At 44.0% G+C, this 72,089-nt stretch overlaps 1 protein-coding gene across 2 annotated transcripts; it reads left to right on the forward strand.

Moving 5' to 3' along the window:
- The first annotated feature begins 13,679 nt into the window (after window positions 1–13,679).
- On the forward strand, window positions 13,680–35,724 carry LOC121291611 (tissue alpha-L-fucosidase-like). Of its 2 annotated transcripts, none has more exons than XM_041213050.1 (8): window positions 13,680–14,056; window positions 16,182–16,316; window positions 17,389–17,526; window positions 18,309–18,414; window positions 20,603–20,803; window positions 27,465–27,652; window positions 31,362–31,461; window positions 35,108–35,724. In XM_041213050.1, the coding sequence occupies exons 1-8, from the start codon at window positions 13,701–13,703 to the stop codon at window positions 35,246–35,248; spliced, it is 1,365 nt and encodes a 454-aa protein (XP_041068984.1). In that variant the 5' UTR covers window positions 13,680–13,700; the 3' UTR covers window positions 35,249–35,724. The 2 variants fall into 2 exon arrangements, with proteins under 2 accessions (XP_041068984.1, XP_041068985.1); XM_041213051.1 differs by lacking the exon at window positions 35,108–35,724 and adding an exon at window positions 33,267–33,395.
- Window positions 35,725–72,089: the final 36,365 nt, after the last annotated feature.

The following is a 72,089-nucleotide window of genomic DNA, read 5'->3' on the forward strand; positions in this document are numbered from 1 at the left end:
ACTGGCTATGATTTTCCAAAATTCCTAAGATTTGGGAATGGTACGACTCGATTGGAAGTTGGCAAATGTTACATTGCTTTTAAGAAAGGAGGGAGAGAGAAAACAGTGAACTAGAGACCAGTTGGTGGAACCTCAGTTGTTGGGAAAATGCTGGAATCTATTAATAAGGAAATCTTAATAATGCACTTAGAAAAACATAGTATGACTAGAACAAGTCAACATGGTTTTAGTAAAGGGAAATCTGGTTTGAAAAATTTATTAGAGTTTTTTGTGGATGTAACCAGCAGGGTAGATAAAAGATAAAAGATCAATAGATGTAGTATCCCTGTATTTTCAAAAAGCATCCAATAAGGCACCACACAAATGGTTAATAGGCAAGATAAGGGTTCATGGAACTGGGGGTAATATTTTATCATGAATAGAGGATTGGTTAATGGATAGAAAGCAGAGGGTGGGGCTAAATGAGGATTTTTCAAGTTGGCAGTCAGTGAATAGTGGAGTGCTGGAAGGAACAGTGCTGGGGCCTCTGCTATTTACAATCTGTATTAAAAACTTAGATGAAGAGACAGACAATGACATATCAAATGTACTGATGATACCAAGCTAGGTGGGAAGGCAAGCTTGTGGGGAGGAGAGGTTTGGGGTGTGGGTGTGGGGGGTCCAAGGGGCTGCAAAAAGATATAGACAGGGTACCAAGATGGCAGATGTATTACAATGTAGGAAAGAGTGAAGTTATTCACTTTGGTCATTTAGAATAGAAAAGCAGAATAGTTTTCCTAAGTTGTGAAACTTTTAACTGTCGATGTTCAAATGGATTTGGGTACGCTCATACAGAAGGTCAGCATGCAAGTGCAGCAAGCAGTTAGAAAGGCAAATAGCATGTTGGCCTCTATTGCAAAGGGATTGGAGTACAAGAATAAATAAGTCTTGTTACAACTGTACAGGGTTTTGGTGAGACCTCCCCTGGAATAATGTGTGGAGATTTGGTCTCCACATTTAACAAAGGATATACTTGCATTGGAGGTTTACAGCATTTAAGGCTGAGAATAGACAGATTTTTAATTTCTCAGGGAATTAAGGGATATGAGGAGTGGGCAGGAAAATGGAGTTGAAGCCCAGGATCAGCCATGATCGTATTGAATGGCAGGGCAGCCGTGACAGGCCACGTGGTCTGTACATCCCGAGGGGCTCTTCACAGTTCCCAGCCCCTCGGTGCAATGTGGCAGAAAGGTCTTAGGCAGCGACCCTTCCCCATTGCGCCTTTGCGGCAGCTGCCCCAAGATTTAGTGCGTCCCTCAGCACGTAGTCCTGGACTTTGGAATGTGCCAGTCTGCAACACTCGGTTGGGGACAACTCTTTGCGTTGAAAGACCAACAAGTTTCGGGCAGACCAAAGAGCGTCTTTCACCAAGTTGATGATCCTCCAGCTGCAGTTGATGTTTGCCTCGGTGTGTGTCCCTGGAAACAGCCCGTAGAGCACAGAGTCCTGTGTCACAGAACTGCTCGGAATGAACCTCGACGGAAACCACTGCATACCTCTCCAGACCTTCTTTGCAAAGGCACAATCTACAAGGAGGTGAACAACGGTCTCTTCCCCACCACAGCCTCCTCGAGGGCAACATGCCGAGGGGGTGAGACTCCTGGCGTGTAGGAAGGATCTGACAGGGAGGGCTTTTCTCACCACCAGCCAAGCTACATCTTGGTGCTTGTTGGAAAGTTCAGGCGATGAGGCATTCTGCCAAATGACTTTGTCAGTCTGCTCGGGGAACCATCCCACCGGGTCCACCCTCTCCTTTTCCCTTAGGACCTCTAAAACATTACGAGCCGACCACTGCCTGATAGACTTGTGGTCAAAGGTGTTTCTCTGCATAAATTTTCCCACGAGGGACAGGTGGTATGGCACAGTCCAACTACTTGGAGCGTTCCGCGGCAGCGTGGCCAGATCCATCCTTCGTAACACTGGGGACAGGTAGAACCTCAGCATGTAGTGACACTTAGTGTTTGCGTACTGACGGTCTACGCACCGCTTGATGCAGCCACACACACAGGTGATCATCAGTATGAGGGTGATGTTGGGCACGTTTTTTCCCCCTTTATCTAGAGGCTTGTACATCGCGTCCCTGCGGACACGATCCATTTTTGACCTCCAGATAAAGCGGAAGATGGCTCAGGTGATCGCCACACGCAGGAGTGTGGAATGGGCCAGACCTGCACCACATACAGCAACAGCGAGAGTGCGGCACACCTGATGACCAGGTTCTTACCCAAAATGGAGAGGGAGTGTCCCTCCCACATGCCCAGTTTCCTTTTCACCATAGACACTCGCTCCTTCCAGTTTCTAACGCATACCTTGGTCCCTCCGAACTATATCCCCAGCACCTTCAGGCCATCAGCCCTGACAGTGAAGGGGACAAAGGATCGGTCAGCCCAGTTCCCAAAGAACATGGTCTCGCTCTTCGCATGATTTACTTTGACTCCAGAGGCCAGTTTGAACTGGTCGCAGATGTGGATCAATCTACTCACCGACAGTGGATCTGAGCAGAAGACGGCGACATCGTCCATGTACAGGGAGGCTTTGATCTGAGTGCCTCCACTGCCTGGGATCATCACTCTTCTAATGCCCAGATCCTTCCTGATGGACTCAGCAAAGAGTTCTATGCAACACACAAAAAGAACAGGTGAGAGAGGACAGCCCTGCCTGACTCCAGATTTAATCGGAAAGCTATCTGATTCCCACCCATTGATTGAGACTGTGCTACTGATGTTAGTGTAGAGCAGTTGGATCCAATTGCGAATTCCCTCCCCAAACCCCATTTTGGAGAGCACATCCACCATGTAGGTGTGCGATATTCTGTCAAAGGCCTTCTCCTGATCCAGGCTGATGAGGCAGGTGTCCACACCCCTGTCCTGTACATAGGCAATCGTATCCCTAAGCAGTGCAAGGCTGTCAGAGATCTTCCTGTCCGGCACAGTGCAGGTCTGGACAGGGTGGATCACCAATTCCAGAGTGGATTTGACCCAATTGGCGATGACCTTGGACAGAATCTTATAGTACCCATTCAACAGTGAAATGGGTCGCCAATTTCTAATTTCCTCCCTTTCCTCTTTGTGCTTGTAGATGAGGGTGATAATGCCTTTCCTCATGGATTCTGACATACTGCCGGCCAGGAGCATACTCTCGTACACTTCTGGCAGGTCCGGGCCGATCCAGTCCCACAGAGCTGAATACAACTCTGTCGGCAAGCCGTCGCTTCCGGGAGTTTTACTCTTCTCGAAGGACTCAAAGGCCTTAGTCAGTTCATCAGGAGTTAGCGGTTTGTCCAGGCTCTCCTGTGTACTGTCGTCTAAGACCTCCGTGATAGAGGACAGGAAGGACTGGGAGGCCGTGCTGTCTGTGGGCTTCACGTCATACAATCCGGCATAAAAGGATTTGCTGACTCTCAAAATGTCGGATTGAGATGACTTTACTGAGCTGTCTTCTTCCTTCAGGCTGCTGATCACAGAGCTCTCTCTGTGTAACTTTTGGAAGAAGAAACGTGAGCACGTCTCATCCTGCTACATGGAGCGGACTCTGGAACGGAAGATGATCTTGGAGGTCTCCGAGGCAAACAGCACGGCTTGCTGGCTCTTCACCTCTTGGAGTTCCTCCTTGACATCGATCCCTATCGACTGCAGCTGGAGCATATTCGGCATGTTTTTCTGGAGTCGGGAGATTTCTCTCTGTTCCTTTCTAGTTTTTTGGGTGCCTTTGAGGATGAAAAACCTCTTGATCTTTTCCTTGATCGATTCCCACCAGTGTGTCAGTGACTCAAAGAGGGGTTTCACGGTTCTCCAACCTCTGTAATCCCTCTTGAGCTCCTCAATGCTCTCGGGGGTCAGCAGTTGCACGTTTAGCTTCCATGCCCCATTGCCATCCTCTGGACTTCCTGTAGGTGACAGTCAGCCAGTACGAGGCAGTGGTCAGAGAAATACACCGGCTTGAGATCAGTGGATCTGACTGCGAATGCACGGGACACAAACAGGAAGTCTATCCTGGAACGGATGGACCCGTCTGGCTGCGACCAGGTGTATCTACGCTGCGCTCCGTCTGCAGCGTTGCTGATGACGTCGTGCAGCTTGGCATCCTTAACTGTTTCCATCAGGGATCTGGACGTAGTGTCCAATCTGCTGTCGGCCCTGCTGGATCGTCCAGCCGCATCGATGATGCAGTTGAAGTCACCGCCCAGAATGACCGGCCTGGAGGTTGCCAGCAGCAGTGGGAGCTGCTGAAAAACCTCCAGCCGCTCAGCCCCTTGTGACGGGGCATACACGTTAATTAACCAGAGTGGAGCGTTCTTGTACATTACGTCTGCTACGAGGAGGCGCCCGCCCACCACCTCCTTAACCTGGGAGACTGTGAAGCTGCCTCCCCGCAGCAGAATACCCAGGCCAGAGGAACGAGATCGTTTCCTCCCGACCAGATCGAAGGCCCATGGGACCACCATCGTGACCATTACCTGTAGGAGCTGAGGTGCGGTATCGCACACTCCTGCAGAAACAACAGGTCAGCTTTGACCTTGGCAAGGTAATCCAAGGTCACAACACATCGTGTAGTAGATTTAATGCTACGCACATTTATGGAATACAATCTTTAAACCTACTTTAAAGCATTTAGTCTCTTACCAAACCTGTTGTCTCTGAGAGTTCCAGACCTTTAGTCTGCTCCTTCATACCCGTAGTGTGCTCAAATTGCCTTACTTTGGATGGGCTGAGGAAAGCGTCCTGCACCTCCCCATTGGCAGTGTTCTGCTCGGGTGGCATCTGGGGGTCCGTGCAGAGAGCCGTTTTTGAAATGACCTTCGTTGGAGAAGCTTCTCTAATCCTCCCTCCCTCTGGGGAGTTGCTGCTCCCGGCTTCCCGGATCTGGGGTGCGCTGATCGCCTCACTGCTCCCAGATTCCTTGGGCTGTAGTGCACTGGCCTTTTCGGGTTGTGGGCAAAGTTGGGTTGCGCTGGTCTCCTCATTGTCTCTAATGTTCTGGAGCTTGGGTGTCTCGTCCTCCAACTCCCTAACGTTTTGCCGCTTCTTCTGTCTGTGCCGCATTGGCACTTCTTCGTCCGAAGAGCTGCTGCTCTTGTTATCCGTGTCAGATGGGAGAGGCCTCTTGCCTCTTGCCTGGGAAATGGCTTGGTTCCTTCATAGCCCCTTCTTCCTTTAGGCTTTCTTCACCAGCTGCCACTCCGCCTGCTGCTTTTCCACTGCTGCCTCCTCCTCCTCCACTGATTCGCTCTCCTGAGGAGTGGGTGGTTCAGGGGGCAGTGTTGTTGATTGGCTGTCTGTTGCCCCAATCTTTTCCTCCACCTTATCTCTCTCTGTGTCCTCCTTTGTCCTGTTGTTCTCCCTGAGCACCTTGGTGATTGAAGTGACACGAGGCATTTCTTCTGCTTCCCCCTCGTTGGCTTTGGCTGTCTGTGCATAAGTACTGCAATGTTTGGGGCAGGTCCTGTACAGGTGACTTGCCTCGCCACACAGGTTGCTGCACTTGGCCTGTTTGCAGTCTTTTGTCTGGTGCCCTTCCTGTTTGCAGTTCTTGCAGAGGACGGCGCTGCAGTTGGCCGCCACATGACCAGCCTTGCCGCATTAGCGACAAAGTTTGGGTTGCCCAGCATAGACAAGGTAGCCACGGCTTCCCCTGATAGCGAATCTGGAAGAAGGGTGGAAAATGGCTCCCGTACCATCAGTCTTGAGCGTGACCTTAACCTGGCGTTTGCATGTCCAGATCCCCAAATCGTCTCTAACCAAGGTGCAGCTCCCAACCTTAGTGAAGTACCTGGTGAGGAAGGTGAGCATGTCGGCGACAGGGACGAAGGGCTTGTAAAGGTGCACCGTAGCTACCTAGTCTCGTTGCAACGGCAGAGCAAAGAGCGGCTCCGCCGTCAGGATCTTCATTTCTGGCAGGTCTCTCTTCTCCTCAAACACCTTCAGGAGCTTGACGCAAGCTGCCACTTGCTTGAACGTCACATCAAAAAATCCAGCGCTGGGGAAGTCCTGTAGGCAGTAGATCTCCGCAGCCTCGAAACTACACACCCTGAATAGGATCCTCTTGGTGAAGAAAGTCCGATCCATAGCTATTCCTTCTTCGCTGCCCTTCACCATGACTCCGATGGTGTTAGGTACCCCATAGTATGGGATTCGATTGGTTATAGCCATTGCTGGACAACCTTTCCCTGGCGGAAAAACGATCAAGGTCTCTCCCGTGCCAGGTAAGGATGTGTGAGAACTGGTTGTAAACTGGCATTGAGAAATGTGAATCCCACTGTAAAGGCTTTGGCAAACCTATCCACTTGTGATAGATGAATTAAATGTCACATCATACTGCATATTTCCATCCATTTTAGACAAACTGCTGGCTTATGCTATCCTACCACCAGTTGCTACCTTAGTGTGGGCCTGCCAAATGAAATTGATGCGCCCAAATGAGAAACAGAACACTTAAAATTCATCATCTGATATTTGCATATGGAAGTTGTCTGAACGCCACCACTGTCCTTCCTCTAGGTGAGCATATAAGGCATGTTGCTTCTACTTCCTCATTTCATGCTACATTCAAACATTCTCTGAATGTCAGGAGAAAGTATAGTGATGGGCTGCTGATGTTTAATGTATGTCTCAAGACTGGAAGTGGTAATTGTACCTCTGGCTGTCGGGTAATGAGATGCGCCTGCTACACCTTGGAAGATAGTGGCTTCCAGTGTCTGCCTGCTAACTAGCGCTTTGCCAATTCTTTGACCGAGCGGGTTGGATTGGATTCGATAGATCTAGTCACCCTCAGAGGAAAGTAGCTGATCTGCCTCCTGAATTGCCATGTCCTAAGTGCTGGTCTTGCAGGAGTGTGAGTGCCCGCTGTGAGGGTGGCACCGAGGAATGTGAAACCCTATCATCATTGCTTTGGCAAATCTATCCACCTGCGACAAACTCCTGTAAATTGAATCCCTTATTTTCAATGAGACAGTGTGTGTGGAACCCATAACACCGAGAGAGTCCGTATGTGTGGAACCCATACCATAGAGAGAGTACGTGTGTGTGGAACCCATACCACAGAGGGAGTCCATGTGTGTGGAACCCATACGGCAGAGAGAGTCCGTGTGTGTGGAACCCATACCACAGCAAGAATCCATGTGTGTGGAACCCATACTGCAGAGAGAGTCCATGCGTGAGGAACTCATACCGCAGAGAGAGTCTGTGTGTGTGGAACCCATACCGCAGAGAGAATCCGTGTGTGTGGAGCCCATACCGCAGAGAGGGTCCATGTGTTTGGAACCCATACCGCAGAGAGAGTCTGTGTGTGCCGCACCTGTACCTCAGTGGGTCAGTGTGTGTGGAACCCATACCACAGAGAGAGTCCGTGTGTGTGGACCTTTACCGTGGTGAGATTCAGTTTATCTGGAATCCATACCCCATTGAGAGTCATTGTGTCTGGAACTCATACCCCAGTGAAAGTCAGTGCGTGTGGAACCCATACACCAGTGAGAGTCAGTGTGTTTGGAACCCATATCCCCATCAGTGGCAGTGTGTATGAGACCTGTACCCGAGTGAGAGTCAGCATTAGTGGAACCTACACCCAAGCGAGAGTCAGTGTGTGGGGAACTATATCCCACTGAGCGTTAATGTGTTTGGTGTCTGTATCCCAGTGAGAGTCATAGTGTGTGGAACCTGTACCACAGTAAGAGCCAATGCATGTGGGACCTGTAGCCCAGTGATTCAGTGTGTGTGGGACTATACCCCAGTGAGGGGTATAGTTTGTGTTGAACCCTGCCCCAGTGAGAGTCAATGTGAGTGGAACCCATTGCCCCAGTGAGAGTCAGTGTTTGTGAAACCTGTACCCCAGTGGGTGTCAGTGTGTGTGGAACCCATACCCCAATGAGAGCCAGTGTGTCTGGAACATGTACTGCCGTGAGAGTCATTGTGTGTGGAACCTGTACCCCAGAGAGTATTAGTGTGTATGGGACTCTACCCCAGTGAGAGTCAATGTGTGTAGGGCCTGTACCCCATACAGTCTCTCTCTCTCTCTATTTCTTTCACACCCACACTCATACATAGTCTCTCTCTCTCACACACAAATATGATCTCTCTGTCTCTATTTCTCACCCATATACACACACACACACAAAACCTCTCCATCCTTCTCTCTGCCACTCTCTCTCTCTCTCACACACACAGACCCAATCTCTCAGTCCCTCTTTCACACACAAACACAATCTCTCTCTCTGTTTGCCTATCTGTCTGTCCCTCTCTCACACACAATCTCTCTGTCCCTCACACACATACACATGCACACACACACAATCTCTCTGTCCCTCTCTCTCACATACACACAATCTCTCTGTCCCTCTCTCTCACATGCACACAATCTCTCTGTCCCTCTCTCTCACATGCAAACAATCTCTCTGTCCCTCTCTCTCACATGCAAACAATCTCTCTGTCCCTCTCTCTCTCATGCAAACAATCTCTGTCCCTCTCTCTCACATGCACACAATCTCTCTGTCCCTCTCTCGCTTTCATGCACACACAATCTCTCTGTCTCTCAAACACACACACATCGACACAAGGGGGAGAGAGAGGGTTAGGGAAGAGAGAGAGGGTTGAGGGAGCGAGGGAGACAGAGAGGCAGGGAGAGGGAGAGGGGGAGGAGTGAAATATCTTGATAATAGTTGATTGTGGTAGTAGAGTCCAGTATTAGATACTATATGATACTCTGTACTAGAAAGGGAGTCACCTGACCTGAGAGTTGAAGATCAGATAGAACATGTTGGAGCCTGTCTTGATAGAATTCAGTTACTGCAGGGGTATGTGTTAATGTTAGGAAAATGTGTTATCAAAAAGTTAGCTCAGCTACAATGTCGATGGCCTGTGTGCATCCTTGAACCAAAAAACAAGACATGGGGCAGAATTTTGCCGTCGGCGAGCAGGGGGAGAGGCCCCCTTGCTGACGTGTAAAATGACACAGGATGATGTCAGGCGGAACCCCTGACATCATCCTGCCCCATTTAAATTTTCAGGAAGGCGGGGGCGCAGCAAAATCAGCTGTGTGCAAACCGATCTTTCAATGGCCAATTGAGGTCATTGACAGGATCATTGAAACAATTAAAGGACAAGGTTGGTAGGCCCCGGCTGCAAATAGAGAAAACATGAAACCTCATCCAGCGGCGGGATGATGTTTCATGCAGGGTTTTAAAAATTTTAATAAGTTATTCTGTAAATTATAAACATGTCCCATCTTATATTTTTCAAAGTCGAAGCGATCTCCCTGAGGCTGCACTTAGCCTCAGGGAGATGTGCGCTCTTTCGTGTGCATGTGCGAGAAACTGCACTCTCGCTTTTAGGGAATCCCCCCTGCCTGTACGGGGAGCGCACAGCACTTCCCACCGGATGTCACGCAGGGAGGGCCTTAATTAGCCCGCCCACGTAAAATGGCGGTGCGCCCCGCTTCTCCGGCAGGGATTGGCTCCCCACCCGCCGGAGATTGGGACGGGCCCGCCCGCCCGACAGGCAGAAAATTCTGCCCATGGTGTCAGAAGTAAACTAAACGCAGCAATGGAGTTTCTGAAACCACTGAGAGAGCTCAGCTTGGAGGGAAATCCAGCTGCCTTTTATAGAGGGTGTGAACATGTTGACAAGGTTTATGAACATAATTTACATATCAACGACATGACTACCCAAGATAAATAGAATTAGGGACTCCTGTGATGTGTGGAGAATGTTCCATGCTACAAATGAGGAAGGTTTGACCAAGACAGGAAATGTATATTTTCTAATTTTTATAAGACCTTTTAATAGGACTTTGCAAATTGTTACAAACATACAAACCTGTAACTGATGACTAATCTCTGTTTCTTTTCCTTAAACATGAGGTTGCATCGCAGACTAACAAGTGGTTAGGTTTTGGAATGCACTGGCTTAGAGTGGGCGATACCGATTCAGTTGTAGCCCTGAATAGGGAAATAGATGAATACTTGAAGGAGATAAAATTACAGAGATAGGGGGAAATAGCAGATAAATGTGTCTAACTGATAGCTCTTCAAAAGAGCTGGCATAGATTCAATGGCCTTCTGCACTGTGCTATTCTCTGATTCGATGTGAATCTTGTAAAATCAGATTGACTGTTGAGCTGCAGTTTGTTAATCTATTTGAATCTTCACTAGAAATGGTGAAATTCTGGCATCTAATTTGAAAGGAATAAATGTCAACAAGTTATACCCAGCAGTTTTTGCACCAAAGTTTCTATTTTACTTTTAAATAATCTTTCTGGAATTGTTAAAAAAATGCTCCCCTGAGTTTAGCATTTATGTTCAGTGAAGGATTATAACTCTGACAGGTTTGTTTAGCCACATCACACATGAATAGAATTTTATAGAACAGTTTATAAAATGCTAGAATTTAAAAGAAAAACAACATTCGTTACAGTATAGTGGCCAAAAAGAAAAGGTAGAATAAATAGCACTCAGATCAGGAATGTTCATCCACTGCAGTGTTTCTTAGAGGAAGTGATTAGCAAAAATCAACATAACAAGATGATTAGGTTCATCACAACTAAATCAAAACTGTACATTGAAATAATGTTAAATTATATTAGAGTGAGCAACACTTCCTTGACATTTATAACAAAAGTGTCCTTGCTGTTTACTTACAATAATGCACAGCAAATTATGAAATGTGAAGGACCTCGCCGCTTCATCATGCCGGGTGCCATATTTAAAGTCCAGTCGCGTGCACACATCTCAGTGCTTCCAGCCCACGACTGCTGCAGGGAAGTTGTCCATGAAAGGCAAAAAGATTGCAGCCCCCAGGTTCAATGATGCATCATTGGAATGCCTTTTGGATGCCGTGGAGTCCCGCCGGGAAGTCCTTTACCCCTGCTCTGGCTGCAGGATGGGCAATGGAGTAACCAGCCAGGCTTGGGAGGCAGTGGCAGCAGTGGTCAGTGCCAATGCCCTTCAAAAGAAGGCAGCCACCCAATGCCGCAAGAGGATGAATGATCTCTACCGTTCTGCCAGGGTAAGTCACTCTCCTCATCACTCTCACCTCAGAATCCTATTACATATTCATAGGGCCCTCACTCACTGCCGGTTCAAGGGACGTCACCATTCACTCTTTCACTTTCACCGTCATTGTCCACATCCCATCCATGGGACCACACGCCAACCATACATGTCAGGCATACTTATCATCTGGCCTGGCAGGCATTCTGGATATACTTTCTCCATCTCTATTCATGCAGGGCAAGCAGGCATATAACAAGAGGGAGAGGTTGCAGACCAGTGGAGGAATGCCGGAAATCAAGGTCCTCCGGGACTTTGAAAACAGAGTCGTACGGCTGGCCAGCGATGATCTGGACCATTCCAGTGCTGAGGGTGAGGTCGGCAGTGCTCTGCCAAGTGAGGGTCCAGCAGTGCAACATCCATCAGACAACCATGCTGTGAATGATGTGTCCTGTTTCATAGGCCACTGCCATGCACTAAGTATCTCCCCTTGCTTCTGAAGGCATATCTGGGAAACAGCCAATGGAGTCAATGATCAAGGACCTCCAATCAAACCCCAAAGAAACCTCTGAAGAGGATGCACCCTACTTGAAGTCCCATCACCTCGCTCACCCACACCCTCCACCAGTGCAGAGACACATACCTCGATGGGACCAAGCTTTAGAATAGCCTCGGGATCACAATCTGGTGACATAACGCACTGTCTGATCTGGCAGCTGGGACTTCCCTTGTGTCTGGCACTCGGAGGACTGTTGCAGGCCAGATATTTGCTGAGTCCGAGTCAGATGACGAGCCTCTGGACTCGGTCATGCCACAGTTGCTGGAGTTGCAAAGGCAAGTTCGGAACATCAGGAAGGGATGTTCGCTGCACTCCTCTGCAAGGCATGATGGAACAGTCCGTTGGTCTTCAGGCTGAGGTGACAGCGCTGGCATCCAACGCTAGCAGCTATTCGGGCCTCCCGAGTGTGCCTGCCTTGTCTAGCCTGTGCTCATCCCCATCATTGTTGCCTTCCAGGACCTCCTCACAGGGATCTGTGACTGACTGAGGAAGTAGGAGTCGTGCACATTCGCTGGAAACCTTTTACAGACGTGCAGGATGCTTTTCTGATGGTTGCGCATTAGCTGCACATTAAGCGAATGGAAGAGCTTGCTGTTGATATAGTTCACCACGTTTTCCGACTGAGATCTGAGCATCACATGAGTGCGGTCAATTGCACCATGCACCTATGGGAAGCCCGAGATCTGAGCGAATCCAATCGTTCTTGCATCCTGGCTCTCCTGGTCCTGGGCGAAATGGTCAAAGTTGTGTCCCCTCACAAAGATGACATCCGTCATCTCATAAATGCATTTTTGGGTGGAGGCTTGCAATATCCCACAGAGGAGCCCTGAATGGAGCCACTGGTATAGAAATTGAGCGCTGCAGTCACTTTCATGGCCACTGGCAGTGGATTCCCTCCATGTTCGTGTGGCGCCAAATCCTGCAGTAACTGGCAGATGTGACCGAGCAGTTCTCTAGACATGCGCAGTCTTTGGCAACACGTTCTGAGTCATCTGGAGGAAAAAGGGGATATAGACACCTCCTGAATGTCACTAGGTGCCAACAAGTGACAGCTCGCTGTGGCTCTTCGGTGGCATGTGCAGGAGCCCCAGCCACCCCTTCTTCCTAAGGTTGCTGCTCCTGCCTCTGCACAGCCAGGAGCCTCAGTTGCTCTCTCCTACGTCGTCTTTGCACTCTGTAGGCCATCAGGCATACAGCTAGTTCACCAGATTCCATGATCCTGATGTACTCCTCCTGCAGGGTAAAAGAGAGACACTTGGTTAGCACGGGTGAACTATGAACCTGTCCTGGTTAAGTGTGATAGCCCTTAACGCTTCCTGGAGAGTGCTGGCCACCACTTGGATGGCCAGAGATTACTGCGTTGCGTGGCTGCCCAAAACCCCACCCACCTCCGACCCACCCACCTCCGCCCCACTCCACTCGACCGATTGGCGGCAGCTTTGCCCATTGGACTGCATGCTGTGCTCTCAGCTCAGGTGCAGGCATTCTCCTAACCCACGCTGCAGGGCTGCACTGTTAGCTTGAACCATCAGGGAGACTGGTCCAAACCGGGATGATGACATCGCAAGGGTCTGTAAGTGCCTCCAGCAGTGACTGCTCCATGGCCAGCTTTCGCAAGGAGACTGTACAGTGTCTGCAGTTGTCCAGCTGTTCTCCAGTCCACTAAAATGTTCATGACTTTGCAATCTGTGGCGGTGGTGGGGGGTGGTGAAAAGCTTTGGAGCACTTGGTGACACTTTGAAGGCTCTGCATTGCTTGAGTGGGCAGATAAGCCAGAAGCCCAACTGCAATCATATCAATGGCTGCATTTGAACTGTGTCAGTTGAAGACGATTGGTCACTTTTATACAAGGTGTCCCCAGTGGGTGGTCACTTCTCTCACCTACACCTGCCCCCCACAATTGTGTGCTTTATTTAACGGCATGGCTGCCCTTGACACTGCGCCTCCCCTCCCCCAAAGTTGCCTCAACTGCAAGGCAGCTCTTGCCCTCCTCCCCCGCTACACAAGTCGCCTCAATGGCAGGGCTGCCCTTGAGCCCTCCCACCGCAAGAGTAGCCTTTAAGAGGGAAATAACGCAAGAGACAATTTCCGCCCAAGCTATTACAGTGGGGCTGGTTGCTGATCATGGGCTGGAAGAGTTTTGTCAATTGTATTTGTATTACTGGCATTTTATGGCCAGGGGTTGCTCCCGATCGCCGCTACCAGCCGGACTGGAAGAGTCTGGACAGCAGACCCTTGCCCTCCTGGTACGACGAGAGTAAATTTGGAATTTTCATTCACTGGGGTGTCTTTTCCGTGCCCAGTTTCGGGAGCGAGTGGTTCTGGTGGTACTGGAAAGCTGTGCAGCAACTGGAATATGTAGACTTTATGAAAAAGAACTACCCAGCAGGGTTCACGTACCCCCAGTTCGCCACAGAGTTTACCGCGGAATTCTTCGATCCGGATCAGTGGGCAGAGGTGATTCAGAAATCCGGAGCCAGGTACAAGATTAAACTTCCAAAACCTAGAAAATGTTATGAATGAGTAGTGGCGGAAGTTAATATTTACTGAGTGCTGCTTATGGAGATGACAGACAACAAAACTAGTCACAATTTAAAACCAAAAAGAGTGTTTTCCGCTCAGATAATCATAGCGCTCGACACTGCGGCAGCAATTTCTTTTCATTGTCCTAGGTATGGTCAATACTAGCAAAGTCATATTTAATGCCTATTTCAGCAGGTCTGTTGAACTCTGGCTGCCGGCATCTCTTTGAGGTTTGATCATGTGAGACTCGCACCACATGACCTTTCGCCATGGGACACATAATCACTTGCTACATTTCTGCAAAAGTTATTCCGCTAGTTATCCGGGTGTGGTTCCCTGCTTACCTTTGCTCGTTTCTTACCAGCTTCCCTCCCTGCTCTGGTATTGTATCCTCCTTCCACAATGTGAAAACTGAAGCAAGCTCCACGAATTATTTCTTCAGTAAATTCGTCAGAGTTGTGTCACAGTAGTGACAGAGTTTAAAAGCTGGAAATTTGAATTAAATGCAGAAAATGTTGAAACCACAGCAGGTCCACCAGTTTCTGAGAACAGAGAAGTTGCTCGGGCAGAGATCTGTTAGCACTTTCGATCCCTCATCCCAAAACAAATTGATTCTGTATTCCCTCAAACCTGATCCCAAATGAATCCCTCTGTTTGGGGCTCATTATTAGATGCTGTAATAAAACCTATTGATGATGGTGGAAGGTGTGTGAGATACAGGAAAGTACTTCCAAATGGGTTCCGATATTGTAAATAGGATTACTGCATCTGAATCTGTTTTGGGGTTAAGAGTAGTTTCTTTGTAATCCACTGCTTTTAACCATTATTTTTATAACAACGTAAGAAATCGGAGCAAGAGTAGGCCATTCAGCCCTTTGAACCCATTCTGCCATTGAATGAGATCATGGCTGATCTACTTCAACACAATTTTCCTGCACTGTATTCATTGTTATTTTTAATATGTATAAATCTATCGATCTCAGTTTTGAACATACTCAATGACTGATCCACCACTGCCCTCTGTGGCAGAGAATTCCAAAAATTCACCACCCTTTGAGTGAAGAAATGCATCCTCATCTCAGTTCTAAATGACGTGCCCCTTATTCTGAAATGGTGTGTCCCCTAGTTCTATACCCCAAGCCTGGGGAAACATTATAAATTTGCGACACAGTCAGAAGATTGATTTTATTCTGCTTTGGATTTTAGGCATTGTCATTGCAGTCTTTCAGGTGAGAATTGACTGCTTTTACATCCCAGTAATAGACTGGTGTTTTCTATGAACATATTGCAATTGTTTGCAAATCCACATTCAGTTACCAAAATAGCCTCTAAAAGCACATTAAATCTGTTCATTTGCTGCATACTTCCTGCAGATTTGTTGCTGTGCATTGAAAAAACTCCTAACTCCACCATGGATTTCAAAGGAATTCAATGCATTAATCTCATTTATAACACCAGACCCCCTTTGGAAGTATTCCAGTATATTTCTTAATGTCACTTGTGTGGTCCGAGGGGGGAAAAAAAATTGGTAGAAAGAAAATCTTTCCAATACTTGCTAAAAGCTGAACACAAAATCTGAATTGAAGGTCAAACATTAATCTGTGCAACAAAAACAGAAAATGCTGGAAAAGCTCAGCAGGTCTAATAAAGCCCGTATCACTATCATTACCCTTTGTCCTTTCATCCATGATATCTCTGGCGATCTCCCCTTTGCCTCCACATATCACTGGCCTTGTATCCAGCTTCACCTGTCCCACCCACCCCCACTTATACAGTATAAATTTCATTACATTTTTACTTCCCTTCAGCTCTGAAGAAGAACCGTAAGAATTCGAAACGTTAACTGTTTTCTTTCTCACCACAGATGCTGTTAGACCTGCTGAGTTTTTCCAGCATTTTCTGTTTTTATTTCATATTTCCAGGATCCGCAGTATTTTGCTTGTATATTGATCTGTGCAACGTAGTTTCCGTTTGAACCCTTTGCTTCTCATTGACTGACTTTAGTTGGCAATAATCAATAATATACAGAAGTGTCAGGGACATTGGTGTCGATTCTCAACAGTTTGTGGTTTGTGATTTCAGGTATGTGGTTCTGACAACCAAACACCATGAAGGATTCACAAACTGGGGATCACCTGTGTCCTGGAACTGGAACTCAATTGATACAGGTCCACATCGAGATTTGGTGGGTGACCTTGCAGCCGCAGTTCGAAAAAGGTTTGTGTTTAATGTTATGCATTTGGGGAAATTGCAATGCATTTATAATCACACTGATGCATATTGACAGTGAAAACCCATGCTAAACCCACACAATATGGCAGACTGGTTCCAAAATGTACCATCCTGATACAGGTCAGGGTTTGTTCAATAATACCCTCACAAATGTTTAATACAAAGCTGGAAGCTCTCTGGCAATTTGTGGAACTTGTTATAATGTGCATAGACTTTCCTGTGCCGTGAATCCGTGCAATTATTGAACAGTTTTTGTGATGATATGATTTTGTTTTTATTCTTGTATTGACAGAAATGTCAGATAAAATTAAGGCAATGTCTTATAATCATTGCTTTATTATTATTTTATTATTTAACCATCATTTTATTTCTGTGACATTTTCTCAATTCAACAGTAATATCCCCAGACTGATGTTGAGAACTGAAGTGAAACTTGCTGATAAATTTGAAGTTTAGCATTTCCATTTTTCAGCTTTTGAAATTTCAGATGGCAGATGCACGCCAAAGCTAATACATTTAATTAGTTAAGGGAAAGTGGGGAGTGGTGTGTTAGGAGATACCATTAACGTTTAGCTGAGTTTCCTATTCTCAATGAATGAGGATTACTTGTGAGTCTGAGCCATTGAAATGCACTGCTGGGGATAATGGCCTGGGTAAATTTGGAACGTCCCACAAGCACTCTTAAAAGCCCACTCTCTGACTACTTCATGTACACCTATCCTTCTCAACAGTTACCTCCTCCCTCCACACAGTCTCAGCCAATGCATTTGAGGCATTCATTTGCTGGTTGCTGAATCTTTTGTTGTTCCGCACCTCTACTAGTTACAATCTTGTGGATTCTCAAATGCTCTGTGAACTCCAGGTTTTCTTCATCTAGTGCCTTACCGGTCTTGTAAAAAGAATAAGATTGCTCCCGAGGTTATTTATACCTACTATGGTTGTTTCACTATTGATCTTACACTGCTGGGCATTTTGTTTTCCCATAATATGTGAAAGCTTTGAAAAAGAAATGAACTTTGAAATTTAATATATCAAACATGTTCTTCTGTTGCAACAGGAATTTGTATTATGGAGTGTATCATTCTCTCCTTGACTGGTTTCATCCTTTCTACTTGTATGATAAAAAGAACCATTTCAAGACCCAGAAATTTGTTGTGGAAAAATCGTTACCAGAGCTGCACGAATTGGTCATGAGGTAATGAAATATGGCAGTTCTGCAGTATTGTCTGTGAGCTCACCTCATTACTGAAACACAGAGTTTATGCACAGGTGATGGCATTAACTTCAGACTCAATTCAGTTCTCTGCCTTAACCATGTAGACCTGAAAGTATTTCAAATCCTAAAGGTGGCTGGGATCATCAATTTAAATGGTGTTGCTGTTGGATGGGAGAGAGAGAGAGGGACATGTCAGGTGTGGGAGAATTTTTCAGCAGAATTCGTTCTAAAATGGACAAGAATTATCTGCTCCACCATCTCAATTGAAAGGTCCCCGTGCTGCCCCCAAGTAAGTAAACTTGCCTGGAAATTATACAGTGTGGTATTAGTATGGGAAAGCAACAAATTCCTTTCTTTCCAAATGGTTAAATAGCCCTGCTAAGATAACAGCAGAATCATTTCAGGCACGTGATGTGGTGTTTGCACAATAATATTGCACAGTGTAATTTCCAGGCTTATAGCTAAGGTGGTATAATTTTTTGTAATTCCTTTTTGTTAGCTTTTAACACCATTCAGAATAGACCCCAAACAATGCACCAATTTCTCCAGTGCCAATAATCCTGCTATTAGGAACACAGGAAGCATCTTGTGTTTCAGGAAAAATATAAAAGCTGCATTTAGAGTTGGTTAAATTGCCACCACCATCAATGATCAGAGCCATTTTTTAAGAAGACTGCATTTGTTAGTGATAAATTGGCTCTGTTTTTTACATGGTCACACTCTGGGAATAACTAGGAATTTTGTCTCTTCTCCCTCGACAGGTACAAACCGGATGTAATCTGGTCAGATGGAGACTGGGAAGCCCCAGGTTCCTACTGGAATGCCACTGAATTTCTGGCCTGGCTTTACAATGATAGCCCCGTCAAGGTACTCATTGTCAATATTTACAAGATCATTACCGAGGATTATAATTACCTCACATTTAATTTGTTAATCTATTTGGCTCAGGGTTGTTAAACTGAGTTTATTCTTTTTTACCCTGTGTATTCATCTTCTAAAGATGTCCCATTTCCCTTGTTGAACAACTGCCCTCCCTCCCACCATCCAGCTGCTTTACTTGTTCCCTCATTGCATTGAATTTAGCTGTGTTAAAATTACATATTTGGCTTCTGGTTCTGGGCGTTCCTGTTTGCAGCTGATGTTAAACTTGGCCATCCTGTGGCCAGTGTCTCCCTCCCCACCCTCAGGGATGATATAACCTCTGCCTTGTATGTTTTGTAGAGTCATAATGGCACATAAGTAAACCATTCAGCCTATTGAGTTGATGCTGGAATTCTGTGTCATTGACAGATACCAGCCTAAGTTGAGCACTGTCTCTTGTGGCTGTCTTGTTGAACTGTGTAATGAACTGCTTGAGTTTTCCAAAGTTTGTATTAATTTGCGAGAAATGTCCCATTTCAAAAAGCATTCTGACTCTCAGTTCCCTTCCTATTTCTTTGGATTGCCTTTATACCCATGTTAACCTGTCAATTACAGCACCCTTTGTGTTAGCTTTGAGTTTTCTCCACATTAGAGATGCTCACTTTGTAGCTTCCTACCTCCAGCAGGATCCATTGCTTTTCCTTTCCAAGTGTCCCTCAGATATGGAGACATAAAGTCGCCTCCTTTTTGTCCACTCCATTCTTCCTTTGTGTGCTCTGTAATCTCTGAATGGTCTCTACTTCCCCAGGAAGCTACTTTTCATCACATCCCATGGTGTGCATACAGACTGAAACGATTGCCACCACCCTCCTCCTCCGACTTCCAAATCATATATATTTGTCAAATTCTGTGGCGAGAGAAACCAAGTGGATGTTTCAGGCTGATGATCGTTTGTCAGAACTGGGAATACTGAGAGAGGCAGGGAAACAATTTCTCCTGTCTGTGGGGGAGGGTGGAGGGGGGGCTGAAGGGGGTGCGGGGGAGGGGTGGGTGTTGGGGAAGTGTGGAAGTGGGCCTCGATGGCCGGCCTTCCGATTGGCACCACCGGTTGTAAGGGCGCCACCATTTTACATGGGCAAGTCTATTAAGGCCCGCCCAGCGTGATGTCCGCCAGGAAGCGCTATGTGCTCCCTGTGCAGGCGGGGGTGGTGGGGGGTTTCCCTCAGCCGGGATTGCGCACTTTCGGGTATGTGCGCGAATGAGCACACTGACCTCCCTGAGGCAAAGTGCTGCCTTAGGAAATCGGCTCCGATTTAGATGTTGACAGAAAGATAATAAAAACATTTCCCTGACATTTCCCCTCATGTGACACTCTCACATGAGTTGGGACATGTCCTTCACTTTTATTTAAACATTTGATAAATATTTAAAATGCCTCATGAAACCTCATCCCGCCCATGGATGAGGTTTCATGCTTTTTCCGAAGCCTGCGTGGGCCTGCGGCCTGCCCACCAACCCCAAGATTGGACGGGCAGGTCCATCAATCAAGTTAATTAGTTTATTAATGGCCTTAATAGGTCATTAAAGCCGAATTGGCTGCACGCCCGCCGAACTGAAAGTCTAAGTGACGTGGGATGACATCAGGACGCACGCCTGATGTATCCCCGCATCATTTGACGTGTCGGCCGACCGGAAAAACCTGCCTGTAATGTAGGGAATGCAATGTAGGGAAAAAGGGGTAGTGAGTGGAGGCAGGACAGAACAAAAGGGAAGGTCTGGGATTGGGTAGAAGGCAGGAGAGATTAAATGTCAAAAGGGATGATGGTGCAAGGCCAAGGAGATGGTAATGGGGAAAGTAAAGAAACAAAAAATGGGTCTGGAGGAGGCGTAAGTGGGAGTAGCAGGATGATCACTAAATGCTGCGATCCAGACAAAAAAGATGGGTAGAGGTCATGACCTGAAATTGTTGGACTGAATCCCTTGACCAAGATTATGTAAATAAAAAATATAGACTATCTAGTCATTATCTCATTGCTGTTTTGGGATCTTGCTGTGCATAAATTAGCTGCCATGTTTCCTACACTTAACAGTAACTACATTTCAGAAGTACTGAGTTGAAAGTAAAGTGCTTAGTGACGTTGGAGGGTTTTGTAAGGTACTATATAAAGATCTGCTCCTTTATCTCTGTTGCTAGGATACTGTGGTAATCAATGACCGCTGGGGATTCGACTGTCGTTGTAAACATGGCGGTTTCTTCAACTGTGCGGACAAATACACCCCGAGCACGTTGCCAAACCACAAATGGGAGAAGTGCACCTCGGTTGACAAAAGGTCGTGGGGATATCGTAGAAACATGCATTTGAATGAATTGATGGATTTGCCATCCATCATCACTGTACGTACTCCTGATTAATTAATGGTGAACATTACTAGAATGGTAATACGTTCATGTGAATGTGCAATGGAGCTCGGTGTGTGCTTGGCTTGTCAACAAGTGAATCGGAGTTTATCAAATGAGTAGCTGAACTATTCAGATCAGGAATGTTCCCAGGTTATTACCCAGCCTATGCCAGGATGTTTCAGTTGGCCTGAATCTTCCTGAATTTGGGAATGGTGTTTTTGATTGTCAAGAAGCATCCTATGTTGAAAGTGCATTGGATGTTGGGTACAGCAGTGATGCCTCTATGGTAAATAACCTGTGTGGGGGATTGACACTGTTCTCTGCAGCGAGGGGCGAGAGTCTAGACGGCTGTGTCGCCTGCCCGGTTCGAGAGTTTGTGACATTTGCTCAGGGCCGGAGAGGGACTTGCAGTGGGAGGGGGAGGATCCAGTTGTCGTGGTCCATATAGGTACCAATGACATTGGTACCATGAGGAAAGAGGTCAGTATGAGGAGCTAGGTACCAAATTAGGAAGCAGAACCTCTAAGATAATCTCTGGATCATTAACTGAGCCACGTGCAAATAGGTATAGGGCAAATAAGAATCGAGAGATGAATGCATAGCTCAAAGACTGATGTGGGAGAAGTGGGTTCCAGTTTGTGGGGCACTGGCATCAGTACTGGGGAAAGTGAGGGCTGTTCCTTTGGGACGGTTTACACCTGAACCGTGCTGGGATGAGTGTCTTGGCAAATGGCCTAACCAGGGAAGTAGAGAGGGCTTCAAACTAAACGAGCAGTGTGAGGGATCAAGTTTGGGTAGAGGTAGCAATTCAAGGTGTAGAGTCAAGACAGGAGAGCAAAATAGTAACGTGAGAAATGAGGGTCAGAGAATGACAGAAAGGGACAAAGAGAAATAAAACCTAAGAATACATCACCAGTCAAGACTAGATGTTACAAAGGTAACAGAAAGACAAAGCTGAAGGCTCTGAATCTGCACGTAGCATTCCTAAAGTAAACTAATTGATGGCCCATATTGAAGTAAATAAATATTATCTGATAGCAATTATGGAGATGTGGCTGCAGGACGACAAAGATTGGGTCCTGAGTATTGACGGGTACATGAGATTCAAGAAGATTAGGAAGCTAAAAGTGAAGGGGTAGCACTGTTAATCAAAGAGGGCATTTGTGCAATAGTTAGAGATGACCTTGGTTCAAGAGGTCAGGATGTAGAATCGGTTTGGGTGGAGATGAGGAATAGTAGGAGAAATAAGTCAGTAGTGGGAATGGTTCACAGGCCCACCAACAGTAGCCACAATGTAGGACAAAGTATTCAAGAAGAAGGAGTGTGTGCTTGTGATAAAGGGATGGCAATAAGCATAGGTGATTTTAATCTCCATTTAAACATGAAAAATCAGATTGGCAGTAGTAGCCAGGATGAAGAGTTCTTAGAATGCTTTTGAGATAGTTTCTTAGAGTAGCATGTTCTGGAATCAACCAGAGAGAAGAGTATATTAGACTTGGTATTTGTAATGTGACAGGATTAATTAATGAGCTCAGAGTGAAGGCACCCCTAGGTAACAGCAACCACAATATGATTGAATTTTACATCCAGTTTGAAAGAGAGAAGAGTGGGTCTAAGACTAGTATCTTAAAGTTAAATTTAAATAAGGGCAACTATGTGTGCATGAAAACTGAGCTTGCTGAAGTGAACTGGGATACTAGGCTAGAGGAAAGATCAATAGAGAAGAAGTGGCAGACATTTAAGGGGATTTTTCTGAGTATTCAGAATAAGTACATTCCTATTATAAAGAAAAATTCTAAGGGGAGGATCCATCATCCATGGTTAACGAAAGAGGTTAAGGAAAGCATCAAACTTAAGGAAAAAGTGTACAACTCCGCAAAGCTGAGTGGCAGGACAGATGATTGGTCAGAATATCAGGAATGGCAAGGAATGACTAAAAGGTTAACCAGGAGAAAGAAATTAGAGTATGAGAGGAAGATAGCTAGAAATGTAAAAATGGATAGCAAGAGTTTCTACAGGTATTCAAGAAGGAAAAGAGTAAGTAAAGTGAGTGTTGGTCCTCTAGAGAGTGACAGTGGGGAGTTAGTAGTAGATAATAAGGAAATGGCAGAAGAAATGACCAAATATTTTGCTTCTGTGTTCACTATAGAGGGTACAAAAAACATTCCAGTAGTAGCTGCAAATCAGGAGGTGAAAGTGAGAGAGGAGCTTGGTGAAATTGAAACCACTAGCAAAATGGTTCTGAGCAAATTGTTGGAGCTGCGGGCTGGCAAGTCTCTGGGTCCTGATGGACGACATTCTAGGATCTTAAAAGAGGTGGCTAATAAGGTATTCGATGCGCTGGTGTTAATTTTCTAAAATTCGCTAGATTCTGGAAAGGTACCATCAGACTGGAAAGTAGCAAATATAACCCCTCTATTCAAGAAGGGAGGGAGACAGAAAACAGGAACTATAGGCCAGTTAGCTTGACATCTGTCATAGGGAAGTTGTTAGAATTGATCATTAAGGAGGTTATAGCTGGGCACTTAGAAGAGCTCATGGCAATCAGGAAGAGTCAGCATAGTTTTGTGAAAGGAAAATTATGTTTAACCAATTTATTGGAGTTTTTTTGAAGGAATAACATGTGCTGTAGATAAAGGGGAGCCTGTAAACGTACTGTACTTGGATTTCCAGAAGACATTTGATAAGGCGCCACGTCAAAGCTTATTACGGAAAATAAAAGCACATAGTGTAGGCAGTAACCTATCGGCATGGATAGAAGTTTGGCTGGCTGGCTGAAAGCAGAGATTATGCATAAATGGGTCTTCCTCGGATTGGCAGGATGTGACAAGTGGAGTCCCACAGTGGTCTGTGCTGGGGCCTTAACTTTTTACAATCTACGTCAATGACTTAGATGAGAGGTGTGAAGGCATGGTAGCTAAATTTGCTGATGACACAAAGACGGGTAGGAGAGTATGTTGTGAAGAGGACATAAGGAGGTTGCAGATGGATACAGATAGGTTGACCTGAGTGGACAAAGATCTGGCAAATGGAGTTTAACATAGGAAAGTGTGAAGTTGTTTACTTTGACAGGAAGAACAAAAAAGCAGAGTATGACTTAAGCAGAATGGCTGCAAAATTCCGAGATGTAGAGGGGTCTGGGTGTTCTAGTACATGAGTCACAAAAAGTTAGTATGCAGGAACAGCAAGTAGTTAAGAAGCCTAATGGAATGCTCTCCTTTATTACGAGAGGAATTTAACCTAAAAGTAAGGGTGTTATGCTTTAGTTATACAGGGCATTGTTGGGACCGCACCTCGAATACTATGTGCAGTTTTGGTCTCTTTATTTAAGGAAGGATGTAAATGTGTTGCAGGCGGTTCAAAGGAGGTTTACTAGATTGATACCTGGAATGAGTGGGTTGTCTTATGAGGAAAGGTTGGACAGACTGGGCTTGTTAACACTGGAGTTTAGAAGAGTGTGGGGTGATTTGATTGAAGTATATGAGATCCTGAACGGCCTTGACAAAGTGGACGTGGAAAGGATGTTTCCTCTTGTGGGTGAGTCCAGAACTAGGGGGCACTGTTTTAAAATTAGGGGTCGCCCTTTTAGGATAGAGATAAGGAGAATTTTTTTTTTATCTCGGAGAACTCTGAACTCTGCCTAAGAAGGCGGTGGAGGCAGAGGTTGATAAGATTCTTGTTAGGCAAGGGGATCAAAGGTTGTCGGGGGTAGATGGGAATGTGGAGTTCAAAACACAAGCAGATTAGCCATGATCTTGTTGAATTTTGGAGCAGGCTCGGGAGGCTGAATGTTCGACTCCTGTTCTTATTTCTTCTGTTCTTATGATGCTGCATATCACCACTCGCACACAACCATAAGGGTTTTGAAGGTTCCTGACAATCAGCTCGAACAAGGAGCTGACATCTTTAAAGGCAGAGGGGAGAAAATTGATGAGCTGTAATAATGAGCAGCAAAAAGTAAATCTTTACATTTTAAGGGGGATCGTTTATATAGGATAAAGTGTCTGACTAACTATTTATTTTTTATTTAGGGACAGAAAAGAGCTGAAAGAGATGAGTGAGCATTTTTGTCACAATGGGGAGAACTTTCCCCCAATTGGGGGGGGTTGTGCAGGGACGGGCAGGGACCCGATTGGCGCCTCCGATCGGGTCCGCGCCGCCATTTTACATGGGTGGGCCAATTAAGGTTCCCTGAGTCGGGGCCTGCGCACTTTTGTTTAGTTTAAGCCCATTGAGTCTGCACCAACATGTGAGAAACACCTGACCTACCTACCTAATCCCATTTACCAGCACTTGGCCCATAGCCTTGAATGTTATGCACTGCCAAGTGCTCATCCAGGTACTTCTTAAAGGATGTGAGACACCCACCTCCACCACCCTCCCAGGCAGTGCATTCCAGACCGTCACCACCCTCTGGGTAAAAACATTTTTCCTCACATCCCCCCTAAACCTCCTGCCCCTCACCTTGAACTTATATTCCCTTGTGACTGCCCCTTCAACTAAGGGGAACAGCTGCTCCCTATTCAGCCTGTCCATGACCCTCACAATCGTGTACACCTCGATCAGGTCGCCCCTCAGTCTTCTCTGCCCCAATGAAAACAACCCAAGTCTATCCAATCTCTCTTCATAACTTAAATGTTTCATCCCCAACAACATCCTGGTGAATCTCCTCTGCACCCCCTCCAGTGCAATCACATCCTTCCTATAATGTGGTGACCAGAACTGCACACAGTACTCCAGCTGTGGCCTCACCAAGGTTCTATACAACTCCAACATGACCTCCCTACTTTTGTAATCTATGCCTCGATTGAGAAAGGCAAGTGTCCCATATGTCTTTTTCACTACCCCACTACCATGCCCCTCTGCCTTCAGAGATCTATGGACACACACACAAAGGTCCCTTTGTTTCTCAGAACTGCCTAGTGTCATGCCGTTCATTGAATACTTCTTGTCAAATTACTCCTTCCAAAGTGTATCACCTCACACTTTTCAGGGTTAAATTCCATCTGCTACTTATCTGCCCATTTGAAATGCCCATCTATTTCTTCCTGTAGCCCAAGACACTCAACCTCACTATTAACCACCCGTTCAGTCTTTGTGTCATCCGTAAACTTACTAATCCTATGCCCCACATAGTCATCTATGTCGTTTATATAAATGACATAATAGGGGACCGAGCACAGATGCCTGTGGTATGTCACTGGACACTGGTTTCCAGTCACTAGGGCATCTTACTGTCATCACCCTCTGTCTCCTACAAGTAAGCCAATTTTGAATCCACCTTATCAAATTACCCTGTATCCCATGTGCATTTGCCCTCTTTATAAGTCTCCCATATTGGACCTTGTCAAAGGCTTTGCTGAAATCCATATAGACTACATCAATTGCACTATCCTCATCTACACATCTGTTCGCCTCCTCAAAAAATTCAATCAAATTTGTTAGGCATGACCTCCATCTGTCAAAGCCATGCTGACTATCCCTGATGAAACCTTGCCTCTCCAAGTGGAGATAGATACTCTCCTTCAGAATTTTCTCCAATAGTTTCTCTAGCACTGACGTGAGACTTACTGGCCTGTAGTTCCCTGGCTTATCTCTACAATCCTTCTCAAATAGCAGAACCAAATTAGCTGTTCTCTAGTCCTCTGGCATTTCCCCCGTGGCCAGAGAGGAGTTAAAAATTTGGGTCAGAGCCCCAGCGATCTCCTCCCTTTTCTCCCTCAGCAGTCTGGGATATAAGTCATCCGGACCTGGAGATTTGTCCACTTTTAAGCCTGCTAACACCTTTAATACATTGTCACTCCCTATATCAATTTGCTTAAGAAGCTTGCAGCCTCTCTCCCCGAGTTCGATACCTTCATCCTCATTCTCTTGGGTGAAGACGGATGTGAAGTACTCATTCAGCACTCTAGCAATGTCCTCTGGCTCCACCCATAGATTGCCCCCTTAGTCCCTTATGGGCCCTACTCAAAAGGAAAGAAAAAAATTTAAGGGATGTGCCCTCATGTGACAGTGTCACATGAACTGGGACATGTCAATGAACATTAATGAAAACATTTAATTAATTTATAAACCCTTGATGAAACCTCATCCCGTCCATGGATGAGGTTCCATGAAAAATACGAAGGCTGCCTGGGCTCTTCACCTGCCCGCCAACCTTAAGGTTGGATGGGCAGATCAGTTTATTAGTTTTATTGATATTTAATTGGCCAAATAATCCTTTGACAGTTTGGCGAACACGCAGCCGACTTTGCTGTGCGCCCGCCGAACTGAAAATCTAAATGACGCCCGCCCGACGTCACCGTGCGTCATTTTACGCGTCAGCGAGCGGGCGCTGCCTCCGCTCGCCAACCCAAAAATTATGGGCTATGTGTTTTGACATGATTTATACCAATGTTTATACGGTTTGCAAATGAATTGAAGAATGTTTGCCACATTTTTTTGTCAATGTTAATCATAAGAAATTAGGGCTACTTATTCAGCAGGGACTGAAATAATGTTGACAATGGCAACACAGTAAATTCTCTGAATGTGTTGGGTGCTATAGAACTGTCAACAAAATGTGTGCCATTAGTGTTATGAGGCCAATGATTAAAACAGGAACAGGATAATGTGGACAATAGCTCTATCTTGCTAACTTTTCTTTCTCTGACAGAATTTGCTGGACACAGTGTCTTATGGAGGCAACTTGCTGCTTAATATTGGTCCGACCAAAGAAGGGACTATCCCTGTCATTTTCCAAGAAAGGCTGGAGGCCGTGGGACAATGGCTAAATGTCAATGGTGAAGCAATATATGCATCAAAACCATGGCGAGTGCAGAAGGAGAACTCCACGAACATATGGTAAAGTCTATCAGGGTTAAATATAGCACAGCTGTTTCTCTTTCCCATACTTTATTGCCAATTCTTCGTGGATACCTTCACTTGCACTTCATGCTTAAAGACAAAGCAAGAAATGGAAAACAACTTGCATTTCTTTGATACAGCTGAATACAGAGAGGGCCATGGACAAAGAGTAGATACAAAGCAGAAGGGAAGAAAGAGAAAAAGGCTGGGGGTGGGAAAGAGGTGACAGGTCAGAGGGTCAGGTGCACAGCAATTTAAGGAGCAGTCATTAATGGTGCAGTGGAAAGTGTGGAGAACAAGGAGGATTTCAGAGGTTAGAAGGATGTAGGGTGAGATGTAGAGATGGAAGGATTTGAACAAAGAACAAGAATCATGTGTCATGAAGGGCTATTAATGTCTATAATGTTATTGGAATTTTTTTTTAAACTGACCTTAGTGATGTCTGTGTCTGTGTGTGTTTCTTAATTGGATTAAAGTCAGCTGCTCTACAGGCTTTGATGTATAGAAAGAAGTAGGTTTGAGATGGTAATTATATAAACATGGGGATGTTTAGAAATAGTTGTCAAGGCGAAATTTGCATTTTTAAATAAACCATTCTAAAGAATGGGTGAAATCTAGCACCTAGCATGTAGACTCCAAGCAATGTGTTTATTTTATTCAGCTCACTAATAAAATTGGTGGAATGAAAGGATGTTATTGTTAGAAGAGGTAAAATTAAAAACCTAGTGATACAATGGAAAATTTACATTCAGAGAGAAAGATATATATACAAAGGAGAAAGGAGATTGTGGGTAAGGCAGAGACATTTTAGGATCCAACAAGTATGAGAAGACTCCAGCCTGTAAGTCTCAAGCTGCTGTCTGCAAGGACCCAGATGGAAAGAAACTCATTTTGAATGTGACTGTCCAGGGTGTGCTTTGTCAGGTGTCTGTTTAAATCAATGGCTTTATTGTTGCCTTACCGGGGGTCTAACTGAGAATCAGATTAATTAGGGGATTGTTGTAGTTATTATTTTAGCAATTTTGTAGACATATATGCGCTTACAATTTTCCTTGTATTAATAAATATTTAATTTAGTTTTATCAAACCCTCTTGAGACTCGCTGATCTAATTACTACTGAATTCAAAGCCTGCATCTCAAAACGTACAAATTGCAAAACTGGGTTATGACAGTTGTTTCAAGTTTCCCTCTGGGATTTGAACAACTCAGCCTTTACCATTGGCTGTGTCATAATACATGGTCAACAAAAGTATAAAAACAATGAATATTGGAAAAAGAAACACTTTCACAAAGTAATCTTTGTGGATTGACATTAGTGTTTCCACAGCAACATACTGATCTGTTCCAGCTTAACATCTGTCATAGGGAAACTGATAGAAGGTATTATCAGACTTTATAACAGGACAATTGGATAAATTCAAGGTAATCAGGCAGAGTAAACATGGTTTTTGAAAGGGAAATCATGTTTAACTAATTTATTGGTGTTGTTTGAAGAAGTAACAGGTGCTTTGGATAAAGGGCATCTGGTGGATGTACTGTACTTAGATTTGCAGAAGGCATTTGATAAGGTTATTGTGGAAAATAAAAGCTCATGGTGTAGGGGGTAACATATTGGCAGATAGAAGATTGGCTAGCTAACAGGAAACACAAATGGGTGTAACTTTCTGGTTGGCAGGATGTGACAAGTGGTATGCTGTAGGGATCAGTGCTGGGGCCTCAACTCCTGACAATTGATACAAAGGATTTGGATGAATGGACCGATGGTATATTTGCTAAACTTGATGACACAAAGATAAGTAGGATAGTAAGTTGTGAAGAGGACATAAGGAGGCTGCAAAAGGATATAGATAGGTTAGGGGAGTGGGCAAAGATCTAGTAAATGGAGTATAATATGGGGAAATGTGAGGTTGTCCATTTTGGCAGGATGAATAAAAAAGAAGCATATTCTCTAAATTATTGCAGAGTTCTGAGATGCAGAAGGAGCTGGGTGTCCTAGTACATGAATCACAAAAGATTAGTATGCAGGTGCAGCAAGTACTTAGCAAAGTTAATAGAATATTATCATTTATTGCGAGGGGAATTGAATACAAGAGCAGGGGAGTTATGCTTCAGTAATACAGGGCGTTGGTGAGACCACATCTGGAGTACTAGGTACAGTATTGGTCTACTTATTTAAGGAAAGATGTAAATGCATTGGAAGCAGTTCAGAGATGATTTACTAGACTAATGCCTGGAACGAGTGTGTTGTCTTATGAGGAAAGGTTGAACAGGCTAGGCTTGTATCCACTGGAGTAAGAGGTGACTTGATTGAAATAATATAAGATCCTAAGGGACTTGACTGGATGGATATGGAGAGGATGTTTCCTCTTGTGGGGGAATCTAGAACGAGGGGCCACTGTTTCAAAATAAGGGGTTGCCCATTTATGACAGAGATGAGGAAAATGTTTTCTTTCAAAGGGTTGTAAGACTTTGGAATTGTCTTCCTCAAAAAGGTGGTTGAGGCAGAGTCTTTGAACATTTTTGAGGCAGAAGTAGATAGGTTCCTGATAAGCAAGTGGGTGATAGGTTATCACTTAGGTAGGAATGTGAAGTTAAGGTTAAAACTAGGTCAGGAAGTTAAGGTTAAAATTAGGTCAGCCATGATCTTATTGATTGGTGGAGCAGGCTCGAGATGCCGAGTGGCCTACTCCTGCTCCTAATTCATATGTTCGTGTGCTCTCCAATGTCGATATCAAAATTCACTTGTAATACTGGGGTTAGTATAGCATTTGAATATCAATCTTAGGTCTTTGCTGGTCTTGTAGTCTTTCACACCAGGCAGTGTAGTTACCAACAGGCATCAAGAGAGCTCACACGCAGCTTTTCATACAAGAGATAAAAAGATAAAAACAAAAAAACTGCGGATGCTGGAAATTCAAAACAAAAACAGAATTACCTGGAATTTCAGAACTGTCGAAGGGTCATGAGGACTCGAAACGTCGGCTCTTTTCTTCTCCGCCAGTGCTGCCGGAACTGCTGAGTTTTTCCAGGTAATTCTGTTTTTGTTTTTCATGCAAGAGCTGGCTGTTAGCAGCAGATTCTGTAATGCTGCTTCTTTCCTAATGATCATTACTTTTGAAGGAAATTTTTCAAAAGTGATTCCCACCATGGGTCTACAAAACTAAAGCTAAAGATCTATGGCTTATGATCTGAGTGTTGATAATGTCCCGAGGACAGTGTCAAATTCTGTAGTTACTGCACCTGTGTGCAATTGATGAAGATCAGTTTTGTGGAAGTGATGTCATGTCTGTGGGTTTCCTAGGACCCGCTTGGAACTGTGGTATTGAATTTCAGATGTACCTTTGCACAATTTCAACACTCATGTTCCCTGTGGCTTTGTCACTGAATACCTGAAAAACAGAATTTTTGAGTTCAGCAATGCCTGGAGCTATGTTTAGTGTTGACGTATGATGTGTATGTAAAACCTGAATCCAGCACAAGTTAAGCTAAATAATAAAGTTATTGTAGTTTTTTCAAGGGAAAAACAAAAACAAAGTTATGAAATAAGAAAGTTCACTAGCGGACTGTGTAATCAAATAATCAAGCAGGTCACAATTACTGTAAAAATATTAACGTGTTGTAACTTTGCTCTTTTTTTTGTCTCATTTCCTGCAAGTCTCTGCTTTGAATTCAGTGTTTAACTTTGTGATGTGTCTTTGCCCCCAGGTACACTAGTAAGGGATCCTCAGTTTATGCCGTGTTCACAAAGTGGCCCACTGATAATGTCCTGAAACTGGAATCTCCAAAGAGCTCATCGAGCACCCAAGTAAGTGCTTAGGATTTGTTTCCTTTGGTGCATGTGTTTCTTAGCCTTTATCTGACCTACAATTGCAAGAGGAGCTGGACAACAGACTTATCCATGATGACTGTTAATCCCATGGACCAGCAGACAGTGAAATTCCATAGTTGATTTTGCCTCTGGTAGTTATCAAAAAAGTTGCCAAATATGCAAAGATGTTACTTGGGTTCTGCAATTATTGTCCTAAGATTGGATAGAAAAAAAGCTGAGTTGTCTGATATTCCTTCCTTTGTCTTTCTTTGTCTGTTTCTTTTTGTCTTGTTTAATCCACTATTTGTGCTTTTTATACGCTGTACTTATCCTCTCTATTCCTTTGTCTCACTTTCACATTTTGATCTTTAGCCATGTTCCTCTCTTGCCACTGGAAACACACCTTACTCTCACATTCCACCTTCCACAATTTTATCATCCAAAACACTTCTGACCTAACTCGCACCAATTTCTGTTCACCCACGTCCCTCTGTTCTCGCTAATCTACACTGGCTCCTGGTTAAGCAACACCACAAGTTCAAACTTCCCTTGCTTTCAAATTTATCCATCTCCTTCCACTCCACAGCTCTCTTGGGATATCTGCATACCTCCAGTTCTGGCCTTTAAAATATTCCCACTATTAATCTCTCCATCATTGGTAGCTATGCTTTCAGCTGGCTGCACCCTAAGCTCTGAAGTTCGCTCCCTAATCTCCTCTTCCATCCTTTCCTCCTTTAAGACAATCCTTAACACCTAACTCTTTGACCAAGCTTTTGATGATCTACACTAATACCCTTATGTGACTCAGTGTGAGACTTTGCTTTATGAAGCTCCTGTGGAACATCTTGGGACCTTTTATAAATATATGAATGCCAGTTGATGTTGTTTCCAGTTATCTCCTGTTTTGTTAATTCCTTTGAGTATTGAATGCCTTTTGGAATTTGTGCATTTTTTAATAACTGCTATAATAATTTTTATTTTACTGTAGGAATTTTTTATAATAGTTTTACCTTCTCTTGTGATACTCAGAGTACTCCAGCCTGAAATCTCCCTCATACTCCTTTTCCACTCAGATATCTCTTTCTCTTCTGTGCCCCCACCCCAACCCTCCGCACATCCCATCTTTGGCTGGTATCAGAAATCACAAAGTAATGATTTAGTTATTCTGTCACCTCGTTGTCCTCAGTGACTATCCACCCTCAACCCCCTGCTGCTGTTGACTGATCCAATATTTCTCTTTGACCTCTTGTTTCTGAGTTATTTAAAGAACACTCTGCTATTGTCTGTTATATTTTCTTCTATGTTCATTTAATGGTTCCTGTTTTACATCTTTCAACAGTTTCTTGGTACTTCATTAGCTTGAATTTTCCAATTCTTTTGCCTTGTTACTTCCTATTCCTTCCCAGGATATTTCAGAATTATATATGCCCTTTCTATCTCCTGATGCCTTCCATGACCCCCCTTTTCATTCATGTTGGTTTAGCTTTCTTGTTGCTACATATATATAAAAAAACAGATATTATGTTCATTGGGATCGAAATGGTCTCCCACTTAAACTTGGCTTATTGGCATATCCTTATTAGCCAGGAGCCAATTCAGTGTCCCTTTTCCGTAAGATTTGTGAAGTACATTACCCTGTAGATACTGATCCCAAATCCCAATCTATGTCAGGAAGATAAAAATCTATTATGATCACAACTGAAGCCATATTACTAATCTTTATAACCTCTCTAGACTGTACATTCATCTCCATGTTATTCATTATTCCTGCCACTGACTTGTTTCCCTTTTCTACTTTCTAGATCCACCGAAGAAGATTCTGTGCTAATCCCCAATTCTTTCCTCTCAGTAATCTTCAAATAGTTGTTTGGTAGTACAGAACTTGAGTATTGTTGAAAAACGAGACATGCTTTGAATTTTTTTGTTTTTCACTCTTCAGGACACTTTGCAAGAATATCAATATAGGGGGAAGACAAGTTATACTGTATGTGAAGCGAGTGCTGATTGGTTGGCAACTGGACTCTGATTGAGGGGGCTGAACAGAGTAGATAGGGAGAAGCTGTTCCCCCTCGTAATGGGATCAAGAACGAGCGGGCACAGATTTAAAGTGATTTGCAAAAGAAGCAAATGTGATGTGAGAAAAACCTTTTTCACACAAGAAGTGGTTCGGGTCCAGAATGCACTCCCTGGAAGCATGGTGGAGGCAGGTTCAATCGAGGCGTTTAAGACAGCATTAGATGATTATTTGAATAGACACAATGTGCAGGGGCACAAGGAAGAAATAGGGCAATGGCACTAGCTCATAATGGTCATTTGGAGAGCTGGTGCAGACATGATGGGCCGAATGGCTTCCTCCTATGCCATTAAAATTCTGTGGTACAGGCGTTGCCATATTGGTATTCTTGAGGTGTCCTGAAGAGTATAAGACGAAAAGCTTTGACATGTTTCTTTTTTCAGCAGTACTCAGTAACCTTCCTTGATAAACTGTGTCAAATTGTAGACCTTCCTTTCTTTTCTAATCTCCCTAAAGCAAGCGTAAGCCAGCCTGTGTGTCAGCTGTGGCTCAGTTGGTTGCACATTTGTCTTTGAATCATAAGTTTTCAGGCTCAAGACCCACTCTGAGGCCTTGAGCACACAAATCAAGCTGACACTCCAGGCCAATGCTGAGGGAGCATCATCATCATTAGAAATGCTGTCTTTTGGACGAGATGTTAAGCCAAAGCCCCATGTGCCTGCTTGCAGACCTAAGTGGTCTCAAGGCATTGTTTTGAAGGGGAGTTGTCCAGTATTTGTACCTTAACCAACATCACAAAAAAATAGATTATCTGGTTATTATCAGATTTGTATTTGTGGGAGTTGCTGAGCATAAATTAGCTGCTGTTCATACATTACAGGTGCAATTACACCTTAAAAAGTACTTCATTGGCTGTACAGCACATTGAGATGTCCAACAGTCATGCAAAGCACTATCAATATGCGAGTCTTTTTTTCTATTTGTTCCCTTTCATCTTCTCTAGCCAGGTTTCAGTAATTCTATTAGTTCCCTATTTATCTCCACTTCGAATCCATCCAATTTTTCTCATGCTCAGGAAAGCTTGCAGTTTTGAAATGTAATCACTGCAGATGAATGAGATTTGATAGATCTGCTCATGGAACAGGATCCCAATTCAAATAGGTAATGCTGGACAAGATAACCTTTCTCAAAAGTTATAAGTATCTCCATATATCTGGCTATAAATTAGTCAAAAGTCAAAAAGATGAATCTGGATAGAGACAAAATGCTGCATGAAACTTGATGATTTCATCAAGCATCTTCATCAACCACCATAATGTGACAGTTGAGGAATATTGATCACAGGTTCAAATGAAAATTGTAAGTCCACAGGTTCAAATGAACATTGTAAGTCCTGGAGTTACTTGTGGGAAATAGGGTCGGGGGGGTGGGGGGGGGTGGGTGGGGGGGGGGGGGGGGTGGTGGTGTGGCGGGGGGGGTGGTGGGGGGTGGGGTGGGGGGGACTTATAAAAGTTTCCTCAGGAAATTAAATAGTTGTGTAGACTCTGTGGTGAAATGGATTGTCTCTGGTTTGGGGAATAAATAAGCTCGATTGTCCTTTTGCTTCATATCCTTGTGTTCTCTCTCCAGGTGACAATGCTGGGAATCCCCGAGCCTCTGAAATGGAAAAGGTCTCCTGGGCAGGGCATCCTTGTCTTCCTGTCCTCTATTTCTCTGTTTACTATCCCTTCGGAAAATGGTTGGACAGTGAAGCTCGAAGGAGTTTCATAATCAGGAGAAGCAGCTCGGTCCTTTGAAGTAGCTCTTGGCTTGAAAATGATTTTTAGCGACTTTGCACCTATTTGACAAAGCAATTGCTTTAAAATTTGTAATATAAATTAGTATGATTCAATTTTTTTGTATTATAGATCAGAGTGATTTTTATTTTTTGATAACTTAATCAGAAATTCGATTTGGCAGTGCCAAGTGGATGGATAAAAATGATGGTGATAGGGTTATTGTGCAGATCACAGCTTATGTCACCCATTGCATGGCTTAGTGGCGGAATTTGACTCTGTTTTGGGGGTACCTTTTGGCTTTCCGGAGCTCCTTTTTTCAATCTCACTAATTCCTTTGTTAAGTGATTCAGTCATGTAGAAACATTATTTTCTGCATTTGTGTTGATTTTTAAAAAGATTTCCTTCTTTACATGGATAAGGTAGCACAAATACCAAAGGCTGTATGTTATTAAAGCTTTTAACTTGGAATCTATAAATAAGGTGATTTTGTTAATTTATTATAAAGAAATCCGCCATGCTGCATTTCCAAACTGAAAACTCTAACTATTTGGCACAAGGTAATTATAAGGAATGGATCTCACATCTGCGGCCCCTTTTAAAAATTAATTGCAAGCAATTCGTGCACTGCAGCATTTTTTGGTTTTGTTCTGCCAATTTCAAGTTTCTTTCTTCTCAATATTTCTGTTTAAAGTGACTGCTGATGAACACATTTGGATACTGACTTCCAAAAGATCGAACTGTACAACAAGGGGAACACACACATACCCAAATTAATTCTGCAGCACCAAGCTAGACATCAGCTTAAAAAATGGGTTTAATTCACATATAGTTCACATTTCAGTGAATTTTCTTTCCCCAAGGTAATGCTCCTTCTCATGTGATCATCCATGCTTTAGTGAGACATAGATTGGAACTCCTTAGCACTGAAGACCTTGGTTGCATTAAAGACATATACAAATTTATAGAGATGGCTAACTCACTAATTGTACCTCCCCCCAAACCCCACTATCCCATACAATGGGCATTGAATGTCTGTACACAAAAATAGAAACAGACAAAGTTATGCTTGCCGTCCGAAGTATCTTGAAAAAATTTCTCCAGCCTGACAAGACCAGATGAAGCTATAATCCAGTTACTACACTTATGTTTATCAAAAAATGACTGAATTCAGGAATGAATTTTAACTCCACACCAAAGGCACAGCTATGGGTAAGAAATTTACCTTAGCCGATGCATACATATACATGGAAGAGCGAGAAGAGAGTGTGTTTAAAGTTTCCCAGGCTCCCTATGTGTTACTACAGATATTTGGAGTGGCGATATTTAAATTCTTACAGAAGCAAAATTAGAACAATTCATCAATATTCCCAATAATTATCACCACTTCATTGAACTTAAAGCCACACACAGGAAAGTGTTAATTTCCTACATATACAGTATTTAAGCTGGCACAAGAAAACAACTGGCCTAAGTTAGTGACAAAAGTTTCTTTCAAGATAATTGACATGCACTTCTACATACAAAGAGTGATCACCCTAAACATATCTTCCGCTGACTGGTGAGGTCACTGCGAATGCGTTTCATCACGTACACAAAACCAAAAGGTTTTAGCCAGGCAGTTACTACCATTTTTACTGCATTAAGATAAAGAGGATACTCAAAAAGATTCCTTGGACATATAAAGTCTAATTTTTTGAGAGTGCTGGGCAACCCACTGTTGCAACACACGTTAACACCAAGCTCACCGTTAATTATAACATACTACACAATGACCCAACAAATAAATAAAGTGGTTAAGAATCATTTAGAAAAGTTAAAAGTGGATGTCGATTCACTAAGCCAATATATCAGAACATCAGCTTTTAAAGATTTATTAGTCTGGAGCAGAGCGAGGACACAAGCTACCACATTTCCCAACCTTCCTGCCTCCACACTCAATGGGTAAGAAATTTATCCCAGCTGATACATAGAAGAGTGAGAAGAGAGTGTATTTAAAAAGTGTCCCAGGCTCACTATGTGTTACTACAGATATTTGGATTTTTTTAAAATTGGTTTATGGGATGTGGGCATGGCTGGCTAGGCCAGCATTTATTGCCCATCCCTGTTAAGAGTCAACTACATTGATGTGGGTCTGGAGTCACATGGAGGCCAGACCAGGTAAGGACAACAGATTTCCTTCCCTAAAGGGCATTAGTGAACCAGATGGGTTTTTACAACAATCAACAATGGTTTTGGTCATCATCAGATTCCAGATTTTTATTGATTTCAAATTTCACCATCTTACATGATGCAATTTGAACGTGGGTCCCCAGAGCATTACCCTGGGTCTTTGGAATACCAGTCCATTAATAAAAACTGTGACATAAACCACTATGTCACCCCCTCCCCACGGATTGTCGATGTTTGCACTCTTACTGAAGGAGAATTAGAATAATTCATCAATATGCCCAATAATCATCACCCTTCCATTAGGCTGAAAGCCACACACAAGGAAAGTGCAAAACCTATGGGCCCTGACAATATTCCGACAATAGCACTTGTGCTCCAGAGCTTGCCGCGTCCCTAGCCAACCTGTTCCAGTACATCTACGACACTGACATCCAGCCTGGCAATGTGGAAAATTGCTCAGGTACGTCCTGTACACAAAGAGAAATACAAATCCAACCTGGTCAGTTATGGTCCCATCAGTCTACACTTGATCATCAGTAAAGTGATGGAAGGAGTCATCACCAGTGATATCAACCTGCACTTGCTTAGCAATAACCCACTTACTTTCGCTCAATTTGGGTTCCGCCAGGGCCACTTTGTTCCTGACCCCTTTACAGCCCTGGTCCAAACATAGACAAAAGAGCTGAATTCCAGAGGTGAGGTGCAAGTGACTGCCCTTGACATCAAGGGCATTTTTGACTGAGTGTGGCATCAAGGAGTCAATGGGAATCGGGAAAAGCTCTGCCTTGACTGGAGTTTTACCTAGCACAAAGGAAGATGGTTGTGTTTGTTGGAGGTCAATCATCTCAGCTCCAGGCAATCACTGCAGGAGTTCCTCAGGGTAATGTCCCAGGCCCAAACATCTTCAGCTGCTTCATCAATGACCTTCCTTCCATCATAAGGTCAGAAGTGGAGATGTTTGCTGATGACTGCACAATGTTCAGCAACATTTGCAACTCCTCAGATACTGAAGCAGTCCATGTCCAAATGCAGCAAGACCTGGACAATATCCAGGCTTGGGCTGACAAGTGGCAAGTAACATTCATGCCATACAAATGCCAGGCAATGACCATCGCCAACAAGAGAGAATCTAACCATCACCCCTTGGTATTCAATGGCATTACCATCACTGAATGCCCCATTATCAACATACTGGGTGGTTACCATTGACCAGAAACTGCACTGGACTAGCCATATAAATACTATGGCAACAAGACCAAGTCAAAGTCTAGGAATCCTGCAGCGAGTAACTCACCTCCTGACTTCCTAAAGCCTGTCCACCATCTACAAAGCACAAGTCAGGAATGAGATGGAATACTCTCCAGTTGCCTGAATGAGTGCTGCTCCAACAACACTCATGAAGCTTGACACCATCCAGGACAAAGCAGCTCACTTGATTGGCATCCCATCCACAAACATTCACTCCCTCCACCACCAACGCACAGTGGCAGCAGTGTGTACCATTTACAAGATGCAAGAAATCACCAAGCCTCCTTAGCATCTTCCAAACCCATGATCATTACCATCCAGAAGGACAAGGGTAACAGACACATGTAAACACCACCACCTGCATGTTCACCTCCAAGCCACTCACCTTCTTAACTTGGAAATATATCGCCGTTCCTTCACTGTTGTGCTGGGTCAAAATTCTGGAAATCCCTCCCTCACTAATTTCGTATTACATCACTTGTACCTGGAAAAAACATACAGAATAAGTAAGATCAAGGATGAAATATCTTTGAATTAAAACCAAAAATGCTGGAAATTCTCAGCAGATCTGGCAGCGTCTGTGGAGAGAGAAAAACAGAATTTTATCAGTTCTGATGAAAGGTCACAGGCCTGAAATGTTAACTTGTTTTCTCTCTCCACGGTTGCTGCCAGACCTGCTGGGTATTTATAGCATTTTCTATTTCTGTTTCCTAATTTCCATCATGAACAGTATTTTATTTTTGTAAGCACATTTTTAAATTGAGTTTAAAAAAAATGGGAGTTGGAGTGATAAAGCTCTGCAGGTGGCGCTGTTGAGCAACAGCTAAATTTTATCCACTTCAAGAACAACATCAATGTTTACAGGTTTTTAAAAATAAGCTAACTTGATGTACAAATTAATGTTTCAAACATTACAGTCAAATCGAAGGAATTTTATAGACTAAGCTATTTATGAAAGTTTTGTTGTAAAATACAGTTAGTAATTTTAAGATTTAAAAATCAACCCAAAATCACTGTTTTCTAGAATCAGCCCATGCATTGAAACAGATATACAGTGAGTCTGTGATGTTTCTTACTGTGTACTCCATTCTCAGAACATGCATAGAAGGCACAATTACTAGAATGGGAGCTAGGACCTGTGCCCTGGCTAATTGTAGAACTAGGGCTGTGGGGGTGGGGTGGTTCAGGTGAAGGGATATTTAGAAATCCAAAGAGAAATGTCGAGGTAATGTGGGTAAAGACAAGCAGAGTGGGGTAGGAATGGAAGGGACAGAGTCTAACAAAAATTGTACATTGGCCAATAAGGCCATTGCAGGGAATAGAAGTTAAAAAATGAAATTAAAGGTTCTTTATCTGAATGCACGAAGCATCTGAAATAAGATAGATGAACTAATGGCACACATCGAGGTAAATAATTTAGATCAATTCGCCATTGCAGAGACATGGTTATAAGTTGATTAAGGTTGGGAAATAAATATTCCAGTGTACACAATATTTTGGAAAGAAGACAGAATGGCAAAGGCAGAGAGGTAGCTCTGATAGTAAAGGATGACATAAGGACATTAGTGAGAAAGAATCTGGCCTCAGAAGATCATGAAGTGGAATCGGTATGGGTGGAAATTAGGAATAGCAAGAATCAGAAAACATGGATGGGAGTCATTTATATGGCCTCTAAGAGTAGTTGTACTGTTGGACTGAGCATTAACAATAAGTTACTGGAGCTTGAAACAAAGGAAATGTAATAATTGTGCATGACTTTCAACTTCATATAGACTGGGTATCACGACCACGACCGCATTTCCTTAAAGTGGTCCACAAGGTAAGTGTGTGTACATGTGTGTGTGTGTGTGTGTGTGTGTGTGAGAGAGAAAGAGTTTGTGTGAATGCGTGTGTGTGTGTGTGAATGCATGTGTTTATGTGTGTGAGTGAGAGTGAATTTGTATGTATGCGTCTGTTTATGTGTGTGTGTATGCATGTGTCTGTGTGTGTGTGTATCTGTGTGTATGTGTCGCCCCCTTTTAATTTATGAATGGTGCAATTTCAAAAATAACCCAGCAGACAAGCTTTAGTCTTAAACAAGATAAAGGTTAATTTATTACAAAACTACTGCTGAAAGTTACTTAGGTAAACATGATAAAGTTATTAACTAAAATACAGATACAAAGATTAAAAGCAGGTCACGAGAAAAAGATGCTTAAAGGTAAGGTTTCAAGTCACTTTCTCAGAGATCACTATGGACCCGTTGTTTGAATTCCTTCTTTCCAAAGTGAAGGGGTTGAAACTTGAGGTTTAGTTTAGCAGCTGCGATGGCCTCTGTAATTGAAGTGTTGAAGTTTGCCTTTGCAAGTGAACTCAATAAGCAGAAAAGATTCTGGGAGTGAGTGAAGACTCCTGTTTTCACTTCTATCATACTGCAGCAGGTGCATCTTGATGACCTGATTTAGAAGAGCAGTTCGACAGGTCAGGTGACTTTTGGCAGCCATCTTTAAGGCTTCTTGTGTTCATTTCAAAAGAAAGATTAGATTTTTTACAAAACCTATAATATCACAACTAAACATTCATGGTACTGGGACAATCAAATTGGCAAGAGTGGTCTTGATGATGTGTTTAGAAAATGCTTTTGTGACAGTTTATTGGAGCAATACATTGTGGAAATGATTAGGGATAAGACTATCTTAGATTTAATATTGTGTAACTAGACATTAGTGATGTTGTATTAAAAGATCCACTGGGAAATAGTGATCATAACACCGTAGAATTCCATGTTAAGTTTGAAAGTGACATACTTCAATTGATAACAAAAATCTTAAACTTAAAAAAATCCATTTACATATGTATGAGAGGAGAATTGGCTTAGGTTAATTGAGTAAATAGATGAAAAGGTAAGGAGGTGAATGAACCTTTCCAGTGGGAAAGATTTAAAGAAATAATTCAACATGTTCAACAAAAACACATTCCATTGAAAAACAAAAAGCAAGACAGACTCATCTGTGGCTCAACTAAGGGAGTTAAGGATAGTATTAGATTAAAGGTATAGTTTACAATGTTGTAAAAAAACAGCAGCAAGTCTGAGGATTTGGATTGTTTAGAAATCACAGAGGGCCATCAGAAAAAAAGGGAAAAAATAGAATATGAGAGTAAACTAGCCAGAATAATAAAAACAGATTGTAAGGGCTTTTATAAGTATACAAAAAAGATGTGAGTGGCTGAAGAGAGACAGGAGAAATTATCACAGGAATTAAAGAATGACAGAAGCATTGTACAAATATTTTGTGTCTGTTTTCACAGTAGAAGAGACAGGTTTCAGACCAGAAATAGACAGTAACCTAGGGGCTAAAAAAAGTGAGAAAATTAAGGACATTAATATCAGCAGAGAAAAAGTATTGGAGAAACTTGGGGATTAAAATCTGACAAATCCCAAGGATCTGATGGCCTACACCCTGGGGTTCTAAAAGAGATAGCTGCAGAGATAGTACATGTACGGCTATGATTTTCCAAAATTCCTAAGATTTGGGAATGGTACCACTCGATTGGAAGTTGGCAAATGTTACATTGCTTTTAATGAAAGGAGGGAGAGAGAAAACAGTGAACTAGAGACCAGTTAGTGGAACATCAGTTGTTGGGAAAATGCTGGAAACTATTATTAAGGAAATCTTAATAATGCACTTAGAAAAACATAGTATGACTAGAACAAGTCAACATGGTTTTTGTAAAGGGAAATCCTGTTTGACAAATTTATTAGAGTTTTTGAGGATGTAACTAGAATGGTAGATAAAAGGTAATCAATAGATGTAGTATCCCTGGATTTTCAAAAGGCATCCAATAAGGCACCACACAAATGGTTAATAGGCAAGATAAGGGTTAATGGAATTGGGGGTAATATTTTATCATGAATAGAGGATTGGTTAATGGATAGAAAGCAGAGGGTGGGGATAAATGAGGCTTTTTCAAGTTGGCAAGCAGTGAATAGTGGAGTGCTGGAAGGAACAGTGCTGGGGCCTCTGCTATTTACAATCTATATTAAAAACTTAGATGAAGAGACAGACAGTGACATATCAAATTTACTGATGATACCAAGCTAGGTGGGAAGGCAAGCTTGTGGGGAGGAGAGGTTGGGAGGGTGGGGGTGGGTGTGGGGGTCCAAGAGGCTGCAAAAAGATATAGACAGGGTACCAAGATGGCAGATGTATTATAATGTAGGAAAGAGTGAAGTTATTCACTTTGGTCATTTAGAATAGAAAAGCAGAATAGTTTTCCTAAGTTGTGAAACTTTTAACTGTCGATGTTCAAATGGATTTGGGTACGCTCGTAGAGAAAGTCAGCATGCAAGTGCAGCAAGCAGTTAGAAAGGCAAATAGCATGTTGGCCTCTATTGCAAAGGGATTGGAGTACAAGAATAAATAAGTCTTGTTACAACTGTACAGGGTTTTGGTGAGACCGCACCTGGAATACTGTGTGGAGATTTGGTCTCTACATTTAACAAAGGATATACTTGCATTGGAGGTTTACAGCATTTAAGGCTGAGAATAGACAGATTTTTAATTTCTAAGGGAATTAAGGGATATGGGGAGTGGGCAGGAAAATGGAGTTGAAGCCCAGGATCAGCCATGATTGTATTGAATGGCAGGGCAGCCGTGACAGGCCGCGTGGTTTGGTCCTGCTCCTATTTCTTTTATTCTTGTGACCAGGATGATTGGTGGTAGATACACATTGATAACGGCCTCCTTTAAATCCCAGATCCATCCATGTTGGTCATACAGGATGACTCATGAACTGTGTAAGAACTGTTTTTTTTTGCAAAAATATACTTTATTCATAAATCTTCAAAAACATTTCAAACATTTTAAATCACCATTACAAAAATACAAACAGGTTCAGCTTTTACAAACTGAAACACAAGGTGTATCAGAAAAAAACAATGAATATTTCAATCATTGGCAGACATTCATTTTAATCTGTACAGCCCGAGGGGCTCTTCACAGTTCCCAGCCCCTCAGTGCACTATGGCAGAAAGGTCTTAGGCAGCGACCCTTCCCCATTGCGCCTTTGTGGTGGCTGCCCCAAGCTTAACTGTGTCCCTCAGCACGTAGTCCTGGACCTTGGAAAGTGCTAGTCTGCAACACTCGGTCGGGGACAACTCTTTGCGCTGGAAAACCAACAAGTTTCAGACAGACCAAAGAGCGTCTTTCACCGAGTTGATGATCCTCCAGCTGCAGTTGATGTTTGTCTCGGTGTGTGTCCCTGGGAACAGCCTGTAGAGCACAGAGTCCCCTGTCACAGAACTGCTCGGGATGAACCTCGACAGCAACCACTGCATCCCTCTCCAGACCTTCTTTGCAAAGGCACAATCTACAAGGAGGTGAACAACGGTCTCTTCCCCACCACAGCCTCCTCGAGGGCAACGTGCAGAGGGGGTGAGACTCCTGGCGTGTAGGAAGGATCTTACAGGGAGGTCCTTTCTCACCACCAGCCAAGCTACATCTTGGTGTTTGTTGGAAAGTTCTGGTGATGAGGCATTCTGCCAAATGACTTTGTCAGTCTGCTCAGGGAACCATCCCACAGGATCCACCCTCTCCTTTTCCCTCAGGGCCTTTAAGATGTTATGTGCCGACCACTGCCTGACGGACTTGTGGTCGAAGGTGTTTCTCTGCATAAATTTTCCCACGAGGGACAGGTGGTACGGCACGGTCCAACAATTTGGAGCGTTCCGCGACATCGTGGCCAGACCCATCCTTCGCAACACTGGGGACAGGTAGAACCTCAGCATGTAGTGACACTTGGTGTTTTCATACTGAGCGTCTACGCACCGCTTGATGCAGCCGCACACAAAGGTGGCCATCAGTATGAGGGCAATGTTGGCCACGTTTTTTCCCCCTTTATCTAGAGGCTTGTACATCGTGTCCCTGCGGACACGATCCATTTTCGACCTCCAGATAAAGCGGAAGATGGCTCGGGTGATCGCCACCACGCAGGAGTGTGGAATGGGCCAGACCTGCACCACGTACAGCAACAGCGAGAGTGCCTCACACCTGATGACCAGGTTCTTACCCGCAATGGAGAGGGAGAGTCGCTCCCACATGCCCAGTTTCCTTTTCACCATAGACACTCGCTCCTTCCAGTTTCTAACGCGTGCCCTGGTCCCTCCGAACCATATCCCCAGCACCTTCAGGCCATCAGCCCTGACAGTGAAGGGGACAAAGGATCGGTCAGCCCAGTTCCCAAAGAACATGGCCTCGCTCTTCCCAAGATTTACCTTGGCTCCCAAGGCCAGTTTGAACTGGTCGCAGATGTGGATAAGTCTGTGCACCGACAGCGGATCCGAGCAGAAGATGGCGACATCATCCGTGTACATGGAGACTTTGATCTGAGTGCCTCCACTACCTGGGATCGTCACTCCTCTTATGCCCGGATCCTTCCTGATGGACTCAGCAAAGGGTTCTATGCAACACACGAAAAGAACAGACGAGAGAGGGCAGCCCTGCCTGACTCCAGATTTAATCGCAAAGCTATCTGATTCCCACCCATTGATTGAGACTGTGCTACTGATGTTAGTGTAGAGCAGTTGGATCCAATTGCAAATTCCCTCCCCAAACCCCATTTTGGAGAGCACATCCACCATGTAGGTGTGCGATATTCTGTCAAAGGCCTTCTCCTGATCCAGGCTGATGAGGCAGGTGTCCACACCCCTGTCCTGTACATAGGCAATCGTATCCCTAAGCAGCACGAGGCTGTCAGAGATCTTCCTGCCCGGCACAGCGCAGGTCTGGTCAGGGTGGATCACCAATTCCAGAGTGGATTTGACCCGATTGGCGATGACCTTGGACAGAATTTTATAGTCCACGTTCAACAGTGAAATGGGTCGCCAATTTCTAATTTCCTCCCTTTCCCCCTTGTGCTTGTAGATGAGGGTGATAATGCCTTTCCTCATGGATTCTGACATACTGCCAGCCAGGAGCATACTCTTGTACACTACTGGCAGGTATGGGCCGATCCAGGCCCACAGAGCCGAATACAACTCCGCCGGCAAGCCGTCGCTTCCGGGAGTTTTACTCTTCTCGAAGGACTCAAGGGCCTCAGTCAGTTCGTCAGGAGTTAGCGCTTTGTCCAGACTCTCCCATGTACTGTCATCTAAGACCTCTGTGATAGAGGACGGGAAGGACTGGGAGGCTGTGCTGTCTGTGGGCTTTACGTCATACAATCTGGCATAGAAGGATTTACTAATCCTCAAAATGTCAGATTGCAATGACTTAACTGAGCCATCTTCTTCCTTCAGGCTGCTGATCACAGAGCTCTCTCTGTGTACCTTTTGGAAGAAGAAACGTGAGCACGTCTCATCCTGCTCTACAGAGCGGACTCTGGAACGGAAGATGATCTTGGAGGCCTCCGAGGCAAACAGCGAGGCTTGCTGGCTCTTCAGCTCTTGGAGTTCCTCCTTGATATCGACCCCCATCGACCGCAGCCAGAGCAGATTCTGCATGTTTTTCTGGAGTCGGGACATTTCCCTCTGTTCCTTTCTAGCTTTCTGGGTGCCTTTGAGGACAAAAAACTTCTTGATGTTTCCCTTGATCGCTTCCCACCAGTGTGTCAGGGACTCAAAGTGGGGTTTCATGGTTCTCCAACCTTTGTACTGTTACATGAACTGTGTAAGAACTGCTTTTATGTTGGCATTGAGAAATGTGAATCCCATTGTAAAGGCTTTGGCAAGGCTATCCACTTGTGATAGATGAATTAAATGTCACATCATACTGCATATTTCCATCCATTTTAGACAAACTGCTGGCTTATGCTATCCTACCACCAGTTGCTACCTTGGTGTGCGCCTGCCAAATGCAATTGATGTGCCCAAAGGAGAAACAGAACACTTAAAATACGTCATCTGATATTTGCATATGGAAGTTGTCTGAAAGCCACCTCTGTCCTTCCGCTAGGTGAGCATATAAGGCATGTTGCTTCTACTTCCTCATTTCATGCTACATTCAAACATTCTCTGAATGTCAGGAGAAAGTATAGTGATGGGCTGCTGATGTTTAATGTATGTCTCAAGACTGGAAGTGGTAATTGTACCTCTGGCTGTCGGGTAATGAGATGCGCCTGCTACACCTTGGAAGATAGTGTCTTCCAGTGTCTGCCTGCTAACTAGCGCTTTGCCAATTCTTTGACCGAGCGGGTTGGATTGGATTCGATAGATCTAGTCACCCTCAGAGGAAAGTAGCTGATCTGCCTCCTGAATTGCCATGTCCTAAGTGCTGGTCTTGCAGGAGTGTGAGTGCCTGCTGTGAGGGTGGCACCGAGGAATGTGAAACCCTATCATCATTGCTTTGGCAAATCTATCCACCTGCAACAAACTCCTGTAAATTGGATCCCTTATTTTCAATGAGACAGTGTCTGTGGAACCCATAACACAGGGAGAGTCCATGTGTGTGGAACTCATACTGCAGAGAGAGTCCGTGTGTGTGGAACCTGTACCTCAGTGAGTCAGTGTATGTGGAACCTTTACCTCAGTGATTCAGTGTATGTGGAACCCATACCCCACTGAGAGTCATTGTGTCTGGATCTCATGCCTCAGTGAAAGTCAGTGTGTGTGGATTCCATTCACCAGTGAGAGTCAGTATGTATGGAACCCATATCCCCATCAGAGGCAGTGTGTATGAGACCTGTACCCTAGTGAGAGTCAGCATTTGTGGAACCTATTCCACAGTGAGGATCAGTGTGTGTTGAACCCTGCCCCAGTGAGAGTCAGTGTGTGTGGAACCTGTACCCCAGTGAGCATCAGTGTGCATGGGACTCTATCCCAGTAAGATTCAATGTGTGTAGGGCCTGTACCCCATACAGTCTCCCTCTCTCTATTTCTTTCACACCCACACTCATACAGTCTCTCTCGCTCACCCACATACACACACACATACACACAAAATCTCTCCATCCTTCTCTCTGCCGCTTTCTCTCTCACACACAATCTCTCTGTCCCTCATACACATACACATGCACACACACGATCTCTCTGTCCCTCTCTCTCACATGCACACAATCTCTCTGTCCCTCTCGCTTTCATGCACACACAATCTCTCTGTCCCTCAAACACACACACATCCACACAAGGGGGACAGAGAGGGTTAGGGAAGAGAGAGGGTTGAGGGAGCGAGGGAGACAGAGAGGCAGGGAGAGGGAGAGGGGGAGGAGTGAAATATATTGATAATAGCTGATTGTGGTAGTAGATTCCAGTATTAGATACTATATGATACTCTGTACTAGAAAGGGAGTCACCTGAACTGAGAGTTGAAGATCAGATAGAACATGTTGGAGCCCGTCTTGATAGAATTCAGTTACTGCAGGGGTATGTGTTAATGTTAGGAAAATGTGTTATCAAAAAGTTAGCTCAGCTACAATGTCGATGGCCTGTGTGCATCCTTGTACCAAAAAACAAGACATGGGGCAGAATTTTGCCGTCGGCGAGCAGGGGGCGAGGCCCCCTTGCCGACGTGTAAAATGATATAGGATGATGTCAGGCGGAACCCCTGACATCATCCTGCCCCATTTAAATTTTCAGGAAGGCGGGGGCGCAGCAAAATCAGCTGTGTGCCCACCGATCTTTCAATGGCCAATTGAGGTCATTGACAGGATCATTGAAACAATTAAAGGACAAGGTTGGTAAGCCCCGGCTGCAAATAGAGAAAACATAAAACCTCATCCAGTGGCAGGATGATGTTTCCTGCAGGGTTTTAAAAATTTTAATAAGTTATTCTGTAAATTATGAACATGTCCCATCTCATGTGACATTGTCACACGAGGGGGACATGTTAGGGAATTTTTTTTCTAGTTATAATATTTTTCAAAGTGTAAGTGATCTCCCTGAGGCTGCACTTAAAATGGCGGTGTGGCCGGCTTCTTCGGCGGGGATCGACTCCCCGCCCGCCGGAGATTGGGTCGGCCCCGCCCACCCGACAGGCAGAAAATTCTGCCCATGGTGTCAGAAGCAAACTAGACGCAACAATGGAGTTTCTGAAACCACTGAGAGAGCTCAGCTTGGAGGGAAATCTGGACGAAAACTGGAGGAAATTCCGGCAGCAATTCGAGCTATACCTCACAGTGACGGGCAGTTATAAAAAAGACCCTCAGGTACAGCTTTCCACCTTTCTCCATGGAATGAGGCATTATAAGCTGCATACACAGGAATTGGAAAAATGACATATTTTCATACATACACAAATGGCCACAAGAGGGTGCTATTACAGGAACAAAATATTAGATCCTGGAAAACAGATTCGAAGAGTAATCGTGAGACAGTTGATGCTCAAGTACACCAACTGCCTTTTATAGAGGGTGTGAACATGCTAACAGGGTTTATGAACATAATCGACATACCAACGACATGACTACCTAAGATAAATAGAATTAGGGACTCCTGTGATGTGTGGAGAATGTTCCATGCTACAAATGAGGAAAGTTTTACCAAGACAGGAAATGTATATTTTCTAATTTTTATAAGACCTTTTAATAGGACTTTGCAAATTGTTACAAACATACAAACCTGTAATTGATGACTAGTCTCTGTTTCTTTTCTTTTCCCCAAATGTGAGGTTGCATCGCAGACTAACAAGTTTAGGATTTGGAATGCACTGGCTTAGAGTGGGCGATACCGATTCAGTTGTAGCCCTGAATAGGGAAATAGATGAATACTTGAAGGAGATAAAATTACAGAGATAGGGGGAAATAGCAGATAAATGTGTCTAACTGATTGCTCTTCAAAAAAGCTGGCATAGACTCAATGGCCTTCTGCACTGTACTATTCTCTGATTCTATGTGAATCTTGTAAAATCAGATTGTTGAGGTGCAGTTTGTTAATCTATCTGAATCTTCACTAGAAATGGTGAAATTCTGGCATCTAATTTGAAAGGAATAAATGTCAACAAGTTATATCCAGCAGTTTTTGCGCCAAAGTTTCTACTTTACTTTTAAATAATCTTTCAGGAATTGTTAAAAAAATGCTCCCCTGAGTTTAGCATTTATGTTCAGTGAAGGATGATAACTCTGACAGGTTTATTTAGCCACATCACACATGAATAGAATTTTATAGAACGGTTTATAAAATGCTACAATTTAAAAGAAAAACAACATTTGTTACAGTATAGTGGCCAAAAAGAAAAGGTAGAATAAATAGCACTCAGTTCAGGAATCTTTATCCACTGCAGTGTTTCTTAAAGGAAGTGATTAGCGAAAATCAACATAACAAGATGATTAGGTTCATCACAACTAAATCAAAACTGTACGTTGAAATAATGTTAAATTATATTAGAGTGAGCAACACTTCCTTGACATTTATAACAAAAGCGTCCTTACAATAATGCACAGCAAATTATGAAATGTGAAGCGGATCCATCTCAATTAATACCCACAACATGATTGTATTATGTTATTATCTGTTTACTGTGTTAACACAACGAGGAGAGAGGGTAAGAATGGGAAAGTCGATTCTGCTCATGGAACTCACCTGAATAATTGTTTACATTTATTATAAACTGCTCTGGCCATTTTCATATCATTCATGCTTTGGCAGTGGCCATGTGTCCTTTTGCACCTGTTTTTTATGTTTTTATTAGTGCAGGAATGTAGAATTGTGGTAGAAGATAAGCAATAACTATAACAAATGGCTGAGCCAGCTCGAAAGGCCAAATGACTTACTCCTGCTATTTTTTATGGTCTTTTGCTCCATGATGAATTAGGATTGTGCCCATTTCCTTTTTTGTTATTCATTAAATTACTTTCAACGTCTCAAAACTAGATATATCATTCCAGTGTGCACTCACAAGTGGTTTATTGATTTTTAGCATATTATCAGATTTTTCTCTTAATGGATATTCGCACATATTAGCAATCCATTTCGGTTGGAAATTGCTGCATAATAAAATGATTGCACTAAACACCGTACTTCATTTATTATCATTCACAATAAATTATAGTTGTCATACTTTGTAATGCTGTTACTTAAGCGTGGTTTCCACTGACAAACTGTATTTATCTTCCATCTGACCAGCTTCCAAATTTGTCCATATCTTCTTCAGTGATACCCGTCACCTCAGAGCATCCGACTCCCTTTTACATGCTCTCGTCTGGACCTGGAAAAATTTATTAATTTTGCTCCAAATTTCCACCCCTCCTTCATTTTCACACAGTCCATTTCTGACACTTCCCTTCCCTTCCTTGGCCTCTCTGTCTCAATTTCTGGTGATAAACTGTCCACCAATATTTATTACAAGCCTACCGACTCCCACAGCTACCTTGACTACAGCTCCTCACACCCTGCTTCCTGTAAGGACTCCAGCCCATTCTCTCAGTTCCTTCGCCTCCATTGCATCTGTTCTGATGATGCCACTTTCAAAAACAGTTCCTTTGACATGTCATCCTTCTTCCTTAACTGAGGTTTTCCATCCACGGTAGTTGACAGGGCACTCAACCGTGCCCAGCCCATCTCCCGCGCATCCGCCCTCATGCCTTCTCCTCCCTCCCAGAAACATGATAGGGTCCACCTTATCCTCACTTATCACCCCACCAGCCTCTGCATTCAAAGGATCATCCTCCGCCATTTCCGCCAACTCCAGCATGATGCCACCACCAAACGCATCTTCTCTTCACCCACTCGGTGGCATTCCGCAGGGATCGTTCCCTCTGGGACATCTTGGTCCACTCATCCATCACCCCCTACACCTCAACCCCCTCCCACGGCATCTTCCCATGCAACCACAGAAGGTGCAACACCTGCCCCTTTACTTCCCCTCTCCTCACCGTCCAAGGGCCCAAAAACTTCTTTCAAGTGAAGCAGCATTTCACTTGCACTTCCGTCAATTTAGTCTACTGCATTCGCTGCTCCCAATGCGGTTTCCTCTACATTGGCAAGACCAAACGCTGACTAGGTGACCGCTTTGCGGAACACCTTTGGTCTGTCCGCAAGCATGACCCAGACCTCCCTGTCGCTTGCCATTTCAACACTCCACCCTGCTCTCATGCCCATATGTCTGTCCTTGGCCTGTTGCAATGTTCCAGTGAAGCTCAACGCAAACTGGAGGAACAGCACTTCATCTTCTGATTAGGCACTTTACAGCCTTCCGGACTGAATATTGAGTTCAACAATTTTAGATCATGAACTCTCTCCTCCATCCCCACCCTCTTTCCAATCCCCCTTTTTTCCAATAATTTATATAGATTTTTCCTTTCCACCTGTTTCCATTATTTTTAAATGTATTTCCATCCATTGTTTTATCTCTACCTTTTAGCCTAGTTCGATCCTTTCCCCCCACCCCACCCTACTAGGGCTATCTGTACCTTGCTTGTCCTGCTTTCTACCCTTAATGTCACCTATTAACACATTTCGTAGCTAATATCACCATGTCAACACCTCTTTGTCCTTTTGTCTATGACATCTTTTGGTTATCTCCACCTATCACTGGCCCTCAATCCAGCTCTACTTGTCCCACCCCTCTTTAAACCAGTTAATATTTCACCTCTCTTCTATTTTTCCTTAGTTCTGTTGAAGAGTGATCTGGACTCGAAATGTTAACTGTGTTCCTCTCCGCAGATGCTTTCAGACCTGCTGAATTTTTCCAGGTATTTTTATTTTTGTTTTTCTTTTGGATTTTTAGCATCTGCAGTTTTTTGCTTTTCCCTTTTACAAGTCTTTTCAGTCCTTGTCTATCTCACTACATAAGCATTTTAAAATGTATTCCATCTGAGCTTAGTACCTTAACAATTTCTGGCCTTTTTCCCCTTAAACTCAGGTGCAACCTGTCACTCTAATTACCAACAATTATCTTTACAGTGAAATGGTTGTGAGAAAAGCCTCTATTATTTCCCACCCTTTATTATATTGTTTACTGCCGCTCCTCTACTACCACCTTTGATATCTCAGGGTTACCTCCTGTTCTTCACAACCCCATTTGAATAGGATTTTTGACTCACTTATTTTCCTCCAAATCACTCCTCAGCCTTCACAGCATTACAATTGCCCATTTAAATCCCACAAAATAGCCATTCATGGATTAAGAGCCAGTGATTCAAACACTCTCAGTTACATTAATGCCAATTGTTAATGACAGTTGTCTTATTTTTGGGATCTGTGGTTTGTTTTCCTAAGCTAATTAAATTCTGCCTTCCAATTTTCCAAACTTCAAAGGCAAAACTTGTTAGAGTTTTACTAATTTCTCCAGTTTAACAAGCCCAGATTTTTTTTGTTGCACCTTTACCCCAATAAAACTTGGAGCATGCATTTGATAGGATCGCAGGCCTGCCAATCTGTGCTGTTAGCGAATGACTGCATAGATCCCAATCATGCAGCCTTGAAAATGTTTGTGGAGTACGCTGGGAGCTCAATTCTACTCTGTCCATAACTTGTGAAGATCAGAATGTTCTCCCCAAGGTTCTGAAATACAAAGATGCAAGTAATTTTGTGAGTTATTGACCTCTGATTTAAATTTGGTATGAGCTGAGCAATATTTAATGTAAAAGCATGCTATGTATTTGATAAATTTATTAAATTAAAAAAATATATTTTTGTGCATGAGTTGTGGCAGAAGGATTTTTAGATAGTTGTATAACTTTTATTTCATGGAAATAGGCGGTGCCATTTTCTTGCCTTTTTTTCTTCATTTGTTGCTATCTCTCTTCCTAGTTACTTCCCTGTTTCTTTCCTCCCTAATTTTGTTATATTTCCTTAATCTGTTTTCTCTCCCTCATCTTTGGTTAATTTTATATGTATGCACTTCGTTCCATTCTATTGCTCAAGTTCCATTTGAAACACATTGAATCCTTTGCACTATAGCCACCGAACTATAAATATGGTTTATTATTTGGTACTTTAACTGGTTTTCCTCACTATGTTGGTATACCACAGGTGGATGCACAGTTCATGTTCCAGGGTTGCTTGGACTTTCTGGACCCATCAATTATTAAGAAGCTTCCAGTTTATCCTGCCACTAAAAATAGGTGTGGCCTGCACTTAGTGGAACCACTGCTACACCACTAATGTGTGACCCCCTTACTGACCACTGTAGTTCTTAGTGACAATACCATGCCATGGTTATTGTGAGGTGACATTTCTGTCAACCGAACATCCCATGATTTGCAGCATCCTCTCTTTTCTTTTTGATTGCAAATTGATTTCTCCATTCAGTGCTCATTAGTGATCTGTAAAAAAGAGGGTGTCTGCAATCTGGAGACCCACCAGTTGATGGAGTTTTTCATAAACTATGGATGTAGACAAGATTGCTTCAAATCTTGATCCCACTCACTTTTCTTTAACCAGACATAGGTTAAAGGGAGTGGGAGGAGACTGGATTGTAGGGTAAGTTAACGTGCTGTGTTTTTGTTTCTGGGTTTTGATTTAGGAAGCTAGCTTAGTCTGATACTATGAAACTCACACCTGTTTTCTAGCTGCTAGATTCTGATATGGAATGAGTATGGGAACCTTGATGGAACAATCAATAGGTGAAGATCTATAAGATAGAGTCAAATACAATTCAGCATATATTGGACTAAATTGCGAATGGTACTCCAGGCCATAATGATGAACAAAGTGAAATATTAAAAATAAGTCCCACCAATAGGCTAGATATTTTTCTACTGAGGTTAGTGTTAAGGTAAAAATGTTGGGATAAAATAAACAGCAGTTTTCAATGTTTCTAGATTTGCCCATGCTTGGCTTGGCCTCCAACTCGTTGATCTTTATTCAATTCCTTAGCTCTGATATCTGTTGCTTTAAAAAATACAAAGAAAAACAATATTGTCTATGAAAAAGTAACTTCTTTTGGGCAAAAAGCTAAGAACAACTGGCTGTGGCTTTGAATGCCAGAATCTTCTATCCCACCATACAAAGCAAATTGTCAGATTAATTCTCCACAGTTACAATAATAGCCATGGTATTTGTATTTAACTACTTATTCTGTATGTGTGAATACAGGGATAGAATTATATTATAAAAATGTAGGGATGTATTTACAACACCACTATGCTTCACCATGTATGCTTTTGTTTTTATCTATTTTGGTAACTACATGTCCACTCACTTTTACTGCCTCAGCCAGACTTGACTAATGTATGGTAAAGTGGGAGAAATTGCCTGAGGACGGTGATGATACTGTACTGGAAAACCTGAAAGAAGAAGCCAGAATGTTGAAATTTTCTAACTTTTGTTCAGAAATGAATTCATGTGATGATAGTGAGGACAAAAATTATAATTATTGAGATGGAACTTTTTCTGCATTTGAAACTTTTTATCCAGTTATCTGCATATATCTCATTATTACACTTTTGCCTTCTGTTCTTCCTTAATCCCACTTCTCTGTTTTAATTTAATCTTGTTGCTGCCAAATAATCTAAAAGCAGAATCTGACCCCATGGATTTTGAATTTTATTTTCTATTTTAAAGGAAGTAGATCATTTAATGAAATAAATACTATTTGGGAAAACCTCAGGGTACACACTAAGGCAGCACTTGTGCTTTATTTCCCACAATAATAATAATTATAAGCCGGTTAAATACTCAACATTTTTCAAAGCTATTACTTTTCTATGTTTATTGTGAGATTTGGTGGGTCTGAACTGGCACTGTGCTTTATCTATAATGCCAAGTTCTTTTTGAAAATGACATATCTTCCCACATCCCACTCCTCTGTGAGGTATTGTCCAAAGCTATTTGAATGTGGGGAGCTCACTGAAATACCGACAAATATTATATGCCAAAAGGACCCTTGGCTATCTGTGAAGAAAATTAAATGAAATGTAATTTTCTTCTCACTATCCATTCCACAGCTTGCATTTATTTACATAGCACATATCACATGGTTACAAACATCCCATGGTGCTTCACAGGAACATTAGCTGAAAAAGTTTGAAGCTAAGCCACATAAATAGACATTAGGGCAGGTGAGCAAAAAATTGGTCAAAGAGGTGGGTTATAAGGATTGATTAAAATGAGGTGAAAGAGATAGTAAGGCATAGAGAATTAATGAGGGAATTTCAGGGTTCAGGGTGTAGACTGCTGAAGGCATGGTTGCCAGCGCTGGAGTGATGAAAATCAGGCATGTGCTGCTCTGTGACCATCCACTGACTAATGCAGAGATATGTGTCAAAGTAATGAAGTCCTAGTCATCCTAATTGTCTCATTAATCTGCTCTGAACCTAGGAGTGTAAATTGGCATATTTCATGCAAAATCTTATAATTGAATGAAATAAGAATTCTTTAATTCCGTTGATTTTTTTAAATGTTTTAGAATAAACTGAGAAAATTAAACATTGTGTTGATATAATTTGGTCACCATTTCCTCAGAAATGTGCTTCAATTTCAGGAAGTAGAGATTGCGCTAGCATCAACCAGTGCCAGTAAACTGAGTCCTTCTCACAAACTGAGTCAGAGGAGACAATAGTGATTTAGTTGTTTCGGAGAGTCAGTGGTGCTAGAACATTTTTTGGGCTGTCATCTTAAGTGCACAAGCCAAAAGTAAAACACTGCAGATGCTGGAAATCTGAAACTAAAGAGGAAAAAAAGTGCTGGAAACATTTGGCAGCTGTGGAGAGAGCAAATTGGTTCATATTTTTGGCACAGACCTTTCATTAGAACAGAAGGATCTGGTGAAGTTCTGAATACGATACCCAAAACGTTAACTTGTCTATTCTTTCCACGGATGCCGACTGACCTCCTGAGTGTTTCCAACATATTCTGTTTCTGTCACCTTTATCACCCCAGAGAGGTGGGGTGGAGTGGGTTGGGGGATGGGGGGTTGCTGGTAGAGGAAGTTCTGTCTCGTACTCACTTAAATTACATAAGCAAGTTTCAAATAACTTGTAAGCTGGTCTCTGTTGTATCTAGTTATTTTATCAATATCATAAAATCTAAGTGGAACTTTAACACCACAGGACCATTGAAGTAGGAAATTTGAATTGATGATCTGTATTGTGTCTAGTTTACTTTCTCTGCTGTACCATGTTGTGTCTCCAAGAAGCTTTTAGGTATAAGTCAGTTTAAACAAGTTTTCAAGCTTTGCTGGAATATTCAGTATTAAATTGACTCAGGATATCCAGATATTGGCAATTGCAGCAAGGACTTCAAATTAACCCTTAACCACTGAATTTAATGTTCTTTAGATGTATGTCCATATGAAAAATGTCTGCAATTTTTAAGCACAGAAGGGGGTTGTCTTCAGAATCATGGCCTGGATCCCTAATAACCAGGGCGTAACATTACAAGTAGACCTTTTGCCAGGGGCTTCTGAGGCAGCCACTTCCCCTTTCGGAGAGGCAGAGTTTAAGCTCACTCTCTGCACCAGAGAGCTGAGATCGATATTTCCAGCCTCTGGTGGGGCTGGGGTCTCAAGAGATGTTACCTACTCACCAAAGACCCACTCTTCACAGCCTCCTCCCCTTGACCTTGTGCACTTCAAGGGGGGCAGCAGGGGAAGGTCACTGGTAGGCACCATGCTGGTGTAACTGCCAGTATTGCATTTCCACGGAATTTCTAGCCCAAAATGTTGGATGTGCAAAGCAATTCAATCACGTCTTTTAAATTTGTTCATGGGACGTGGGCGTTGCTGGCTAGGACAGCATTTATTGCCCATCTCTAATTGCCCTTGACAAGGTGGTAGTGAGCTGCCTTCTTGAACCACAACAGTCCATACAATATAGGTACACCCACAATGCTGTTAGGAAGGGAGTGCCATGATCTTGACCCAGCAACAGTGAAGAAAGGGCAATATGGTTCCAAGTCAGGATGATGTGTGGCTTGGAGGGGAACTTGCAGGTGGTGGTGTTCCCATCCATCTACTTCTCTTGTCCTTCTAGGTGGTAGAGATTGCAGGCTTGGAAGGTCCTGTCGAAGGGGTCTTGGTGAGTTGCTGAAGTATATTTTGTAGATGGTACACACTTCTGCCACTATGTATTGGTGGTGGAGAGAGTGAAAGTTTAATGTGGTGGATGGGGCGCCAATTGAGCGGGCTGCTTTGGCCTGGACAGTGTCAAGCTTCTTGAGTATTGTTGGAGCTGCACTCATCCAGGCAAGTGGAGAGTGTTTCATCACACTCCTGACTTGCCCTTTGTAGATGGTGGACAGGCTAAGGGGAGTCAGGAGGTGAGTTGCTCTCCGCAGAATTCCCGGCCTCTGACTGGCTCTTGTAGCCACAGTATTTATATGGCTGGTTCCGTCCAGCTTATCATGAATTCTAACCATCAGAATGTTGATAGAGCAGGATTCACCGATGGTAATGCCATTGAATGCCAAGGGGAGATGGTTAGATTCTCTCTTGTTGGAGATGGTCATTGCCTGGCATTGTGAAGTGCAAATACTACTTACCACTTATCATCCTAAGCCTGAATATTGTCCATGTCTTGGCACATATGGACTGCTTCAGTATCTGATGAGTCGTGAATAGTGCTGAACGTTGTGCAATCATCCACGACTATCCCCGCTTCTGACCTTATGATGCAGAGAAGGTCATTGATGAAGCAGCTGAAGATGGTTGGGCCTAGAACATTACCCTGAGGGACTCCTGCTGTGATATCCCAGCACTGAGATGATTGACCTCAAAACCTACAACCATCTTCCTTTGTGCTAGGTATAATTCCAATCAATGGAGATTTTCCCCCCAATTCCCATTGACTCCAGTTTTACTAGGGCTCCTTGATGCCACGCTTGGTCAAATGCTGCCATGAAGTCAAGGGCAGTCACTCTCATCTCACCTGTTGAGTTCAGCTCTTTTGTCCATGTTTGGACCAGGGCTGTAATGATTTGAGTGGCTCTGGAGGAAGCCAAACTGAGTGTCAGTGAGCAGGTTGTTGCTAAGTAAGTACTGCTTGATAGCACTGCTGATGACACTTTCCATCACTTTATTGATGATCGAGACTAGAACGATAGGGGGGTAATTGGCAAGGTTGGAATTGTCCTGCTTTTTGTGTACAGGACATACCTCGGCAATTTTCCACAATGCTGGATAGGTGCCAGTGTTGTAGCTGCATGGGAACAGCTTGGCTAAGGGTGCAGCACGTTCTGGAGCATGTCTTCAGTTATTGTCAGAATATTGTCAGGGCCCATAGCCTTTGCAGTGTCCAGTGCCTTCAGCCATTTCTTGATATCACCTGGAGTGAATCGAATAGGCTGAAGATTGGCATCTGTGATGCTGGGGACCTCCAGAGGAGGCCGATTTGGATCATCCACTCGTCACTTCAGGCTGAAGATAGCTGCAAATGCTTCAGCCTTATCTTTTGTACTAAGGTGCTGGTCTCCCCCATCATTGAGGATGGAGATATTTAGGGAGCCTCCTCCTCCAGTGAATTGTTTAATTGTCCACCACCATTCACAACTGGATGTGGCTGGACTGCAGAGCTTAGATCTGATCTGTTGATTGTGGGATCATTTAATTCTGTCTATCGCATGTTACTTCCGCTGTTTAGCATGCGTTCCTGTATTGTAGCTTCATCAGGTTGACACTTCATTTTTAGCTATATGTGGTGCTGCTCCTGGCATGCCCTCTTGCACTCTTCATTGAACCAGGGTTGATCCCATGGCTTGATGGTAATGGAAGAGTGGGGGATATGCTGGGCCATGAGGTTACAGATTGTGGTTGAGTACAATTCTGCTGCTGCTGATGGCCCACAGTGCCTCATAGATGCCCGGTCTTGAGTTGCTAGACCTATTCAAAATCTATCCCATTTAACAGGGTGGTAGTGCCACACAACATGATGGAGGGCATCCTCGATGTGAAGATGGGACTTCATCTGCACAAGGACTGTACGGTGGTCACTCCTACTGATACTGTCATGGGCAGATCCATTTGTGGCTGGCAGGTTGATGAGGATGAGGTCAAGTATGTTCTTCCCTCTTGTTGGTTCCCTCACCACCTGCTGCAGACCCAGTCTAGTGGCTATATCCTTTTGGACTCTGCCTGCTTGGTCAGTCATGGTGCTACCAAGCCACTCTTGATGATGGGTCCCTGACCCAGAGTTCATTCTGTGCCCTTGCCGCCCTCACTGCTTTCTTCAAGTGGTGTTCAACATCGAAGAGCACTGACTCATCAGTTGAGGGGGGAACGGTAGGTAGTAGCCAGCAGGAGGTTTCCTTCCCCATGTTTGACCTGATGCCATGAGACTTCATAGGGTCCAGAGTTAATGTTGAGGACTCCCAAGGCAACTCCCTCCTGACACTATACTATCTCTGCTGGGTCTGTCCTGCTGGTGGGTCAGGACATACCCAGGGATGGTGATGGTGGTGTCTAGGACATTATCTGCAAGTTATGACTGTGAGGATGACTATGTCAGGCTGTTTCTTGACTAGCCTGTGAGACAGCTTTCCCAATTTTGGCACAAGCCCTCAGATGTTAGTAAGGAGGACTTTGCGGGGTCGATAGGGCTGGGTGTGCTGTTGTCATTTCCGGTGCCTAGGTCGATGGCGGGTGGCATGAAAGATTAATGTTTGAGGTGGTATCTTTCATCTGAACTGGCACAGTCCATTCCCTTAGCAGATTGACCAAAAGAGGAGAGACAGCAGAGAACAACAGGAAGAGATCACAAGTTTATGTATGTTGGTACTTTCACAAAGAGGCAACTAGGTTAATAGTTTGTAAATTGATTTTTATGCTGGAAAGAGTACAGTCTAATTTGTTTCAGTCTTTTATCTTTTTAGATATGCATTGAAGAAATTGTAAATACATTTTATTTCATAAGTTTTATTACTGTTTTCCAGAGACCAGTGGTGCAAATGAAAGCAGAGCTTACCTCAATATACCATTTCCATCTTGGAGCCTGCAGACAGCAGTGATCACTCAGTAACTGATAGTTCTTTGTATCCTGCCATCAGTTGTAGCCATGGCAAATAACAATTTACTTTTTTCTAATCTACAATTCACTGTCTTATCTACAATTCACTGGAAGAGAAAGCTGATGTTTCTGTTCTTTCCTGTCTAATTTACTTGTTCCCCCTCCAACTTGTAGTTGCAGACATCTCCTGGGCTGACAGGAAGTTCTGGATATCTTGAGAAATTTCCTGCAATTAATTGCAGATATGGGTGGTCAACATCTTCTACTTCTCCATTGTTTCAACCATATGCGAACAAACTTCTTCTACCAACTGCAGAGGAGATCAACACTTGCTGAGATCTGGGCCCCTAGGCCTCTCAGTTGAGGACAGTTATTTCTACATCTTCCAAGGAGAAACAGCATTCACTTCCTCTTCTACTTCCAAGTCAATCTCACCAGTGTTTAACAGAAGTGCCAGGTGGATGATCCATTTTAGCCTCCTCTGGAGGTCCCCAGCATCACAGACGCTAGTCTTCAGCAATTCTATTCACTTCCTGTGATACCAAGAAACAGCTGAAGGCACAGGATATTGCAAAGGCTATGGGCCCTGACAATATTTTGGCAATAGTACTGAAGACTGGTGCTCTAGAACTTATCGTACCCCTAGCTAAACTGTTCCAGTACATCTACAACATTGGCATCTACGCAGCAATGGGTAAAATTGATCAGGTATCTCCTGTCCACAAAAAGCAGGACAAATCCACCCAGCCAATCACTGCCCCATCAGTCTACTCTTGGTCATCAACAAAGTTATGGAAGTTGTTGTTGACAGTGTTATCAAGCGGCACTTACAGAGCAATAATCTGCTCACTGATGCTCAGTTTGGGTTTTGCTGGGGCCACCCAGCTCCTGACCTTATTACAGTCTTGGTCCAAACATGACCAAAAGAGCTGAACTCAAGAGATGAGTTGAGAATGATTGCCCTTGACATCAAGGCTGCATTTGACCAAGTTTTGCATCAAGGAGCCCTAGCAAAACTGGAGTCAATGGGAATCAGGGGGAAAACTCTCCACTGGTTGGAGTCATACCTAGCACAAAGGAAGATGGATGTGGTTGTTGGAGGTCAGTCATCTCAGTCCCGGGACATCACTGCAGGAGTTCCTCATGGTAGTGTCCTAGGCCCAACCATCTTCAGCTGCTTCATCATAAGGTCAGAAGTGGGGATGTTCGCTGATGATTGCACAATGTTCAGCACCATTCTCAACTCTTCAGATACTGAAGCAGTCAGTGTCCAAATGTAGCAAGATATGGACAATATCCAGGTTTGGGCTGGTAAGTGGCAATAAAATTCACACCACACAAGTGCCAGACAATGACCATCTCCTACAAGAGAGAATCTAACCATCTCCCCTTGACATTCAATGACATTACCATCACTGAATCCCTCACTATCAACTTCTTTGGGGTTACCATTGACCAGAAGTTGAACTGAACCAGCCATATAAATACTGTGGGCATGACAGCAGTTAAGAAGCTGGGAATTTTGCAGCAAGGAACTCACTTCCTGACTCCCCAAACCCTGTCACCCATCTACAAGGCAAGAGGATGGAATAAATATCCACTTGCCTGGATGAGTGCAGCTCCAAAAATACTCAAGCTCAACACTATCCAGGACAAAGCAGCGTGCTTGATTGGCACCCCTTCCACCACCTTCAACAATCATTCCCTTCACCACCGATACACAGTGGCAGCAGTGTGTACCAATATGCAGATGCACTGCAGAAACTCACCAAGGCTCCTTCAACAGCACTTTCCAAACCTGTGACTTCTACCACTTGGAAGGAAAAGGGCAGCAGATGCAAGGGAGCACCACCACCTGCAAGTTCCCCTTCAAGCCACTCACCATCCTGACTTGGGACTATATTGCCATTTCTTCACTGTTGCTGGGTCAAAATCCTGGAACTTTCTTCCTAACAGCACAGTGGGAGTACCTACACCACTGGGACTGCAGCAGTTCAAGAAGACAGCTTGGAACCACCTTCTCATGGGCAATTAAGGATGGGCAATAAATGCTGGTCTAGCCAATGATGCTCTCACCCCATGGACGAATAAATAACCACCTCACCTGATGAAATCCCTCAATCCATTAACTATTTCCTCCTGAGTGGGTATCTCTGTGTTGTTGCTGAAAGGCTAGAAAGAGATGTTGGGTAGAATCAACCCCGAATCGCACTAAGTGCAGTAGCGGGTAGGGAAATTGGTGCTAATCCCGCTGGCCGCAACGGCGGGTTTTTGCCCCATGTTGTCCCCGGCCCATGTCATTAATAATGCATTCTAATGAAACCCGCCGGATCACTGGAGGGCGGCCTCCGGTTCACTGGCCTTGATGTGACCTCACCCTCCCTCCTTAAACTATCATAGCGCGCACACTTCACAATGCTTGCAGCCCAGGAGCGCTCCACACAAGAGATGGCCCCAATGACAAAGAACAGTGCTGTCCTCAGATTTAGTGATGCCTCACTTCAGTGCCAGCAGGGGACAGTGGAGGCCAGCTGTAATGTCCTCTACACCCACGGGAAGGCAACCACGTGATGATTCCAGCTTGGGAGGCGGTGGCAGTGGTGGTGAGTGCGAACGCAGCCCAGAAGAGGTTGCATGATCTCATTCGTTCCACCAGGGTAAGTTAGCCGTCTCAATGCTCTCAATTCACACACTCATAAGCCCATCACGCATCCACAGGGATCTCACTCGCTCCCAGCTGCATGGACACCACCACTCACTCTCACACACACTCTCACATCTCCATCTGGGCCCATCCCCTCTGCTCTTCACATCCTCATTTTGTCCGTGGCTCCATTAACTACCCACAAATGCCAGCTATCTACACAACTGCCCTGCCATGCCTCTTGCTTACACCCACTCCATTTGCCTTTATGCAGGACAAGATCACGCACAATAGAAGGGAGAGGTCCCAGACCGGGATTGGTGTGGCAGACATCAAGGGCCTGAATGACTTTGAAAACAGAGTCATTGAGTTGACCAGAGATAATGTTGACCGTTCCTGCAGCGATGGTGAGGTTAGCGGCAAGCACCCACATGATGATCCTGCACCTGACCATCCTGCTGTCAATGCTACTCTGAGCACACTGTTCTGTGTGTTACGTGGCTGCCAAGCACTAATAATTTCCACTTTCTCTCCTAGGCACATCCACCATGAGCCTGTGCTCCTAGGCAACCTAGGCCCTGGCTTCAGCACCGAGAGTGCCTCGGATGAGGACTCTAAGGGCAGCACCATAGAAGACCTATCACAGCGCTCACCCACACCCTCCACCAGCTCAGCAACACATACCTTGGTGGGACCTAGATGTAGAGCAGACTTGAGTCACAATCTGGTGATCGCAGCACACAATCTGATCCACAGCAGGCAGAGGCAGGGCATCTGAAGTCGGTGGCACTCGGGACTGCTGGAGGCAAGGAATCTGTTAAGTCTGAGTGTACCCCCACGTTATTGCTGGTCTGGTGGGATTGGACTTTTTAGATAGCCCCGCTGAAACTGATGTGGCACTGCCATTGAAGCCCGATACTGAATTGCATGAGTGTTGCCCAAGGCAAGCAAGGTGACTGGTCCTCGAATGAAGCAGTGAAGTACAGGTCGCCAGGTGCACATTGCTTATGTACCATCGTGAGACATGTTGGCATGATTGCACGCTGATGTGGCAATATGATCCAGCGCAGGGGAATGATTCTGGTGAGCAGGGATTATAATTAGATGCAAATGAATGGAAATAATGGTCCCGATGTTCTGAAGCAGGAAACACGACCCGCCATCGGCAGGAGGAATGGATGATCACAAAAAGGTTTTCACAGATTACAGATGTAGAACAGATTTTTGTGATCTTGTGAGATTTTCTGCTCCCAACCTCCATGTACCCGCTGCAAACAGGAGGGGAAAACCCTGGCCAGGTTAAGTGAATGGGCAACAAGATGGCAGATGGAGTATAATGTAGGGAAGTGTGAAGTTATTCACTTTGGTTGTAAGAATAGAAAAGTAGAATATTTTTTAAAAGGTGTGAAAATTGTACGTGTTGATGTTTAAAGAGACTTGGGTGTGTTTGTACAAGGAATGCAGAAATTTAGCAACAATTAGGAAGGCAAATAGCATGTGGCTTTTACTGCAAGGGGATTGGAATACAGGAATAAAGAGGCCCTGCTACTGTTGTACAGAGTTTTAATGAGACCACACCTGGAGTACTGTGTGCAGTTTTGGTTTTCACATTTAAGAAAGGATATACTTACATTGGAAGCGATACAGCGAAGGTACACTTAATTGGTCCCTTGGATGAGGGATTGTCCTGTGATGAGAAGTTGAGTAAACTGGGTCTATATTCTCTAGAATTCGGAAGAGTGCGAGGTGGTCTCGTTGAAATATACAAGATTCTGAAGGGGCTTGGTAGAATGGATGCTGGGAGATTGTTTCTGCTGGTCAGGGAAAGTAAAACATGAGGGCACATTCTCGGGATAAGGGTCTGATCATTTAGGACTGAGATGAGGAGAAATTACTTCACTCAAAGGGCTGTGAATCTTTGGAATTTGGAACAGGTCATATGGCCTACTCCTGTTCCTAATTCTTGTGTTCTTGTGTTGGTGCGCCCGCAGGCAAGATTCCATGTGGGATTGGCAATCAAGTATTAGGAAGTATATGGCACAGAAAGAGCCATTTGGTCCATCGTGTCTGTGCTGCCCAAAAGATGAACCACTCAGATTAATTCCACTTTCCAGCATTTGTTCCGTGGCCCTGCAGGCTGCGGCACTTCAGGTGCATATCCAGACACCTTTTAAACCAGTTTAGGGTTTCTGCCTCTAATCCCCTTTCAGGCTGTGAGTTCCAGACCCCTGCAACCCTCTGGGTCAAAACATTTTTCCTCATTTCCTCTAATCCTTCTACCAATCACTTTAAACCTAGGCCCCCTGGTCACTGACCTCTCTGTTAATGTAAATAGGCCCTTCCCATCCATTCTATCCAGGCCCCTCACAATTTGTACATCTCAATCAAATCTCCCCTCAGCCTCCGCTGTTCCAAGGAGAACAACCCCAGCCTACCCAATCTTTCCTCATAGCTGCAATTTTCCAGTTCTGGCAACATCCTCATAAATCTCCCCTGTACCCTCTCTAATGCAATTAGATCCTTTCTGTAATGAGGTGACCAGAACTGCACATAATACTCTAGCTGTTAACTAACTAATGTTTTGTACAGTTCCGGCATAACCTCCTTCCTCTTATATTCTATGCCTCGGTTAATAAATGTAAGGATTCCATATGCCGCCTTAACCACCTTATCAACCTGTCCTGCTGCCTTCAGGGATCTGTGGACATTCATTCCAAGGTCACTCACTTCCTCTACACCTTTCAGTATCCTCCCATTTATTGTGTATTCCTTTGCCTTGTTTGACCTACACAAATGCATCACCTCACACTTCTCTGGATTGAATTCCATTTGTCACTTTTCTGCCCACTTGACCTGTCCATTGATATCTTGCTGCATTATACAGCTATCCACCCCGCTATCAACTGCGCAGGCAATCTTTGTGTTGTCCGCAAACTTCTTGATCATTCCCCCAACATTTACGTCCAAATCGTTAATATAAAACACAAAAAGCAGGGAACTGAGTACTAAGCCCTGCGGAACCCCACAGCCCTCCGTTTGCAAAAATACCCGTCAACCATTACTCTTTGTTTCCGCCCACTGAGCCAATTTCTAAGGATCCCATGGGCTTTTATTTTTTTAACCCACCTGCCATGTGGGACCTGGTCAGAAGCCTTGCTAAAATCCTTCAAAACCGTATCGACTGCACTATCCTCATCAACCTTCCTTGTTACTTCTTCAAAAAATTTAATCAAATTAGTCAGAAACGACCTTCCCTGAACAAATCTTCAACTGTCCTTGATTAATCTGTGCCTTTCTAAGTGACAGTTTATCCTGTCCCTCAAAATTGATTCCAATAATTTGCCCACTACTGTGGTCAGATTGACTGGCCTGTACTTATTCGGCCTATCCCTTGCTCCCTTTTTAAACAAAGGTATAATGTTAGCAGACCTCTGATCCTCCGGCACCAACTCAACATCCAGTGAGGATTGGAAAATTATGGTCAGGCACCCACAATTCCCTTCCTGATTTCTTTTAACAGCCTGACGTACATTTCATCTAGTCCTGGCTATTTATCCACTTTCAAGGTTGCTAACCCTCTTAATACTTCCTCTCTCCCTATGTTTATCACATCCAATACTTCACACTCCTCCTCCTTAACTATGATGTCTGCATTGTCCCTCTCTTTTGTGAAGACAGAAGCAACATATTCATTAAGAACCATACCCACACCTTCCACCTCCACACATAGGTTACCTTTATGGGCCCTATTCTTTCCTTGATTATCCTCTTAATGTATTGATAAAACATCTTTGGGTCCACCCTGATTTTGCTTGCCAATATTCTTTCAAGCCCGTACTTTGTTGTTCTATTTCACCCCTCCTCTTTCAAGACTCCTCACAGCTTTCTGGTAGTATTGAGTTCTCGGTGTCTGACATAATCTTTCCTTTTCTGCCTAATCTTCCCTTGTAAGTTCCTTGACATACTACATGACGTTCTCGATTTGACATTTTTCTTAGCAAAAACATGGGGCAGAATTTTGCCCTTGGCAGGTGGGCTCAGCGGGAAGTTGACCACAGCCCGCGATCAGGACCAGACTGCAATTTCACGCTGGGGGCCCAATTAAGGCCCACCCAGCGTAAAATGCGAGTGGCAGCGCTCAGCGCTGCCTGTGTGGGGGTGGAGGGGAGGAGGAGGGTGAGCCGGCCAAGCGTGAACTTTGCGTATGCACGCGAGTGGGTGCTTCATAATCTCCCTGAGGCACAGAGCTGCCTCAGGGTGATGAAGCGTTGTTAAATAAAGACAATAAAAATGTAATAAAACATGTCCCCTTATGTGACTCTGTCACATGAGCAGGGACATGTTATTAATTAAATTTTAAAACTTTTATCTTATTTTTATTTGCTTTTGGAAACCTCATCCTGCCCGTGGATGAGGTTTCCAAAAAATGCAAAGGCCACTTGGCCTTTTCACCTGCCTGCCAACCGTTAATTTTTTCACTGCCCACCCAGCTTAAGTTAATTGATTATTTAAAGGCCCTAAGGCTCGCCCGACATCAACGTGTGTCATTTCACGCTCGAGCGAGTCGGGCTCATGCCTGCCGAATGAAAAATTCTGCCCGTGTTTACTCTGAACTTGAATTTCTTCTTTGAATGCCTCCCACTGCTCTGACACTGCTTTATCTTTGCTTTTTCCAGTCCACTTTTCCTAAATCACTCCTCAGCTTAGTAAAATTGGCCTTGCCCCAATTTGGAACTTTAAATCTTGTTTTACCTTTATCTTTTTCCATAATTATATTAAAACTAACTGAATTATGATCATTACCACCAAAATGCTCTCCCACTGTCACTCCTTCCACCTGCCCAGCTTTATTCCCTAAAGCTAAGTCCAGAACCACACCCTCTCTTGTTGGACTTGCTACATACTGGCCAAAAACATTTTCCTGGATGCACCTTAAGAATTCTGTGCCCTCCATTCCTTTCACCCTTGTTACGTTCTACTGTGGGGTCGCTTTGCTTGAGAACTGGTTGCATGCTTATCTGTTGGCAGGTGAGTCGATTACAATATACTGCAGACACAGAGACCAATATGAAATGAAGCACATGCTATTTATTTACATATTTACACAAACACCAGAGCACTAACATGATGTGTGCTTCTCCAACCAGACCCTAGTCTAGACTAACATTAACATGGTAGCCCGCTCTACACAGCTATTACTGCATTATTGTTTTTGCACTTCTCAGAGATTTGCCTACATAATTGTTCTTTTACCTCCCTCTGAATGTTTGGGGGTCAGTAGTGTGACTGCCCCTTTTTTTGTTCCTTAGTTCAGTCCATATGGCCTCAATTGATGATCCTTCTTGCATATAATCCCTCCTCACAGCTGTAATTGCTTCTCTAATCAAAAATGCTGCCACCCCCTCCTTTTATATCCCTCTCTCTATCTCTATCTCATCTGAAATCCCTGTAAACAGGAACGTGGAGCTGCCATTCCTGTCCTCTTTAAGCCATGTTTCTGTAATGGCTGTGTTTGCTGCCAATGCTGTGCACGCACAGTTTTACACTGTGACATCATTGTGACGCCCACTTTGTACTTAATTGTACTTAGCTAATATCACCACCATCAACACCTTTTTGTCTATGACATCTTTTGGCAGTCTTGACCTATCACTGGCCCTCTATCCAGCTCTACCTGTCCCACTCCCCTTAAACCGGCTTATATTTCGCTTCTTTTCTATTTTTCCTTCGTTCTGATGAAGAGTCATTTGGACTCGAAACGTTAACTGTATCCCTCTAGGCAAATGCTGTCAGACCTGCTGAGTTTTTCCAGGAATTTTTGTTTTTGTACTTAATCATACTTGTCAATATTGCTACAAAATGTTTTTCTTAGAAATGTGTTGGCAAAGCTTGTTTAGAAGATAAATTAAATCATCATATCTGCCACACCCCTGGGACACTTGAATTAAGAAGGCTTGATAGTCTTGATAGCTGACCTCTGCAGAAAACATAACAAAGAGAACTCAGATGATTCTCTCATTCAGATATCATATCCTAACCCCAGTTCAGTATCCTGAGGATAGGATGAATCCTGAACCTATTTCTCACCCATAGCAAAATTTTAATGATGAATTGCACTCAGCAAAAAAACAAGATTTTATTCAGGATTGCAGATAAAATCAGCTCTGCAATTTAAGGTTGCAGACCGTGGTTAAATAAACCAAAGCCATACACTGGGGTGCAGTGTCATTGGTTTTCTGTGCTTGTGTGGACCAGTATGCATGTGCAGAAGTGTATTGATGGCATCTTGCATTGGCAGGTGATAGTGTTCTGGAACGGCTATGACATCATACTGCAATGTTTCTACCTGTGCCTTCAGCTCGTTCGCTTTATTTCCTATACTCTTTACATTGAAGTATATACCCTTGAGCACTGCCAAACTCTCTTTTTCATTTTCTATCTATTGTTTCCTCTGCCTTCCAGACTCACTCATTGATTTTCTGCCCTACCATTTCTGATTTGGCCCCATCTGAGTCTACTCTCATATTCGATCCCCTGCCGGACTGGTTTAAAGCCTCCTCAACAGCACTAACAAACCTCCCAGCAAAGGTATTGGTGCCAGCCTCATTAAGTTGCAAACTGTCTGACTTGTACAGTTCCCACCTCCAGCCTGGTTCCAATGTCCCAGGCATCTGAATCCCTCCCTCCGACAGTAACTCTCCAGCCATGCATTCATCAGCTCAAACCTCCTATTTCTATGCTCAGTAGCAGGTGGCACTTATAGTAATCTGGAGATTGTTACCCCTGAGGTCCTGCTTTATGATGTCTTACCTAGCTCCCTACAATCTGCTTTCAGGGCCTCATCTCTCTTTCTACCTATGTTGTTGGTAACAATGTGAACCACACCTCTGGCTGTTCACCCTCCCCCTTAAGAATGTCCTACAGTCACTCAGTGATATACTTGACCCTGGAACCAGGGAGGCAATGCACGACCCTGCAGTCACGTCTACAGTTGCAGAAATGCCTGTCTGTTCCCCTAATTATTGAATCCTCTACCATCATTCCTCATTCACTCTTTGTCCTTCCATGCAGCTGAGCCATCCGTGCTGCCCCAAATGTGGATCTTGCTGCACTCCCCTGAGGAACCATCACCCTCACCAGCGTCCAAAATGGAAAACCGGGTTGTGAGCGAGATAGGCTCAGAGGACTCCTGCATGACCTGCCTGGTTCTCCTGGACTTTCTGGTCATCATCCATTTCCTCTCTGCCTGCATGCTCCTAACCTGTGGTGCGAACGCCTCCTTACGCGTGCTACCTACGTAGTCATGGATGTGCCGTAGTGACTCCAGCTGCTGCTTGAGTTCTGAAACCCAGAGCCCAAATTTCTGCAGCTGGTGAAACCTCCTGCACATGTGCTTGTCTGGACCACATAGAGTATCCATGACTCCCCGCAGGATGAGCATTCCATGTGGCCGAGCTACCCTGCCATACCTTAAGCTTGCTTTTGGACTAGTTCCTATAAATTGGAGACTAGAAAGTAAGGTAGGCCTACTCATTAAACAGCTCATCCTCTTGTGCCTATAAGCGGGTTACTTAAGAGTTATGTAAGCCTTTTATGTTTTTCTATTTTTCTAATATAATGTGCTGTAACTTTCGAGCTCCCCAGCCTCATTTTGGGGGAGTACCCCAAAGATGCGCTGGGGAATCCCATTTGAAGGTTCCCTGGTAAGGGGTTGCATGGCAATTGCCTGGAAGTGCGAACTTTTCCTGGGCAATTGCCTTGCACTGGGAACCATCCGAAAATGCGATATAAATCACAAACTTCGAATGGTTCCAACTGGGTTACGTCAATAGTTACCCAGAAAAAGCTAGAAGAGTTAAAACTTCTTCTAACTTCTGGGTTACTTTTGCACAGGCCCACACTGACCTCACACAGCTCTCCCCCCACATTCACAAACCCCAGGGGACTCACCCCACACCCCCACATGACTCCACCACCAACTGGACCCCCCACTAAGGTGTGTCCCACTGGGCCCCCCAGGAATTCCTCGACTCCCCATGTGTCTTGCCCCACTGCACCTCCCTCAACCCCTGACACCACAGGGGTCTCCCTCCATCTCCCCAACTAACCCATCCCACAGCATCCCCCTGCACCTATGGGGACTCTTCCTCACCCACCCCCCCACACCCCTCCCCCCCACCAGGCATGACTCTCACCCTCACCACTGCCAGAGGCCCATGCCCCTGAGGCCCGACCAAAGCCTGCAAACCTGCCCTGAGATCCAAACCTCCCAACACCCACCAGCCCCTGAAGCTGGACACCCGCATCCCACCCTCCGGGGTCCAACTCAACCCCCCCCCCCACCCCCCCTCAGGCCCAATACTCAGGCATAGTCTCCTGTCCGCATGCCCCTTACTGTTGATAATTGGAGATCTGGAAGTGGGAGTCATCAAAGTGGCTGGCTTCTACCTACATGCCAGCCCCTTAGCATATGAATCACAGAAGAGTTTACTTAGCTGTGCACACACTGATATTCCATTTTTGAAGAAATGGTGGCTGTGTTTAAGGGTGTTGCTTTACATTGATAAACCATTGAAAGATACCACAGCTTATATATTGGGGCTCACCCTGCTTTGCTACCAAGTCATCTTTAATCTTTCCATCTCCAACAATCTCTTCCGAACTATCTGCCTATTGTTTGCTAAGATTCTTGTTCATATGGACTCAGGATTTTCACTGTTTCTTTTCCACTTGCAATTTTCCTTTCCAATATAGGGAGAGAATAGAATGATAGAACAACATGAGTGGTGTGGAGATTTGTTTTCCCCAATATGAAACATCCAAAAATGAAGAGATGCGGGTGCATTGTCCCTTTAATTGAACTATCCTTGAAGAGTATCTGATGTCCTTGTCTTCGTTGATGGCAATTAGGCATTATTAGCTAGGTATTTATTGCTCATCCTTAATTGTCCTTGAGAAGGTGGTGGTAAGCCACCTTCTTAAT

Source organism: Carcharodon carcharias, chromosome 19, assembly GCF_017639515.1.
Source record: "Carcharodon carcharias isolate sCarCar2 chromosome 19, sCarCar2.pri, whole genome shotgun sequence".
In the NCBI taxonomy this organism is placed as follows: domain Eukaryota; kingdom Metazoa; phylum Chordata; class Chondrichthyes; order Lamniformes; family Lamnidae; genus Carcharodon; species Carcharodon carcharias.

Excerpts from the sequence above, each read along its gene's own strand:
- LOC121291611 (XM_041213050.1), top strand. The coding sequence starts at position 13,701 with ATGGGCTGGAAGAGTTTTGTCAATTGTATTTGTATTACTGGCATTTTA. Across the intron at positions 18,415-20,602 it reads ACAATGATAGCCCCGTCAAG|GATACTGTGGTAATCAATGA; the intron begins GTACTCATTGTC and ends CTCTGTTGCTAG. Across the intron at positions 27,653-31,361 it reads GAGAACTCCACGAACATATG|GTACACTAGTAAGGGATCCT; the intron begins GTAAAGTCTATC and ends CTTTGCCCCCAG.